The 72,089-nt window shown below is 37.8% G+C and overlaps 3 protein-coding genes across 4 annotated transcripts; all 3 read right to left on the bottom strand.

Moving 5' to 3' along the window:
• Positions 1-17,359: 17,359 nt before the first annotated feature.
• On the bottom strand, positions 17,360-30,358 carry LOC106837654 (caspase-12-like). Its single transcript, XM_014851323.3, has 12 exons — positions 29,954-30,358; positions 28,733-28,981; positions 27,392-27,454; positions 27,143-27,220; positions 26,864-26,941; positions 24,019-24,113; positions 23,427-23,600; positions 22,265-22,499; positions 21,696-21,842; positions 18,647-18,756; positions 18,131-18,250; positions 17,360-17,527 (listed from the first exon to the last, which is right to left on the bottom strand). The coding sequence occupies exons 1-11, from the start codon at positions 29,958-29,960 to the stop codon at positions 18,152-18,154; spliced, it is 1,335 nt and encodes a 444-aa protein (XP_014706809.2). The 5' UTR covers positions 29,961-30,358; the 3' UTR covers positions 17,360-17,527; positions 18,131-18,151.
• A 5,860-nt stretch (positions 30,359-36,218) lies between these two features.
• Positions 36,219-50,878, bottom strand: LOC106837655 (caspase-13). 2 transcript variants are annotated; one of them, XM_014851324.3, is made up of 9 exons: positions 50,785-50,878; positions 48,624-48,878; positions 44,828-44,937; positions 43,903-44,076; positions 42,476-42,710; positions 41,484-41,609; positions 40,178-40,287; positions 38,547-38,650; positions 36,219-36,831 (listed from the first exon to the last, which is right to left on the bottom strand). In XM_014851324.3, exons 1-8 carry the CDS (start codon positions 50,789-50,791, stop codon positions 38,552-38,554), a joined length of 1,116 nt encoding a protein of 371 aa, XP_014706810.1. In that variant the 5' UTR covers positions 50,792-50,878; the 3' UTR covers positions 36,219-36,831; positions 38,547-38,551. The 2 variants fall into 2 exon arrangements, with proteins under 2 accessions (XP_014706810.1, XP_014706811.1); XM_014851325.3 differs by having other exon boundaries at positions 48,624-48,875; positions 50,785-50,843.
• A 1,324-nt stretch (positions 50,879-52,202) lies between these two features.
• On the bottom strand, positions 52,203-62,980 carry CASP1 (caspase 1). Its single transcript, XM_014851328.3, has 10 exons — positions 62,877-62,980; positions 61,974-62,240; positions 59,611-59,673; positions 57,766-57,881; positions 56,950-57,126; positions 56,289-56,523; positions 55,744-55,887; positions 53,311-53,420; positions 52,727-52,830; positions 52,203-52,303 (listed from the first exon to the last, which is right to left on the bottom strand). Exons 1-9 carry the CDS (start codon positions 62,881-62,883, stop codon positions 52,732-52,734), a joined length of 1,218 nt encoding a protein of 405 aa, XP_014706814.2. The 5' UTR covers positions 62,884-62,980; the 3' UTR covers positions 52,203-52,303; positions 52,727-52,731.
• Positions 62,981-72,089: the final 9,109 nt, after the last annotated feature.

Below are 72,089 nucleotides of genomic sequence, written 5' to 3'. Positions count from 1 at the left end.
TCTCCAAGATGACAGATTTTAAACACCCTAAAAGGCAGTCATGGTTTATATCACATCCTTGTGTAAGTCAAGAGTCAGAAAAGTTTCTACACGTCATCAGCATCTTTCTATGCCAGAGCTGGTTTGATCTGAAGGGTCATCTAGTGATTTGAATAGAAACGAATGTTTCAAGCTTTATTTTGGAAATTTATTCCAGAGGGTGTAAATCTCACTGTTAAGAAGATTTTCTTATGTTCAAATAGACTTGAAAAGAAATGGAATAAATCTCTCAGATCACAACTCTTTTATAATTCTAGGAGTCCTGATCAATATTTAACACTCCTAAAAACATCCTGGAGACCACATAGCTAAGATGTGCTTGGTGTGAAGATAAAACACTTTGAACTTAAGTCGTAAAGGATATTTCAATTCTTATCTATAAGTAATTTTATGTCCTTTCCATCTAGCCTAATCTCCAGTATATCTAGCATGGGAGTTTATACATCAGGGGAAGACAAATTTTAAACAAACAAACAAAAAAACACTTTGGAAAATATATCATTTAAAATTGTGATAAGTGCATTGAAGGAGGAAAAAAAATCCCACCATTTTTATGCAAGTAAATAACAGGGCATCTATTTTATATTGGGGGTCAGAGAAGTCCTCTGTAAAGAAATACCTCTTAAGACGATGGCTGAAGGAGACCTATGACTTAGTCCCATGGACAGTGAAGGAAAGGTTATTTCAAGTAGAGGGAAATACATGTGATTGTATGGAGGCCCTAAGGTGAGAAATTACTTGGCTGAGCATGGTTCAGAGAACACAAATGGTGTAAAATGAAGTTAGAGATGCCAGGAGGGCCTCATAAGGATTTTGTATTTCAGTCTAAGTTCACTCAGGCGGTTGTTGGCAGAATAAATTAGGGGCATGGGTGGGAGTGGGGTTGCGGCAGAAAGAGACAGGGGTATCTATTATCAGTTTAGTTTCACAGGCCCTCTCCCTTCTGTCACTTGCTATCCTATGAAGATATATGCTGCCTAATGAAGAAAGGTCAGGAAAATTGGTCTCCTAGTTTCTCATGCTCAGAGGACATTTTATCTTATATAGTTATCTTCTGATAGGGAAGAAGGTCAATACCCCCTTTTCCAGTTCTGAAGTTATTAGAAAATGGGGTCTTCTCTTCCTGAGAATTGTCATGTTATACCAAAATACACTAAATTCCAGTAGAGGATTAAACACATCTGAGACAGAAGCACTAGGAAAGCAGACAAAAGTGAGACAGAGTGGGAGGTGAGAGAGGTGTGTCTTCCTTCTCTTATATCTCAGGGTGTGTGTGTGTGCATGTGCATGCAAATGTGTGCCCTAATTTAGGAATCCCATAGGTATTCTATGTAAGTTTCAATTACTTATATAATTTCTCTTTATCTTCAAAATCCAAATCTTCTTTTAAAAGCTGACTTTCAATAACAGCACTTATTCTACTTGCATTCTTTCAGAAACTTGAGTTCCTCAAAGAGTTCCAGGCTCCTCTTTCCTTCTTGGGTCTTTCAAAATCTGGTTCCTTGGATGTTGGACTGATGCCAGTGGAGGCTTTCCTTTGCCTGGGCTTTGCCAACTCTGATAAAAACCTAGCTTAGCATTTCTTTTTTTTTTTTTTAAAGATTTTTTTTATTTTTTTCCTTTTTCTCCCTAAAGCCCCCAGGTACATAGTTGTATATTCTTCATTGTGGGTCCTTCTAGTTGTGGCATGTGGGACGCTGCCTCAGCGTGGTTTGATGAGCAGTGCCATGTCCGCACCCAGGCTTCGAACCAACGAAACACTGGGCAGCCTGCAGCGGAGCGCGCTAACTTAACCACTCAGCCATGGGGCCAGCCCCAATGCTTAGCATTTCTTATGAATCCCATCCATCTTGTTTTTTTTCTTGTCTTCTAGAGAAGAGTTTAATATTCTCAATAGTACAGAAATTGTCCATTACAGAATGCCATTAGCTGAGCCATCTAATTTGATGTGTCATAATCACAAAATCTATTCTTTCTATTCATTCATTTCCCCTGATGAAAGAGAATAATTTGCATGTTTTCATGGAATTAACAGTACTTCTGATAGTTGATAATGGTGTCTCAGCCTGGGCTAAAGTATAGAATGTTGTGAAATGGGTGAAATTGAGAAGAAATCAACAGATCTAGGTGACCAAATTTAAGTGGGGTTTGCATGAGAGAAAGATATTAAAAGTAACTGCCAAATTTCTGTATTTGTACTTGTATCACTTACTAAGAAAGTGTGGGAAGAATGAAAGTGGAGTAAATTGGAAAGTGGAGGGGGGAGTAAGGAATGCAAATTCAACTTTGGAATTATGCTCCAAGGGAGATACCCAGTTAGTAATAAGTTAAATATTAATGTGAAACTTAGAAGGCAAATCTTTGAGTATACACAGTGAGAATGTCTCAACATATAGACGGTATTAAATATCATGAGGCTTCTGATTGCTGGGAAGATGGCAGTACTGGAGCACTCTGAACTTACGTCCTTCCATGGACACAACAAATTTACAACTACCCCTGGAACTATTACCCATGAAAGAGAACCAGAAACTGGATAAAAAGAACCCACACAACCAAGGACAAAGCTGTTGGAGGAGGAAGAGGCAGAAATACCTTTCTGGAGGGGACAAAGCCTTATTCTACCTGTGGGGCTTCACAGCTGGGAGAAATCTTAAGCCACATAGGGGATCCACCTCACCTTCCAACACCTGAAATAATTGTGTGCTGCCACACCTGGGGCTGGCTACACCTAGCTGCACTGCTGAGAAAGCTCATAAGAGCCTTGCAGGCCAGGGGCCTACAGCTGTTGTAAGCCCTTGAGCCTAGCAACCAGCCGCACTGGGGGCTTGCTTACTTAACAGCAAAACAACGGCATATGTGTGCTATTAAACCTTGCAGACAACTGTGCTGGGCCTTGCCCCACCCAATAAAGTGACTAAAGGGACCACAGCAGCTTCACACATCTGAGCCTTACAAACAGCCAGGCAGGGGAGAGCCTAGCCCACCTGTGCACAAGCAGTAACAACAACCCCACTACAACAGAAGGACACATGTAGTTCATGTCCAGGGGACACTCCTGGAACATTTAGAACTGCTGATGAGAGAGAAGCACATTGCTGGGCCTCATAAGGCATCTCTTACATAAGGCCACTTCCTCAAGATTGGGAAATGTAGCTGATCTACCTAATACATAGATATAGCACAGAGAAATAGGCAAAATAAGGAGACAAAGAATATGTTCCAAGTAAGGGAACAGGACAAATCCTCAGAAAAAGAACTAAATGAAACAGAGATAAACAATCTACCTGATAAAGATTACAAACTAATAGTCATAAGGATGCTCACTGATCTTGGGAGAAGAATAGATGAACACAGTTAGAACTGCAACAAAGAATTGGAAAATACAAAAAAGAACCAATCATAACTGAAGAATACAATAATGGAAAAAAATTCACTAGGAGGAAACAGTAGTAGAGTAGATGATACGGAAAAACTGATCTGTGAACTGGATAAAGACTAGAGGAAATGACTCAAGCTGAACAGAAAAAAGAAGAAAGAATTAAAAAGAACAGGACAATCTAAGGGACCTCTGGTACAACATCAACACTTACTAACATCCATATTATAGGTGTCCTAGAAGGAGAAGAGACACAGAACACAAAACAAGATGAACTCAAAGAGGCCCACACCAAGACACATTATAATTAAGAGGTCAGGAATTAAAGATAAAGAGAGAATCCTAAAAGCCACAAGAGAAAGGTAACAAGCTACATACAAGGGAAACCCCAGAAGGCTATCAGCTGACTTCTCAGCAGAAATCTTACAGGCCAGAAGAGAGTGGCATGATATATTTAAAGTGCTGAAAGGAAAAAAATCTATTGCTAAGAATACTCTACATGTCAAAGTTATCATTCAGAATGAAAAGAACAATAAAGAGTTTTCCAGACAAGCAGTAACTAGAGATGTTTATCATGAATAAACCAGCCTTACAAGAAATATTAAAGGGACTTATTTAAGTGGAAAAGAAAAAGCCACAAATAGGATAAGAAAATTATTAAAAAAAAATAAAAATCAATGTAAATGCAAATATACAGTAAGATAGCAGGTCACTCACCTTTGAAGATAATACGAAGGTCAAAAGAAAAAAGTACTAAAGTTATCTATTTCCACGATAAGAGCTTAACTGATACACATGCACAAAAAAGAGATTAAATATGATATAAAAAACACAAAATGTTGGGGGAGGGGAGTAAAAGAGTAGAGCTTTTAGCAAGAAGTCAAACTTAACAGACCATCAGTTTAATGTAGATTGCTATTTACATAGGTTATTATATATGAACCTCATGGTAATTGCAAACCAGAAGACTATAATAAATACACAAAAAAAAAATTAAGAGAAAGGAATCTAAACCTATACTAAAGAAAGCCATCAAAGGGGCTGGCCCCATGGCTGAGTGTTTAAAGTTCTGCTTACTTCACTTGGGTGGCTGAGGGTTCACAGGTTGGGATCCCAGGTGCAGAAATATTCCACTCATCAGTCATGCTGTGGAGGTATCCCACATACAAAGGAGAGGAAGATTGGCACAAATGTTAGCTCAGGGCAAATCTTCCTTAACCAAAAAACAGGAGGATTGGCAATGGTTGTTAGCTCAGCATGAATCTTCATTACAAGAAAAAAATGAAAAAAACAAAGCATCAAACCACAAGAGAAGAGAGCAAAAGAAGAGGAAAGGAACAGAGAAGAACAACTAAAATACTCATAAAAAGTAACAAAAGGGCAATAAGTACATACTTATTAATAGCGACTTTAAATGTCAATGGACGAAATACTCCAGGGAAAAGACACGCAGTGACTAATTAGACAAAAAAATAAGACCCACATATATGCTGCATAGAAGAGACACACTTCAGACCTAAAGACACTCACAAACTGAAAGTGAATGTGTGGAAAAAGATATCCCATGCAAATGGCAATGAAAAGAAAGCTGGGGGAGAAATAATATCGGATAAAACAGACTTTAAAATAAAAACTGTAACAAGACACAAAGAAGGGGACTACATACTGATAAAGGGAACAATCCAACAAGAAGATATAAGACTTGTAAATATTTATGCACCATACATAGGAGCACCTAAATATATAAAGTAGCTATTAACAGACATAAAAGGAAAAATAGTAACACAAAAATAGCAGGGGACTTTAACATTCCACTTACAACAATGAATAGATCATTCAAACCGAAGATCGATAAGGAAACATTGGCCTCAAACAGCACATTAGACCAGATGGACTTAGTCAATATATACAGAACATTCCATCCAAAAACCTCAGAATACATATTCTTTTTGAATGCACAAAGAGCATTCTCCCGGATAGATCAAATATTAGGCCACAAAACAAGTCTCAATAAATTAAGAAGATTGAAATAATACCAAGCAACTTTTCTGATGATAATGGCATGAAACTAGAAATCAACTACAAGCAGAAAGCTGGAAAAGCCACAAATATTTGGAGATTAAGCAAAATGTTACTGAACAAAAATTGGTTCAACAAATAAATCAAAGGAGAAATCAAAAAGTACCTGGAAATAAAAGGAAATGAAAATATGGCATGCCAAAAGTTCTGGACACACCAAAAGTGATACTAAGACAGAAGTGTATAGCAATACTGGCCTACCTCAGCAAACAAGAAAAATCTCAAATAAATAATTTAATGGTGCACCTAAAGGAACTAGCAAAAGAAGAACAAACAAAGCCCAAAATCAGTAGAAGGAAGGAAACAAAAAAATCAGGACAGAAATAAATGAAATAGAGAGTAAAAAGCAATAGATACAATCAAAGAGACTAAGAGCTGGTTCTTTGAAAAGATAAACAAAATTGAGAAACTGTTAGCTAGACTCACCAAGAAAAAAAAAGAGAGAAGGCTCAAATAAGTACAATCAGAAATGAAAGAGAAGTTACAATGGACACCTCAGAAATACAAGAGAGAATAAAAGAATACAGCGAAAAGCTATATACCAACAAATTTGATAATCCAGAAGAAATGGATAAATTCTTAGAATCATACAACCTTTCAAAACTAAATCAAGAAGAAATGGAGAATTTGAACCAGTAAGGAGATTGAAACAGTAATCAAAAACCTCCCCAAAAGTAAAAGTCCAGGACAAAACAGTTCCTCTTCTAACAAAACATTCTAAGATGACTTAACAACTCTCCTTCTCAAACTCTTCCAAAAAATTGAAGAGGAGGGGAAGCTTCCTATCTCATTCTATGAAGCCAACGTTACCTTGATACGAAAACCAGAAAAGTACAACACACAAAAAAGAAAATTATAGGCTAATATCACTGATGATAAACATTGATGTGAAAGTCCTCAACAAAATACTAGCAAACTGAATACAACACTATGTTAAAGAGATCATATGCCATGATCAAGTGGGATATATTCCAGGGATACAGGGATTCTTCCACATCTGCAAATCAATCAACGTGGTATACCACATAAACAAAATGAAGAATAAAAATCACATGATCATCTCAATAGATGCAGAGAAAGCATTTGACAAGATACAGCATCCAGTTATGATAAAAACTCTGAATAAAATGAGTATTGAAGGAAAGTACCTCAACATAATGAAGTCTATAGGTAATAAACCCACAACCAATAACATATTCAATAGAGAAAAACTGAAATCTATTCTTTTAAGAACAGGAACTAGACAAGGATGCCCACTTTCACTAACCTTATTTAACATAATATTGGAAACCCTAGCCAGAGCAATCAGGCAAGAAAAAGAAATAAAAGGGCTCCAAATTGGAAAGGAAGAAGTAAAACTGTCACTATTGCAGATGACATTACTTTTTATATATATAGAAAACCCTAAAGAATCCACCAAAAAACCTATTAGAAATAATAAATTAATACAGTAAAGTTTCAGGAAGCAAAATCAAGATACAAAAATGAGTTGCATTTTAGGGGCTGGCCCAGTAGCGCAGTGATTAAGTTCGCACTTTCCTCTTCAGTGGCCTTAGGTTCACTGGTTCACATCCCGGGTGCGGACCTATGCACGACTTGCCAAGCCATGCTGTGGCAGGTGTCCCACATATAAAGTAGAGAAAGATGGACATGGATGTTAGCTCAGGGCTAATCTTCCTCAAAAAAAAAAAAAAAAAGAGCTGCATCTTTATACAGTAATAATGAAGTAGCAGAAAGAGAAATAAAGAATACAATCCCATTTACAACTGCATCAAAAAATGTAAGCTACCTAGGAATACATTTAACCAAAGAGGTGAAAAACCATTACGCTGGAAACTATAAAACATTGTTGAAAGAAATAGAAGACACAGAGAAATGGAAAGAGGTTCCATGCTCTTGCATTGGAAGAATTAACATAGTTAGAATGTCCATTCTTCCTAAAGCAATCTACAGATTCAATGCAATCCCTATGACTGTTCCAACAACATTTTTCGCAGAAATAGAATAAGGAATCTTAAAATTTTTCTGGACCAAAAACGACCCCGAATAGCCAAAGGAATCCTGAGAAAAAAGAATAAAGCTGGGAGTATCACGGTCTCTAATTTCAAAATATGCTACACAGTCATAGTAACCAAAACAGCATGTTACTGGCACAAACATAGACACACGGATCAATGGAACTGATTCGAGAGCCAAAAAATAAACCCACACATCTGTGGACAGCTAATTTTCGATAAAGGAGCCAAGAACCTACAATGGAGAAAGGAAAATATCTTCAATAAATGGTATTGACAAAACTGGACAGCCACGTGCAAAAGAATAAAAATAGATCATCTTACACTATACACAAAAATTAACTCAAAATGGATTAAAGCCTTGAATGTAAGATCTGAAACCATAAAACATCTAGCAGAAAACGTAGGTAGTATGCTTTTTGGCATCAGTCTTAGCAGTGTATTTTCAAGTACCATGTCTGACTGGCAAGGGAAACAAAAGAAAAAATAAACAAATTGGACTACATCAAACTAAAAAGCTTCTGCTCAGCAAAGGAAATTATCAACAAAATGAGAAGACAACCTAACAATTTAGAGAATATATTTTCAAACCATATATCTGATAAGGGGTTAATATCCAAAATATATAAAGAACTCATACAGCTCAACAACAAAACAAACAACCCAATTAAAAAATGGACAAGAGATCTGAAGAGACATTTGTCCAAAGAAGATATACAGATGGCCAACAAACACATGAAAAGATGTTCAACATCATTAATTATTAAGGAAATGCAAATCAAACCTGAAATCAGATATCACCTCACACCCTTCAAAATGGCTATAATTAACAAGACAAGAAATAGCAAATGTTGGAGAGGATGTGGAGAAAAGGGAACGCTCAAATACTGCTTGTGGGAATGTAAACTGGTGCAGCCTCTATGGAAAATAGTTTGGGGAATTCCTCAAAAAATTAATAGATCTACTATATGACCCAGCTATTCCATTGCTAGGTATTTATCCAAAGAATATGAAAACACAAATACATAAAGATGTAAGCACCTCTATGTTCATTGCAGCATTATTCACAATAGCCAATATTTGGCAACAACCTAGGTGCCCATCAAGGGATGAATGGATAAAGAAGATTGTCATATATACACAATGGAATACTACTCAGCTATAAAAAAGATGAAATCTTGCCATTTGTGACAACATAGACGGTGCTTGAGGATATTATGTTAAGTGAAATAAGTCAGAGGGAGGAGGTCAATTACCATATGATCTCATTCATTAATGGAAGATAAAAACAACAACAAGCAAACATAGATACAGAGATTAGTTTGGTGGTTACCAGAGGGGAAGGGGTGAGGCAGGAGAGTGAAAGGGGTGATTGGGCACATGTGTGTTTTGATGGATGATAATTAGTCTTTGGCTGGTAAACATGATGTAATCTACACAGAAATTGAAATATAATGATGTAACCCCAAAAATAAAGAAAATAAATAAATATCATAAAATGGAAGATATGATCTTGGAAGAGAGACTCAATGAATGGATATTATGAGCATTTATATATGTATTTATAGGCTGTTTTAACAAATTCCACACACTTGGTGGCTCATAAACAGATGGAATTTAATGCTCACAGTTCTGGATTTTGGAAGTCTGAGATCATGGTGCCAGCAGGGTCGAGTGAAGGAAATCCCTCTTCTGGGTCACAGACTTCTCCTTGTATACTCATGGGTGAATGGGCTTGGGATCTCCCTGGATCCTCTTTTATAAGGCGCTGATCCCATTCATGAGTTCTCCACTCCCATGACCCAAGCATTTCCCAAAGACCTCACCTTCTAATCTTATCACATTGGCCATTAGGATTTCAACATATGAATTCAGAGGGAACACAAACATTCAGATGAAAGCAATGTGTTTCAGATATCTATGTTAAATAAGCTCTTTATAAGTAGCACACATGTCTATCTTTCTCATTGTTATATTGCCAAGGGTTACCATTGAATTGGGCAGGGGACAATCATACAGATACTGTTTATGGAATGAAAGATATTTGGTTGTGAAGGCAAGTATGCATTTTGAATTTCTAACACATAAACAATAGATGCTCCCAAAGAAGAATCTACAAAAAATGGAACAGGTTCAGTAAAATAGGAAAACAAATTCCCAACTAAAACAAAACCTACCATTTATATTGCAGAAAAAAAAGTTTGTATTACAAAGACATTTGCAAAATATATTACATATTTTATCTCTATAGCTCCACGACATAATGTTTCCCAGATAGATTCGTTTGTCAAGTCCAAAATCGAGTGTCTGCTCTGTGCTAGGCACTCCTCTAAGCTCTTCGCATACCATACCAAACAAAACAAAGTCATTGCCCCCATGGAACTTATATTTTCATGCGGAGAGATGGACATACAAATAATTACATGTGTCATAAGGTAATCAAAACTGTGGAAAAAATGGATCAGGATAAGGATGTATGTTGTATCTAAGGCAGGAGAGAGCATGCTGCTTTATTTCGAGTGGTGAGGGAAAGCCTCACTGATAAGGTCTTGATTTAGTGGTGATTCAAAGAATCGCAGTAGCAAATCATGTAGACATGGGGATGAGAGAGGAGATTGTTTCAGGCAGAGAGGTTAGCAAATTCTGAAGTGAGAACATGCTTGTCAGGTAAGAGGAAGAGCCCTGGCAGGGCTTGAAGCCAGAGAGGAAGCCCAAGAGCCAGTTGCTACTGATGCGGGGTCTGTGAGCGGAGGAGTCGAAAGAAAGATTGCTTGGACTCTTAAGATCTGGCAGTAGTGCTCTTTTACTTAGAGAATAGTATGGAATAGCATGGGGACAGGACCCACGGGCAGTCAGAGATGCTGCTGGCATGGGGAGCTGCTGCTGCCGCCACTGGCATGGGAAGAGGACCCATGGGCAGGCAGAGCTGCTGCCAGCATGTTGCTGCTGCCACTTCTGCTGCAAACATGGGTGGAGAGTAAGGCTAAATTTAAGGCATAGGTATGTGTTATCTCTTTACAAGACAAAAACAGTTAAAATGGTCCCACAACTTTTAGATAAGAATCAAACCAGATTGAGTAAATGGCAGAAGTCACCACTTAAATATTATCCTCAGCCAAAGACAAAGGAGGATTTGGGGGGGGTGGGGGGTCAGTTACATGAGGTTGCCAGACAGTAAACAACTTAAGTTCTTGCCTTCCCCATTAAGAGTTTCCAGAGATAAAGCCATCCCCCCTTCCTTCACAAATGCAAACATCTCTCATCAAAGAGCAAGCAAATTCCAGTCCTCAGAGTCTGCTTCTCCTCTGCAATTTTAAAATTAACTAGCCTAAAATCCTCATCACTATGAGTTTAAGGCAACCCTGGGTAGAACTGGTAGGCAAGACGAGACACCAGCTAACATTGAACTTGTGTACAGTGACCAATAAGTATAGGAAAGGATGCTTAATCAATTTATAAAGCAAAGAAATAAAAATTAATTTTGTTTTGGGCCTTAAAAATTAAGAAAATTGATTATGCATCGTGTTGGTGACAGTATAGGAAAAAGGGCCATATCACATTCAGCTCATGGAGAGTGCACATTTGGACAATTTTTTGATTAATATCCGACACAGAAAATTTAATTTTTTATGTGTTTGATCCTATCATTTTAGTTCTGAGAGTTTATTTTAATAATATTATCGGAGAGAAATTTGAAGATATATTTACAAGGAAATTTTTATTATAAGATTGCTTAGTATAATAAATTTAGAAACTACCTAAATTCCTAAAATACGTTCTAATACATATTAAATAGAATATTAGAGAGCCTCTAAATATGGAAACTATGTGTGGTGGAGACAGCCAGTTGAGGCCCAATATGTTTTTGTCCCCCTTTCCTAATAGAAATTCTAATTTTTTAGCCAGGTATGTGTCAACACACAATAAACCCAGCATTTCTCAGCTCCCGTTGCAGCTGTGAGTTGTTTTGTGACTAAGTTGTGGTTAACGACTTACAGGAAAAACAGTTCTCAGAAAGCAAGCAGGACATGTGCTTCTTCAGAAACGAAGCAGGGCTTTTCATCTCTTCCTCTTTCTTACTGACTGGAGTGCTGTGCTTTTAATGATAGTGAACTTTGTAGCTCCAGCAGTGACCTTGAACCAAGAAGTGGCCTTTGAAATATAATAAGGACTGATAGAAAGGACAGCCTGGGTGAGGATGACAAAGAGACCCCCCCTCGTGAGTCCTGGCTTGCCTTCCCCCACATTTCTAAGCGTATGCTGTTTATATTACTGAGGCTTCACATCTCTGTTACTAACTTTAATCCTAGACAGTTATTTTTTAAAAAAATAAAAATACAAGCGGTAGAGTAGATTGTACAATATGTTTCTAAATTATCCGTGAGTTTGTGTATGTGAAGAGAGTGGGAGAAAGACAGCAAGATGAAAGAACAGAAATCATCTTGTGGAACACAGGTGATTTTCACTTACCTCTTTATAACTTTCAAATCGACTGAGGTGTTTTTATATAATCTTGATGTTCAAGAAATTAACACAAAATAAAGCTTTTTTTAGTGCTTGTATGAATTGGCCTTCATCTACAGATTTAATGCTAAAATAATGATACACACATACAGATCTATGTTGGTAGTTTTTTTAAAATTTTACAAAATTGTTATAATTTTTAAAAGGAATGAATTCAGACTGCCTTTATATGTGTTTTTAGATGAACTTATAAGTGAACTCAGGAATAAAACATTTTCAGCTACAGGCATATCTCATTTTACTGCACTTCACAGATAATTCTATGAGAAAGATGAGGAAGCTGCAGAAGAAAAGTTTGAATCTAGCAGAGATTTAAGGAAAGAAGCCATCTCCATAACATAAAGGTGCAAGCTAACGCAGCAGGTGCTGATGTAGAAACTTCAGCAAGTTGTCCAGAAGATCCAGCTAAGATAATAAGTGAAGGTGGCCAAACTAAACAGATTTTCAATGTAGATGAAACAGCCTTATGTTGGAAGAAGATGCCATCTAGGACTTTCATAGCTAGAGAAGAGAAATCATTGCCTGGCTTCACAGCTTCAAATGACAGCTGACTCTCTTGTTACTGGCTGTTGCAGCTGGTGACTTTAAGTTGAAGTCAATGCCCACTTACCATTCTGAAAATTCTAGGGCCCTTAAGAATTATGCCAATGTACTCTGCCTGTGCTCTATAAATGGAACAATAAAGCTTGAATGATAGCACATTTATTTACAACAGGGTTTACCAAATATTTTAACCCCACTGTTGACACCTACTGCTCAGGAAAAGATTTCTTTCAAAATATTACTGCTCGGTGACAATGAACCTGGTAAACCAAGAGCTCTGATGAAGATGTACAACAAGATTAATGTTGTTTTCATTTCTGCTAACACAACATCCATTCTGCAGTCCATGGATCAAGGAATAATTTTGACATTACAGTCTTATTATTTAAGAAATAAGTTTCACAAGGCTATAGCTGCCATAGATAGTGATTCCGTTAATGGATCTGGGCAAACTAAATTGAAAAACTTCTGGAAGATTAGTGGACATTTGGTCCTATCCAAAATGACCAGAAAACATTTGGTCCATGCCGAAAGGTCCTTGATATTTGGTCCTGTCCAAAACCATTTGGCATCAACCAAATAAGCTCACAGACATTTTAGACAGAACCAAATGTCAAGGACCTTTGGGCATGGACCAAATGTCTTCTGGCCGTTTTGGATAGGAATAAATGTATCTACAAGGTTCTGGAGAGGATTCGTCATTCTAGGTGCCATTAAGAATGTTCATGATCCATGGGAATTGTCAAAATACCAACATGAACAGGCGTTTGGAAGAAGTTGATTCCAATCCTCGTGGATGACTTTGAGGGGTTCAAGACTTCAGTGGAGAAAGTAACTGCAGATGTGGTAGAAATAGCAAGAGAACTAGAACTAAAAATGGAGGCTGAAGATGTGACTGAATTGCTCCAATTTTATGATAAAACTTTAATGAATGAGGAGCTGCTTCTTATGGATGAGAAAGAAAGTGGTCTTTTGAGATGGACTCTACTCCTGGTGAAGAATGTTGTGAAGATTGTTGAAATGAAAAGGATTTTGAATACGACATACATTTAGTTGGTAAAGCAGTGGCAGGGATTGAGAGGACTGACTCCAGTTTTGAGAGAAGTTCTACCGTCGGCAAAATGCTATCACACAGCATCACATGCTGCAGAGAAATCGTTCGTGAAAGGAAGAGTCAACAGATGTGGCAAACTTCATTGTTGTCTTATTTTAAGAAATTGCCACAGCCACCCCAATCTTCAGCAACCACCACCCTGAGCAATCAGCAGCCATCAACATCGAGACAAGACCCACCACCAGCAAAAAGATTAGAAGTCGCTGAAGGCTCAGATGACGGTTAGAAATTTTTAGCAATAAAATATTTTTTAATAAGGTATGTACACTGTTTTTTAGATATATTGCTATTGCATACTTAATGGCTACGGTATAATGAAAACAAAACTTTTATATGTACTGGGAAACCAAGACATTCATGTGATTCACTTTATTCTGATATTCACTTTATTGTGGTAGTCTGGAACCAAACCTACAATGTCTTTGAGGCATGCCTCTATTCTAGAGTTCATAAAACATACGACTCATAGTTCATTGAAAAAACACTATTAAAAAAATCCTATGGCCAAGCTAGGAATGAACCTAAATAAGTGAGAATCTTATATTTAAATATAAACATGGGAGTTCTAAATCAAATATTAGTAGTATTATTTCAAGTGGAGAGTAAATGAATTGTCCTCTATGACAAAGAAAAGATTTCATTCGAATAATATAGTCATTGCTTTATATAAGAAAACCTATTAATATAATCATATATGAAGTTCAAAAAGAAAAATCATTCTTTCTATTTCCTCTTTTCTACATAAGGGCCCAAAATATCATTCACGCCTGAGAGGGAGATAAACCATGTGAAAAATATCAACATAAATATACATTATATTATCAAAAAATCTAGCTTAAGTCAACAGGAAATATTATATTTTATGATGGAATGGTGAAAGCATTTCCATTAGAATAATAATAAAGAACACCCACTATCACAATTTTAATTGTCTATTTTATCTAGACGTATATGATAAATATAAAACTTCATGAATATGAAATAAAACCTGTGAATATTGGCAAGGAGGAGACAAATCTATGATTTGTAGATGATGAAATTTTATATGTAGAATTTTCAAAAGAAAAACTAAGTGAAAAATTCTCTAGGTCAGTGAATTTTCAGCTGAGCTGCTGAATTAAGTTTATATATATTTAAGAATCAATAATGCCTGTCCTTTTCTTTTCTTACCCACAGCAATAATCACTTGGAAGCAATGGAGGAAAAAGTTCTAATTCAAAACAGTAAGAAAATGCAATCTGTCTAGGAATACCCTTATTCCCAAATTTGAGGAGGTTGTATAAAAATAATATAAACCTTTGCTTAAAGATAAAAGAAGAATATGTGGTTTAATGATTACATAAAATATGGTCCTAGGTAATCACGTATTCATATTTAAATACCATTAGAGCCCCTTTTTAATTGTCAGAAGACTCAGAACATCATTCTAAAATTCTCCTGGAAGCCTGTACAATACAAGGGTAACCAAGGGAAATGTGAACGAGGGAGAACTAGTGAAGATGATAAACCAACAGTAATTAGCAGTGTGATGTGGCATAGCCATGAAAGATAAATCAGTACATTTAACAGTGACTTCTACCATAAACAATTGCCCACTATGTGACAGGGAGTGCAAAAGGGAGGAACTACATGCACATAACATCACACCTGCTCAAAATGAGTCAAACATTAGTGTATCCACTTCATACTGGAAACTGGCATCAGAGCAGTCAACTGATTTATTTAAAAAGCTACAATTAGCATTTTATAAATGCAGGATTTAAAAGAAGTCCTCATCTATATTGGAATGCTAATCAGAGAGAATGATTTCCTGATTTTCTATTTTCTAGACCAGATTTCCCCAGATCTGGTTATTTTTTGTTTTCTACCAGAAGGATATCAGATTACCTACTGTATACTTATATCAAGAACATTATTTTGTTTTTCATTTTTTTCTGAAGGTAGTTTGAGTGGATTTCAATCTCTTGCAGTAAAAGATCCCCTAACGTAGATATAAAAGCCTAGTATTTTTATTTTATATCCTTCAAAAAAAATAGGCCAGAGTGTATTCTAAATTAATATTAAAGACAATGTTAAAATTAGTAAGAAAATGAAGCATGATTCAAATAGTTTATCTTTCACAGTTGGTAATTCATTGAAAATATATCAGTAATAATATTGCATAGTTCATAGCTAATAACTTAAATATAATTTAGAGAAGAATAAAAAAGTCATAAAATAATTATAAGAAATTATAGATGGAGTATTACAATATTTAAGCTTAAAAAACAGAAGCAAACACAGAAAGAAATGTAAAAGGATTTCCTTGCTGAAAATTTGAATGTTCTGTGTGTCGCATGATATCAAACACAAGATTTACTATCAAACAACTAACTAAAAAATGCCAGGCAAATGACCATGAACTAATATGTCATTACACAGAAAGCGTTTACATAAGATAATAAAAATACAAAACTTGAAACAAAACAGAAAAATAATATAAATTAATAATTTATGTAAAAGTCTAGCTAATAAAGATAAAACAATTAATAAAAACAAAAAATGTGCTAAGGAGAATAACTGGTTTTCATTTATTAGCAACAGTATTAAAAATAGACATTTATCTTCACTTCTCTGTCAGTCATTATCTTAGATTTCTTGTATACATACAATTTGGCATAAAAGTTTGACAATAGAAAGTGTAAAAGTATTTATACTTGCATCTAGAAATTCCACTTTTAGGAATACATTCTAAGAAAATAAACTGAAACAAAAGTAAAAACATAAACATCTTCATCATCACACAGCATGTAGGAAATAAATATTGAAAAGTAAGGTAGAAGTTTGAATAATATGTCGTATATACATCTGATGAATATTATAAAATCAAAAATCATATATGGGGCATCTTTTATTACTATTAGTGATGGTTATGAAAAAATAATAAAACAGATACAAAATTGATTATACAAAATTAATGAACTTCATAAAAATAAGTTGAGTTTATTACAATTATTTACAAAAAGGTTAAGAAGTATTACTCTTCATTAACAGTTTTTTTGTTTTCCTATATTTAAAATTTGTTTTGCAATGAGCATGATTTATGTAAGGGAGTGGAATTTGCTAGCCCAAAATTTTTGTCTCTTTTGCTTGATTATTTTTAGGAACAAAAGACTCAGGAAGAAACTTTGACTTTCCCCCTAATGGCCTAAAAGAATTTACGATAGAAGTCTGTTCCAGGAAAGAACTATCACCATCACCCTAGATAGCTATAGTATATGAAGTAGGAGTGGTAGACAGGGAGGGACCCAGCAAGGCCCCTTTGATCAAAGTCCTCTCCATGTCCCACTGTCTCTGCAAGCATGGGAAATATTTGCTTACCAAACATTTGCTTTTACATCTCTATGTGAATTGCCCTCCTCCCCTTTGAAGTCCCAAACCACTATCCCCCACATCCTCTTTAGCTGAAGATGGTATTTAAGATGGTAGCTTCAACAATTTTGGCAAGTTATTCAATTTTCCTGGGTTTATCCCATGTATACATGTTATTAAACTTTGTTTGATTTTCTCCTCTTATTTGGTCTCATGTCAATTTAATTCTTAGACCAGCCAGAAGAACCTAGAAGGGTAGGAGAAAATTTCCTCCTTCCCTAAATTTACCTTAATGATAAAATGAGAAAACAAGCATAATTTTAAAAGAATTTATTAAGCATTAACTCAGCAACAGTATGAGAGTAACTTTAGCCTGGTATTTGTAGAGGTAGGCAGTTGGGAAGTTTGGTATAAAAATATTTTTGATCAAAAATTTCACTTTTAAAATAGTGGATTCATAGAGGTCATAAGGCCTCCATTTTCCTGGAAAAAAGTAGAGAGAGGAGAATATGAGTAATTTGGTTATTGGAGGTAAGATATAAATCGAACTAATCTCTACTGTGAGATATACTCTCATAAAAGGGCATGGACCTGTCATCATCAAATGGGAAGACCTTTACTAGGGCTTTATTGCCTCAGCACAGACCCAGGAGTAGTCAGGTGACACTGTGGCACTGTGGTACAGTCAGACCTCATTACAGAGAAGGGATGTGACTCAGCAAAACGGCTTTTGGGGAAGAAGCCAAACACAGCTGTACATCAGGTCCCATTATTTTGCTTTGTGCATTTAGCAAAACTAAATATTTTCCACTCACTAAGTCCTCGAGAGAAATGAGGACTGCGAGCTTTTCTAGCTGGCCATCATTGAACTTATCATTTCTTATGCAATCGTTATATTATGGCCAAAGTCACACAAAACCAAGGTTTCACCAAGGGCCATTAAGAAATGGAAGATAAGATGAGCCTCAGTGACTACTGGGCAGTGGAACTCTATCATTGCTCTCTATTCTAAATAGAATAGAGACTGAATATTATGTATAGACGCTGAGCTGGACGCACCCAAATCCATTTCTTGGATACATTTACCTGAGATGTTTTGTATGAGTTTTAATTCCCAGGGAAGAGGTAAAAATATCGCGTCATGGATACTCTTTCAATCGTGGGCATCTGGATCACTACACTTGGGATCTCAAATGAACGTTGAACCTAAAGTAATAAAGAAAGCTTTTAGAAATTTTCTAAAAGGGAAATCTGGACTTCTCTCAGGAGTGAGAAAATTTATAGTGTGTCTTAAGGCCATGGCCAGGCAGTATAAACAGAAGAAATGTTTAGCTTTTCCTTGGATATAGTGCATACATGGATGAAATAGTGCCCTCAAAAGCGTTCCCTGAATGAGCAACACTATCGGAATCGGAGAAACTCACGCTGGTTCTATGTAGTACTTCAAAAAACTTCCTCTTTAAATAAATGTGGAGTATAAATGTGGAGTACAGGAGGGAGCATCAAGATGACTTAAGGGCTCCAGATTCCTGAAAAAAGTTTTGCAAATGATTCTACAAAGTTTTCCGGAACATAAAATTGAAAAGACAAGAAGATCCCTACCTTTCGAAAAATCTCCTCCAAATGGTGACAACAAGAATATTTTCTGAAGTTGTAGATAAGTTTGGAAATGAAGATTGAGCCAGTTTTGTCAGTTCTCCAGGAAATATTATCTGCAAATAAAAGGTATTAAAATATTGGAACATGTGGCCTTTGTATAAGTGTAGAAGATTCCAGGAGCCATAGCTTTTGGACAAAGTTTAATTTGGGTGCTTTATAGGAGAGAGGGAGTCTAAATATGGGTAAAGCTGGGACCTCAAATTTCAATAGCAGGCCCAGAGAAGACCCTCATGGACCCTCAATCATAAATTCCTTTGACTTTCTTAGTAGGCTGGGCCAAAGTTATGGCCCCTAGGATTACAAGTAGTGGAAATGAACATGAGTCCTTTTAGCATTTACCACATAATAGAAAAAGAAAAGAATCCAGCTCTTGATATTCTTTAATTCTGGGCCTTCTCTTCATTCATACTGTTTCTTATTATAATTTTTTGCACTTAAGTGTTTTATTGTGTGAACATATTTTGAATTACTACTTCTCTTTACCATTCAATGTGATCAAATCTCTCTTACCATAGAAAAGCTAATATTCGTCTAATTGTCGCTTATCTGCAGTTACCTTCCTATTTCTCCTTCCTTTTTATAGTTAAATTTCTCAGATTTGTTTCTACTCATTATCCTCATTTCCTCCCAGGCTGTTCACTCCTGTGTGGCTTCTCCATCCCATACTAACTTTACCAAATGGTTCTCCCCAAGGTCATCCAAGACCTCCAAGACATTAAATATCCTGGCCATTCATCAGGCCTCACCTTTACCTGATTTCTCATTCACATCAGAAACTGTTGGTAACTCCCAAAGATTATTTCTTGGTAACTGGCAACAAATGCGTTCTCCTATTTTTCTTTCCTGGTCTCTGATCATATCCTCTGAGTCTAATTTGTTGACTAATATTTCTATCCTTGATCTTGTACTCTAGAGTTCTTCCAGCCTCAGCTTGAGGATCTCCTCTCACTCTATTCTCTTTCCCAGATAATTCCATCAATTTTGAAAATATTAAATATCATCCTTAGGCAAGCATCTCCAAAAATTCTAATGCAGATCTCTCCTCTGAAATATACAGCTGTGTAACTCCCTACCCTTCATTTGATCTCAAAATATGCCAAAGGCATCTCAAACTTTTTTGCAGGATTCTCATTTCAATGAATGCATCACAGTCATCCACTTGTACACTTCAATCACCTCTATCATCTCTTCTTGTTCACCTGCCATATCCACTAAACCAACAGGTCATATTAATTTTGTAGGCTCATTATTTCTTGGATCCAACAACTTAACTTATCCAAAGATGATCACCTATGGCTTATAATACTGAAGTAGCATTTTAATCTATCTCCCTAATATCTACTCTTGCTGTACTGCAATCCATTCCCCACATAACCCCCAGAGTGATCATTTAAAAATGAAAATCTTATCAGTTCACTACTTAAATTTCACCAAAATTACCTAGTACTGTTAGTATAAAGCAATGTCAGTAATAAAGTATATTATTATAAAAGACCAAATCCTTCCCAAACATATGAGGCCTCAAGTTGTGTGGCTCTGCCTACCTCTACAACCTCCCTTTTGGTACTCTCCTCTGGCTCTGTGCTCAGCCACCCTGGCCCTCTTCTGTAAGCTCCTTTCTTTCTCAGGTCCTCTCTGTACACTAATTTTTCTATCTGGAATGTTCCTCCCTTACCCTTGATGTGGTTAACTTCTTCATTTTCAAAATGTGAGCACAAATTTTTCTTTAAATAACTTATCACAAGTGATAATCATTATTTCTGTTATATTGTGCATATATTTTCCCCCCGATTAATTTCTGCCTCTCCAGCCTGACTAGACACTCTGTAAGGGTTCAGTACTCATGTCTGCCATAGCTGTGTATCATATGCCCTGCACCTAGCACAGTTATGTGTATAAAAAATGAGTGCAAGAATTTCACATATTAGGCTCTATTTTCTCCACTAAATTAAATAATCTCTTAGCGTATGTATCAGGCCGTATATGCCTTTTTAACTTTCTTTAATAGCTAAAATTGTAGACCTCTTCTTTCAAATCAAACCTTATTAACTCTCCAATATATAAAACAAAGAGATGTAGAACTATTCCAGTTGTGGAGCGGGTGTTGCCTGCATGGCCTTTTTCCTATTTCCCCAGGCTAAACACAGAAGGTCCTCTAGTTCCTTGCTACTCATGTGTGATCAGAGACCAACAGCAATGGCATCACCATGGAGCTTTTTAGAAAGGTGGAATCTCAGGCTCTGCCCCAGACCTACTGAATCAGAAATCTACATTTTAATGAGAATCTCAGGCGATTTCTAAGCACATGAAAGTTTGTGATTACTACGCTAGAGCCCTTAGAACTGTGACTTGTGTAAACTAGGTTATTAAAATTGCCCTTGTTATCTACATCATTGATAAAGCAATACCGTGGATGAGTGTTAAATAAATTTTCTGCAGATTTGACCATAAACAATCAAGAATATCTTCTATTTCTACCTTCTACTATGGCTTTCCAGCCACAGGATTTTCCATCACTGGCTGCATTATCCTGAAGGCAGACATTTAAATGTTAATTAATTTCCTAAGATTACATTCAAATAACAGACCAAGAGGTTCTAGGATGTGGGGAGCAAGTACTACTGTTTTACTGGTTGGCACGTTTAATTGTTAGTAGATTATCGGAGATACCAAACTATGAGAAGATGATAAATTTCTGTGCCATTGCTATATTAAAAAACAAAATAAAACAAAAATCTCTTCATTTATTTATAGGCTATTTTAACTCTGGATCCTCACCAACTCCTGTTTACTTTGAAAGTTTCTCCAAAATCAAGACTTATAGCTTTCTAGTTATGAAAATCTCATTATTTTAAATCTCTTCTTCACCTAAAATATCTCATTAGTTAGAGAAGAAATGATATTATATTAGTTATAAGATATGATCGTAGCCAAACCCATGAGTTAGAAACCAACAGGAGATTTAGAAATTGTTGTGCCTGAACACACTTACGTGGAGTTGAAGATTTGAAGGCAATGAAGTCTTTCTCTACGTGGGTCTTTGTAACAGCATCATTCCAGATGTAACCCTGGAAGGGCTGGTCAGAACTATAGGCAGAGGCTACTCCCGTGTCAGTCACCCAAACACTCCCATCACCTCCTAGGAGAGACATGCCTGTCTTATGAAAGATAATATATTCAGGCACACACACACACACACACACAATCTCTTTTAACGTTATACTTTTGCTTCAGTACATTTCAACATGATGTTTATCAAAAGTCAAGCATCTCACAACTAGAAAAAGTACCTCACTGATTGGGAACTGCATAGAGTCCACTTAAGTTTAGAATAGCCATGTTGACAACCTAGTCCCTAGTGATCAAGACATTCCTCATTATTCTAGGTGACTTTTCATTTCTTTAAAAATGGTACAGACAATATAATTCTTCCCGGACTGGACCAAAGAGTAGTACTAAAATGTTGTTTCTCTGACCCATCCCTGGGAAAATGAAGGCTAGACACCAAGCTAATAGAAAAAATTGCACGCCACTCCCTGGGTTCCCCCAGCTCAGACTCACTGCCTCGGCAGGCTTGGATGATGATGATCTTGGGTTTGTCTCTCAGACTCCAGCAGTTACGATTGTTGAAAATTTGGAAGATGGTATCATCGTGAAGAATATCTGGCTCTTCTTCATTGTGCTTTGTCCCACAGATACCATCCAGGTCGCCGTGTGACATAAACACCAGGAATGTGCTGTCTGAGGATCGGTGCTCTTGGCGGGCAGCAAAGTTCCTTAGCGCTGTTTCCATTTCCTGAAAGAGACTCTAGAATTACTGCCGAGGAACTCTCCAAATAGTTTGTAATCAAATAGATGGAGTTCACAAAAAGGAGCCGACACTAAGGAATCAGGTGACTTGGATTGATTGGAATTGTAAGAGAAATTCTGTTCTGACACAAAACCAGAAAATTAGAGGTATAGAATATTAAAGTTAGTAGGGTTTTTATATGCCCGTTAGCCCAATGGTTTTCAATAGAACCTTAGACTTTGGAAGATGCTGGGAGATAGAGTAGAATGAGGGGCAAGTGAGATGTCAAGTCTCCAATAGGAAGGCTTCGCAGTTATCTGTTTTACATGTTGGAGTCTCCGTAAGTTTTGATTAAAAAGAGAAAGACCAGAGACAGAGATGGGGACAAGGAGAGAGAGCTTTCTATTGACAAAAACTAGAAACACTTAACAAATTCCTTCATCGAGGAACAGCAGAAAGTTAAGTTTAAAATGGTTTGTCTAATGTCACTCAGGATATTTTTGGCAGAGCCAGAATCACAACTTTTTCTTCAGGTATACATATATGTGTGCAAAGTTTTTATTTTACTACATACGTGGCTTTAAATTTAGACACATTATGTTGAAATTATAAAAGTCTCATGAGCTCATTCTGTAGATATCAGGCAATTTCAAGAGCTTGTGTCTCACCCAGACTATCAAGATAACAGAGGCCTCCCAGACTGAGAACTTTAAAAAGACCCAACTTGGTTAGTGAAATGGTGCATACAGAGCTGCTCTAAATCTTTGCTACGAGACTGTGCACTGGAGGAGGCTGAAATTGAAATAGGAGGGGTCCTATTCTGGAGCAAATATAATTCCTGTAACATGCATTTTGTTTCTTACAGCTGCTAAGGAAGAAGCTCAAAATTGTTTAGGAGAGAAGGAAGCCTGTCCCACTCTCCTGGGCCATTACCAGAGCTGTGAGATTCTCTTCTACAACCACTGAGTATCCAAGGTTTCCAAGCAGGTCTTGCATCCCCACAAGGTCAACTTCAGAACCATTTCGATCAGAAAGATAGTCAAATTTTTTATTGCAGATGATGAGGGCCAGGCGTGTTCGGCCTTTCTTCTCCATCACTGGATACATCTGCGATAACAGACACAGAATGAGTTGTCCCAGGCCTCCTCCCTTTTGCCTCCAACATCCATACAAAACGGGTCCTTGCAATTATGGAGTGGATGGCTGGAGAGCTTGGGAATGGAAGTATGTCCTCCTCAGGAAAGAGACAGGACCACAGACTGAAAACATGTGCTAGACCTGAGTGTACACTCTAGGAACTTGGCTTTGGTTGGGTGTTGGATAGGAGTTTAGTGTGTTCCATGATGGGATGGAAGAGACAGGAAATCTAACGTAAGGCCACTTAATTAATAACATGATTAGATAACATGCTATGTCTTTTGGCCTGATCTTAAGGCATTTATATCAAGAACTACAATTCCCAGTGAGTCCCCAGTATCTTGTTTGAGTGCACAATCTTATGGCTCCCTGTTCCAAAGCATATCACCTCTTCTGCCTTTGTTGTCTTCAGTTTACGGAAATGATCATGAGAACAAGGCTTCAACTTGTCTTTAGGTTGGGAAACTTGGGTTTCCTGAGGATCTAAAAGAGAAAAAATGACTTATTAAGCAGTAATATCCTCTGCCTTGCAATCATGCACATCTTTTAGTTGGGCCCTGATTCTTCTGAAATGTTTACTCCCATCCCACCAAAAAGCTTAATATAATAAGAAAATCATTTTATATTTAAGATGAAACAAAAATATTGACTACTCTCTCTTTTTCTTTCTGCTTCTTACTGACCCCATCATACATTTCTGTTTTTTTAGTGGTCATGACATTGACTAATCTTTCAGACTACATTACATTAGATTCACATGAACACAGTATCTAAGATTTGGAAGGAAGCCTAATGTTCATCTAGCCTAGTCATGTAGTTATTCAGAAACATGAACTCCACTTACAATATCCCTGCTTTATTATTACCACTCTCTGAAATATCTCCACTAACAGGGAACTTAAAAAATTCTAAAGCATTTTTGAACAGTTCTGAGTATCATAAAGTATGAACCTTAGAAGCATTGCTATTTATTTCCCACATTGGGATCATAGAGAAAGACATCTAATTTCTGTCCCTATTAAAGCCTATGAATTCTTTCATGATTTCAATACATCTTTCCTTATGTTTCTATTATTTTATGTAAATACCCCATGTAAACAATTATTGTATTTTATCTTAATTGTGTTTACTGTATCGTAAGCTTAATTAGGAAAGGGGAGATGTCTTTAATCTTTGTGTTGCCTCTATCTAGAATGATATCTGGCACTGATTAAAAGTTTATATCTGCTTGTAAATAAATAGTTATCTTCAAATATTTGAAAATGGCTACCAAGTGTCCCCTGGTTCTCTGTTTTCCCTTAGGGCAACAAGTCGTCTGTTCCTTCTAATGCTCTGAGTTCTACTTATGCTCTGAGTTCCATTCCTTCTCACACACAAGGACTTTACTCTGGCATTTATTCAGCCCTGTCTTCTATGTCGTCAATTTCTCCATCTCTCTCCGCTGTGTAGCCTAGTAGCATGTCTTAATATCAATTTTTCTTTTAAAAACACCTTCCCTTTATCCTGTTTCACCACCGATTATTGTCCTGTTTCTCTGCTCCGCTTCTCAGCATGATTCCTTAGAGACATTATCTCTTTTCACGTTTTCAACTTGAATTTTTTTTCTTGTATGCAATATAAACTGGATATTATCTTCATCACCTAAATGAATAGTTGTTATCAAGGTTACTGCTGACTGTTGCTGTCTTAGCATTTAACATGGTTGAACACATTTTTCTTGAAAAATGTTCTCTAGGCTTCTGTGATGCTGCATTTTCCGGCCTTTCTTTCTGAATCTGTCTGTCTTCATTGCTGGCTCTTCCTCTTCTGCCATACCTCCAAAAGTTGGGTTTTTCTATATTGGACTCTCTGTTATTCTCTATCAATATCTCTCCCCAGGTGGCCTCTTACAGTCCCATCCTCTTGAATACTATCTATATGCTGAGGGATCTCAGTATTTATTCCCACCCCTAATTCCTCTGTGAACTATTTATTCAACATCCACCCTTGGGTGTAACACATTTTAAACTAAACACGTGCAAAGAAAGACTCCTGATACTTGTCCACTCCTACAAATCTGTTTCTCCTGAGTTTTCTCTCAACCACAAGTTTTCTCTCTCTCAGCAATTGGTACCCTTCATCCAGTTGCCAAGCCCCAAACCTAGAATCATTCTTGCTTCCTTTGTCTCTTTCGTTAGCCCAATCCATCTGTAGTTTCTATTGACTCTACCTCCAAAATAGATTCCTAATTTAACCACTTGTCATCATCTCTATTACTACAACCCCAGTCTAAAAGCTATTATCTCTTAATGGAAACATTTAAACAACTTTCAATTAGCCTTTCTGATTCTATGCTAGTCTCTCACTCTTCTGCTTAAAAACTTCTAAAGGCCATTCCAGACACAACTCCTTGCTCTTTCTGCCTCTTTCCACGGAATGCTTTTGCCTTAGTTTGGCACAACTCCCTCCCTATTGTTCAGATATATGCTGAAATAGCACCTCAAAAGCGTTCTCATAACTGTTGACCCTGGCTCATGTGCCGACCTCAACCCTAACAACAACATCTCTTTCTATGGCCTAATCTTCTTTTCTCTTGTATATTTACTGAAATTATACTATTTTTTATATGTTTATTATATATCTACCTTCATTGTACTGTAAACTCCATGAAAGCAAGATCTTTATTTATCTTGCTTGCTGCTATCAACACAGTAATTAGAATAGCATACAGTAGCTTTTCAATTAATATATCAATACATATAGTATTTCAATGGATGTAACAATGAATAAAGTTACAAAGTTTTATTCCCTTGTAAGTTTATCCAGAACCTCTGAAAATGTGGTACTTGGAAGGCAACACTATCAATACCCCATTTCTAGATGCTATGATTCTTTAATGTGGCCCAATAATTCATCACTTTCTTTGGTGACTACATAGTATGTGTGGCTCATACTGGTTGTTTTTTTTGTGTGCTTTTCTTAACCACATCCTTAGGCTGTTTTGTGCAGTTAGTAGTGGCTTATATCTTTGATATTTATGAATTCTTTTAAAGATGTTATTAATCCCACTGAAAAATATAAGTCTCAGGAAAGTTGGGATATTTATATCAGAGAACATGGTTAGTCAGTAGCAGTGATGAACTCAATGTATAGATTTCTTGGGTTTCACTCCAGTTCTCTTTCCACTACACCATAGGGCCCGTTTTTTTATCTTCCTTATCTCAAATAATGTCATTCAGTGTCCATAATATTACCTGTCATAGGTGGAACGGATGCCTGGGACAATCCTGCATTTTCCTCAGTTTCATCATCTTCACCTTCACATGCAGATTCTTAAGAGAATTAAAAATCAGGGCTGTAAGTGCTAACTTTAGTTTTGAGAGACTTTGTTAAGAGCAGAAGGGAGAAATAACCCTGATTTCCTAAACTTCAATTCAGTTGTCTTTCCACTATAATGTAGGGCCCCTGTCAGCTGCCTAACCCCCAGTGATGCAGAAAGTTTCCCATGAGTCACTGGGTTTGGTGACAGTTACCTGTTGGAGACATAGCCAATCCCTGGGCTGATTCAGCTTTTTCCTCATCGCTACTTTCTTCACTTTCATCTTCAGATTCTGAGATGGAGTGAATAAAAAGTTAAGGATCAGTGTTCTACTCTGAATGTTACTTCCAAAGACGAAAATTGACTGAGAACACAGGTTTACTATGTCTTTACCAGAACACCTTCTGACAGCACTAGAGGTCTAAGAGTTTTCACCTATGAGGTGAGATTTGGAGGCAGTTACCTGTTGAAGAAAAAGGTGACTCAGTGTCCTCAGATTCATCATCCTCATAATCAGCAAGAGATTCTGAAATAATATGAAAAAAAAGATTTGTTAGAAGAACTAAGTTTCTAGAACCTACACACTTCAAACTCTTTCCCTTTCACTGACAAGGAAATGACTATGTTCACCTGGGGCTACCCTATGAAACCTGAAGATTTAGCTAATTCTCTAAGCTCCAGGTTTGTTTTAGAGGACTGTAGCTTTCTGCCAAGTGAAGGAGAAGGCAGGATTTCATTGAAACAAAAAAAAGTTCAGTATCTTCACGTTTATATAATTCAAGGAATAATCAAATTCTTTGATCAAGGCAATAGCATTTTTCACTCTAAGGAAGAAAAGTACATCTCTGTACAAAGTTAGACAGTCATTCAGCAAAAAAATAAGCCCAAAGAGATGTTCCAATAATTGGGAATGTATTCATGCATATGTTTCACTCTAGAGTAGAAGTCAGAAAACTATGGCCCGTAGGCCAAACTTAGCCTGACACTTGTTTTTGTAAATAAAGTTTTATTGGAACAAATCCACACTCATTTTGTACTTATTATTTGTTGCTGATTTCATGCTACAACAACAGATTCTAGTTGTTGTGACAGAGACCATATGGTCCAAAAACGTTAAAATATTTACTATCTAGCCCTTCAAAGCAAAAATGTGCCAACCTGTGCTCTAGAGAAAAAGAAGCATTTATGTTTCACCAGCATTCAAATTCCCTATGTCCATGTCCTCCTTTAACAAGGAGAAATCTAGGTTCCAAGAGATTCATTCCTTTGGCTAAGTCACAGCTAAACAGAAGAAGGTGGGCTTTTTCTCTTGAACATTCTATATCTAGGAATGGCTCTAGAGTCCATAGTGTATGGCTAGAGTAACATGGATTAGCTAAAGACTATCATTGAATTTAATACATTTCCAGCACCATTTATTCATCTAATAAATATTTACCCAGCACCTAGTCAGGTGTTATTTCCATGAGTTTGAGGTATATTCAAAGATCCATGCCTCACGGAGCTTACATTTTAGCAGGGGGAGATATAATATAATGAACACTTAAATGTTATGGAATGACTGAAGGTGACAACTGCTAAAGAAAAAAGAAAATGTGCAGCAGTGTAAAGTGATTGGGGATGTTGGAACAGGCACCAGGGTAGGTAAAGGCATTTTTCAGTATTAAAAACAATAGATGGACAAAGAAGTTACTAGAAATGTGGATCATTTATTCTCCACTTGCAAACAGAAATAAGAAGACAGAAACTACATAAGGATAGCAGATAAAGAACAGTTACTAGCCTTATGGCTGGAGATACTCACTTAAATTCATCTGTTTCTTTGGCTTCAAGAGATGTTTCAAAAATATTTTGCCTGCCACTTGTGTTTTCTCACTGAGATCTTCAACTAGGTTTTCAGTCCCATTCACGATGAGGTTCACTCTTTTCCCTAACTTTTTTAAATCATCCCCACTTAACACATTATTTTCCAAGTCATCAAGAAAGCCTTCAAACATGTTCCTGGCAATGGACTTCATCAGGTTGACCGGATCTTCTTTCTCTGGCCCCCTGCCTGCGAGAATGATGGGATTTTTTATATGGTCAGGACTATAGATATCTGATTCTAGGCCAATGGTTCTCAAATTTTAACATGCAACAGAATCTCCTGAAAAGCTTGAGAAGCAGAGCTTCCTGCACCCCATTGCCAGGGATTTTGATTTGACAGATTAGGGTGGAGCTTATGAAATTTCATTTCTAACAATTTCTCAGGAGATGCCAAAGCTACTGGTCTGAAGACAACACTTTAGAGTAACACCTATCTTGTTCAATTCTCTGCTTGTTGACAGATGGAGAAACTGAGGTTCAGAGAAGTGAAGCAACTTCACCAAGGAGCTTAGTGATAGCTGACTCCGTTCAGTGTTTGCATAACGCATGATCCCTTCACTTCCTGTCACTTTTATTAATACCTAATTTAAAAGCCCATTATATTCAGTATGTACAGCATTACAACTGAAATGTCTTACACCTGTAAAAGAAGATATTTTGGTTTCCATAGGCAGGGCTGACAGGGTGGCTCTGTATGCAGATTGAGAGGACAAACTGTAGCTGGTTTGTTGGCTGCTATCAATAAGACGTCATACAGAGAGCAGAAATATGGAGGAAATGCAAGTTCCTCTCTTCAGCTGCATGCCCTCTCACCCTGACAAAAGAACACTTAGAAAATGGGTGAGAATTCTGGGTCAGTATGAATCCACAAAAAAGCCTAAAATCACAGGAAGGCGTTGAAGAACATAAATCCAGATCTTTTACATTTTCCTTTTGTCCAAAAAGCTATAACATATTCACTAAAATACTCTGTCTGTTAGCATACTCATTTCTGTGCCCCAAGCTCCCATCCTCTACATACCCAGAGTAAAATCATCGTGTCTACTGAGTGTCCCCCTTAGTAGCTCCTTCCCCTGTCCCCCAGCCCCTCCTCCTGAGCTGTAACTCCCCCCAAACATAGTCATAAACAGGAAACCCAGGAAAACCCACAGCCACTCACCAGCCATTGCTACTGCTCAGGCTCCCAGGGCAGAAAAACAGTGAAAATGAAAGCAGCTTTCTCTCCTTGCTCTCACTGGACCTGTATATTGATACTAACTAGATGGGAAACTGCAGCTTCTCAAATTCTTTTGCTCTTTGCCAGCTTAGAATTTGACTACTCCTCTGTGGTGTGTAGTTTCTTTGCTTTGGAAAGCAGGAAGCAACACTTGTCTTTTCTCTTTGCTATAACAAAGTCACCAGAATGTAATACACACACACAACAAAAAGTTTCGATGTTCTGTTTTCCAGTCTATTTTTAACACTGTTAATAAGTCAAATTGACCCTTATTTGTCCCTGTACCACTGCTTAGCCACTAAATGGCAGTGAGGCCTCACTTGACTGATGCCTGCTCAACCTGGAAGTGAAGTGTGAATTTGGGAGGCTGGAGAGAAGTGAGAAATTGAGACCTGTGACACAGTGATACTCTTATCACTGTTCTAAAAACCCAGAGAAGTAATCTCTTTTCTTCTCTCTTTCCTGATCTGCTTATATGTCAATTTTAGGTATTGTTTATCCATGAGATTCATGTGTATCTATTTTTTTTGTAGAATGCACAAGGCTCTTTTACTTAAAAACTTTTTAAAATAATAGATAGATGTTTGCCACTAAAATTAAACAATAGAAAATTGTATAAATTGGAGTAAGATCACCCAGCTTCTTTAATACACTAAAAAGTAAACACAATTATGTGTTTAGCTTGCGTCTTCGTGAATTTTTTCCTATGCTTCTAAAAAACACTTAATACAATGTTGATTTTATTGATGGCCCCAACCATTGTCCTCTTGTATCCATGTCCTTTGCCCTGACTAGTAACTGGCCTTATGACTTGATTTTGGTCCCCATGATGCTGTAGAGTGACATTGTGCAGTTCTGAGCCCAGGTCTTTGGAAGCATCATGCACTTCTTTCTCTTGAATATCTGAACCTCCATGTGTATAAGCCTGGGCTAGATTGCTAGAGGACAAGAAACATCATACGGAGGAGAGCCTAGCTGTCTCATCCAAGGTCATCCTACACTACCTTCAAGCTTTCCAAAGCCAGATGCTTTCCAAATATATGAGATCCCAGCAATGTCAGTAGAGACGCCTACTCTATGTGTGGATGTTCTCAGACACATGGATAATCCCAGATACAAGAAGATGCCCAGTTGACTGGTTGACTTATGAGCAATAGTAAATGCTTATTGCTTCAAGCCACTGAGTTTTGGGATGGTTTGTTACTCAGCAACAGATAACTGACAAACACATATTTACCTATAACTTTTTTCACATATTATCAATAATTTGCTTTGTGTGTGTGTTGGTGTATGTGAGGAAGACTGGCCCTGAGCTAACATCTGTTCCCAATCGCTCTCTTTTTGCTTCAAGAAGATTGTCTCTGAGTTAACATCTATGCCAATCTTCCTCTATTTTATGCGGACACCACAGTGTGGCTTGACGATAGATGCTAGGTCTATGTCGGGATCCAAACCTGCAAACCCTGGACCACCGAAGTAGAGCACACAAACTTAACCACTGTGTGTAAACTTGACCACTATGCCTCCAGGCCGGCCCCAATAATTTGCTTTTTTATAATTTGACAGTATATGTCAAACATTTATAAAAGTCGACATATTAAGAACTATCTCATTTTTTGATGACTGTATAGTACTAAAAATGCTAATGAGTATAATTTTAAAATGGTTTGTCAAATTATTGCATACATAAGGCAACTAACCTAGTAGCATAGAAAAGCATATAATAAAAACCATATTCTCCAGTACAACTCTCCCCAACTTCAATCCCACATCCTACCTATAAGGTCCCTAAATTACCTGTGTTTATTTTCTGGTGGTAATCTTTAGAACACTCAGTAACATGTCTATTTTATTGCTCTGTTTTCTGATATATAAATATAAACTATGTCATTGACTGTCTCATATGAAAATGAGATGTAGTTCACTTACACTGCCTCACTTCTATCCTATTCTACCTAATGTTTGATGACATCACAATTTTCAATTCCTTTCTTGATTAATTTTTAACCATTAAATAACAGTTAACCTTCATTTCTTCTTCCGCCAGTGTTGGTCAGTAGCTTAATTCTCCTCTATGTAAGTTGATGATAGCCTCATACAATTTTCTCCTTCTTTTCTCACCTCCAATTAGACCATCACTCTTCTTTTTTTAAATTGGCACCTGAGCTAACGTCTCTTGCCAATCTTCTTTTTTTTTTACCCCCTTCTTCTTTTTCTCTCCAAAGCGCCCCTAGTACATAGTTGTATATTCTGGTTCTAAGTGCCTCTGGTTGTGCTATGTGGGATGCTGCCTCTGCATGGCCTGATGAGTGATGCTCTGCCCACACCCAGGATCCAAACCGGTGAAACCTCTGGGCCACGGAAGTGGAGCATGTGAACCCAACCACTCGGCCACTGGGCCGGCCCCCTAGACCATCATTTTAACTTATATTTTTATTTCACATTTTCAAAGTTATTAAGATTTTCATTCACTTCTGTATCCACAGCCAAGTCTTCTGTGGCTTTGTCCATAGAATAAATGTTGAAAAAAGAATGAAAAGCTTTTATATTGTTATTGGCTATATATATATTGTAATCTGGCCAAATGATGTGTTGGGCCTACATTTTCTTCTCCTTGGGTTTGATCTACTTAAGAATTTTCTGTTCAAAGAAGAATATTTCCAGCCTAAAAATATACCAACTTATCATTACCTGGTCTCATATACTTAGCTTTCTTTCCTGTAATTCTAAAGTTAAGACATCACTTTTTTCATTCAACTTCCTCTCACCCTTGTAAGGACATTGTTCAACAATAACCCCATTGCTCTCCTGCATCATTATTTTTCTCACTTAATCATATCATTACTATATATCATATACTATAACTATACTATCATATACTATAACTATAAAAACACATTGTAATGACCCTTTAAAAAAAAATAATAATCTCTCTTGATTTTACTTCCCCACAACTCCTCAAAAGCATCTATCCTTACTGTCTCTATTCATCCTTTATTCTCTCTTGAACCAGCTCCAATCACTCTTTTATGTCTATCCTTCTATCAAAACGACTCTCATTAATGTAGCCAGTAACTTCCACACTGACAAATTAAATGTTTAATCCTCAATCATTTTTTGACCTATTGGAAGCATTTCACAATGACATTTGCACCTCTTCCCAAAAACCCTCATTCATTTTCAATGCAAATCACAATTCTATCTTGATTCTCCTGTTGCTTGACTGGCAGCTGCTTCTAGTAAACTTTGTCAGTTAATTCATATCTCAAGGGCTCTGATCTACTGTCTTCACTTATCTAGCAGCCTCATCTAGTAACTTTGTTTTCAATATTGTTTGTACATAGGAAGACAACTCAAAATTTTAACTTCTAATCCATGCCTGTCCCGTGAATGCCATACTGATATAGCCAATGTCAACCGGGCATCTATTTGAATGCCTATTAGACATCTCAATCCCCCCAAACCTACCACCTCTGAGAGTGTTTCCCATTTTATTCTTCCAGTTATTCAAGTAAATTTTAACCTTTCAGTTATTCACAGTAGAAGACTTCCTTCTCTTTCCTTCTCACAACTTTATCCAATTCTGTTGGATAAATTTGATGGTAGATCTAGACCACCATCAAATCTGAATTTTTGCAATAGCTTTCTAAGTCCTCTTTCTGTGTCTATCTTGGCCCCATCATTCTCATTCTCATCTGAACCCAGTAGCCGGGGTTATCTTGATAAATTGTGGCTCTAATAATGTAATTCATTCTTCTGCTCAAAATTCTCTCATAGCCTTCGATCTTAGAGTAAAAGTGGATGGTCTTTTATAGCAATGATATCTTATATGATCTGGACCTTGGTCATGTCTCTGATCCCATGTCCAGTCTTCCCTCAGTCCCCTGTGCCCTTAAATTCTAGCCTTATTAACCTCCTTGCTACTCCTCAAACACACCAACCATGTTCCTATCTCAGGATATTCCTACTTGCTTTCCCTCTGTCTGGAATGCTTTTCCTTCACATATCTCATGCTCGCTCCTTCTTTTTCTTCAAGTCTCTTCTGCTAGTAAATTATGTACTTATTTTGCTTCTGTTTATTATCTCTCTCTTCCCTATTAGACTACAAGCTTCATGAGGACAAGGACTTTGCTTTGTTTTCTGCTTGTTGCCTAATGCCTGACATATAGTCAATATTCATTATTTGTACGTTGACTGAATGAATGGATTTTTCATTGATTCTATGCATTTTAAAAAGTCCTTCCCTTTAGTTTCTGCAGCCCATCTTCTTTTTCCCCCCACTGTCTATGTATTCATTTTTGCTTTTATTTTAGTTTTATTAAGATATGATTTATATACAAAACATTGCACTTATTTAATGTATGCATTTTGATGAGTTTAGACATACGCATCTACCTATGATAGTATCACCCGAATCAAAGGCTAACATTGTATACAGTGTTCTTAAATTTTGTTATATTAAATTTATTAATCTTTTCTTTATGCAGAGTGCTTTCTGAATCTTGTTGGAAATTTCCCCTTACCTGGATCTCATAAAGATTTTTCCCTGTATTTTTCTCCTCCTAATAACTTAAAAATTTTGTTTTTCACATTTAGGTCTGTACCCCATCTGGCATGTTATTTTGTGTATGGTTTGAGGTAGGAAAAGTGTGTATGCGTGTGTGTGTTCATCTACAAAATAATTTCTTCAATCATTTTTTACTTTTTACCTCTGAAATGTGCCATATTCTATATTGTTCATTTCTAGACTTTGTATTTTTTTCTATGTGTCTATTTGTCTACCCATGTGCCAACTGATAGACTTTTATATTATGTCATGATTTGTCTTTAGGCAATCTCCCTCCACTTTTTTAAAAAATTGTTTCTTGGCTAGTCTCACTACTTTACATTCTAAACAAAGAGTATAAACAACCTATCAAGTTCAAGAAAATATCCTATTAGGTTTTATTTGGAATTTTATTGAGTTTATAGATTAATTTGGGTGGAAAATTGAAGCATTTACATTTATTTGTCTTCTCATCAATGATGGTGGTATATCCCTCATGCTAGTTAAATCTTCTTTCATGTCACTCAATCTTTTTTTAAAATATTCTTTTCATGTATATTTTGCAACTATTGGTTTAGAGTTATCTTTAAGGATCCTATGACATTTGTTGTTGTTGCAAAGAGAGGCTTAGAAAAAGCAAACACTTCCTGACTGAGCACCTTTTGAATACAGGAATATTATTAAATTTCATATATTGATCTGAATTCTTGCAAATGTGGGGAATTTATTATTAATTTGAAGAGATTTGTCGATGAATACATAATATTTTCCAGGAATAGTTAAGATTTTGTTTCTTGTGTTGCAAACTTTTTTACTTTTGGTTTTATTGTCTTGGAAGGAAGTCTAGTCCTAAATTAAATAGAAATATTTTTGACTTGTATTTTATTTGAATGTAATATTTTAATATTTGTGCATAAGAAAGCTATAGATTTTCTCAAATTAAGTGGTTTTCCTCTATCCCTTTGGATCTTTGTGACGTGTCTCATGTTTCCACATAGACAAAGTCCAGAAATATAAACATCATGAATCTTTGTAGTGTTAATTAATCTTTACAATTCAACATTCAGTTAACCCTTACAATTTCAGTCTCTCCATGCTTTGGAGAGGTAATGCAGGATAGTGGTTAGTAACTCAGATTCCAGAGCAAATCAATTTGCATTCAAGTTCTGGTGAGGCCACTAACTAACTGTGTGACTTTAGGCAAGTCTTTTAAGCTCTATGTTCTTTTTTTTTCACTATCTGTAAAAACGGGATGTTGATAATAAGCACTTTACAGAGCTGTTGTGAGGATTAAGTTAGTTACTTATATATAAAATCTCTTACAATAATCAAAATCTTTACAATAATCCTGACATAAAATTAATCTATATAAATATTAACTATTATGGTTATAATTGACACTTAGAGCATACCCGTATTTTCTTAACCCAGATAAGTTATATACTGAAATATTTATTCAGCATTCTCCGTGTACATAGCAGAAGTGGTACATCTCCTTTCATAGTAGCTCCGATGGCCATGATGCCAAAATTCCTCTACCAACATTCACCCTTCCAGAAATTTGGACATTTTATAATCCATTGCTGACACTCCCCATTCTTTTCACTGTCTAACTAATTATATATATGTATTTCCATAATACACAAATGCACTGAGGTTACATCATCTTAAACCAAAGCCCAATTTATTTTAGACAATTGCCAAGCTCTTGCTAAAGCATAAAATTTTCCCATATTGTAGAATGTGCAAAGGTCTACAAAGAAAATAATTGACAAGAAAATTAATTAGCTTGTAGTAGCAAGCAAGAGAGGTATACAGGAATAATTTGCTAAAATCATAATAGTTTACTGAAGGACAAAATGAGCTCAACCTATGAAATTACTTAAGTAATAAATTAGAAAACTTCTTCTGGATCATTCAAGACTCATGGTTTGATGAGTGTACAAATGAGTAGCTGACCGATTTACAGTCCTCATCTCCAGATAGGTAACATCTCCTCTCACCCTATTGTTGACGGCAAGTCATAGCCAGTTCTCTTCACTCAGTGAAGTGCAGATATTCTATGAGTCATAAAGCTAGAAAATCTGGTAGCTTCTTCCACTTCTTTTCCATTCACCCACCATTTTAATTGATATTCTATTCTCTATTAGAGGATCCAAAAGACATAGTTCATTTGTTTCCACTTTTGTTGAATAGCAAAAGGTTAACTACATGCGCTGGACTGGACAAGATGCTTCTTAAAGCTAATCAAGAAGGCTTGGGCTGCCTGTGTTTCCTGAAGAAAAGAAAAAGAACACAATATCAAAACAGTGATCCCTAGAAGCTTTCAATACACCCCTTGTCATGATTCTTCTTCCATTTGATTTTGCCACTTCCCTTGGATTCTGTCTGTGACCCTTGTAGTCTGTTCACTAAAAAGTGCTGAGAGTGATCTCTGCAAAATCAAAGTTAGATTATGTCATTTCTCCATTCAAAAGCATTTAAGGGGTTTCCTATCTCATTCAGGATAAAAAGTTCAAAACATTTACAACATGGTCACCAAAGCCCATTCAATCAAGCTTCTCACCATTTTTCTGAATTTGTCTCAGCCATTTCCCACTCTCGTTCCCTTCCAGTCCACTGTCATCTTGTTATTCTTTAAACATGTTAAGCACATATCTGCCTCTAAGCATTTGTACTTGCTATTCTCTGTGCTGGGGAACTTTTCCTTCATAGACCCACAGGATTCCCTCCCTCACTCTCCATTCTTTGCTCTGATTTCATCATTATCAATTCAAAGAAGCTTTTCCTTAATCATCTAGCTATAGCAGAACAACATCTATCTTTTTATGTCTCTTTAGTCTCCTTTACTTTTCATCTTAGCTCTATACCTCTCTGAAATATATTTACTTGTTTGTGTATTTAGAGTTTGTCTCCACTCACTAGAGTATGAGCTTTCCGAGAGTCAGGGCACCGTTAATTTTGTTCACTGGTATATTCCAAGAATCTAGAACAGAACCTGGAGCATAGTAAGTGCTTGAGAAATATTAGTCAAATGAATAAGTCAATCCCCAAATGTGCTTCTATCAGACTAATGAGGTATTCAAATCTGTTCTGCTGAAGTATCTATGGGATTATGCAACCTGGGTGTCAGAAACCAGGGGTAGGAGATGGTGTGGCAAATATTTAGAGTATTGAGGTAAACTTTACTATAAAATATAATTTTAGTTATGTTTCTGGGAGAAAGATTAATAATATGCTCATACTATAGTGTTATATAAAGTTGTTATGAGTGAGTGAAGTAATTGTTGGGTCTAAACTCAATGTACCTCTTCTAAGATATTTCACCCCCCAAAAATTTAAATGTTAACATGGGTGCTTGAAAAAGTTTCTTGGCAGTAATTGAGGATCTCAGAGCAGATTCTGAGTGTTCTGCGATCTGTAGTGTGAGAACAGTCAGGGAAACAGAGTATTCATCAACACAAACATTACCAGGATATAATTTATACTATCTGGCAATGGTAGCTCAATGTCAATAATGTGATACATGCATCCGGGGACCAAAGTCATACTTTCTCTACTGTCAAATCTTCTGTTTTCTAGTTTTTCAGGATCTGAGGCAGTATTTGGTAGCTCAATGTGTGTGTGTGTGTGTGTGTGTGTGTGTGTGTGTATGAGAGAGAGAGAGCAAGAGAGATGAATATAAGTAATAGTGGAAGCATGAGTACATTTCCATTTTAATAATTGCTACCATGTCCTTCCTTGTTTAATACTTCCTGTCTTGGTTTGGCTTACCTCCTTGATTTACTGGTTGATTGATTGATTGTGGAGGTGGAGGGGGATCCAGATGCATATAAGTAGAGTAAAAAATAGCAACTAATCACCAAACTATGTCAACAAGGAATACTAATTTGACCACCCAAGTGTTCAGCTGTCATTGGTCATTAGACCTCGCCACCAATATTACTCTCCCATTTATTTGACTTGCCGACAATGACTCTTGAAACTTACTGTTTTCAGTTGCCAGGAAAGAGGTAGAAATATCTTGTCATGGATTGTCGTTCAGTGGTGGGCATTTGGGTTTTAATACTTGGTTTTTCAAATGACTGTTGCACCTAAAATCAAAAAGAGGCTCTAGATGAGACCTTCCTCATATGCACTCTCAGAAAACATTTTGCGCCATAAGCCAGAAAATTATGGGAATGAAGAGGGCTCTTAAGGTTGATGGGACCAAGCCCATGGATGTTCCGGCTCCCTCCATTGCTACCCTACCTCTTAGAAGTGACACCCCAGTTCAGAATATGCTCTTTATCTCAAAATAAACACCTCATGCCTAACCCAAGACCTTTAAAATTCCATTTCTCCTATTTTCTGTTTCTGATCTATAGCTCTGACGATCAGTTATCCCTTGGGGTCTGTTCATGAGAACTGGATCCCAAAGATCTTCTACCTTCAATCTCCACCAAGGCTAACTCCTCAATTCAATAAGGTTCAAATTCCAGGATTTTGTCCTTAAGCCTGAATAGTGAACAACTTTTACATCCCCACCACCAAGCTGACCTCTGAAGTCTTTGGCCACGGACTGATCAATGTGATTGTATTTGCTCTAGATCCATTATTTCTAGTCTTTTCCTAGGAAATGCCCTTGAAAATGCAAAGTTTAAATCCTATTCATCCAACGGGACTTAACTTCCTAAGTTTCTATTCACAGAAACACTGACGCATGTTATGATGCAATCTACAACTGACTAAAGATATATCCCTCTTTTCTACAGGAGTGCTCCTGTCCTCTATGGTTTCGAATTTAAAAATAACCACATCCTCCCATGTTCTTAATACCAATGCTTTTCTCCCTAAAAAAGGGAGGAGCACCTATTCATTCATGAATGTGTTTATTTATTCAACGGATATTAAGTTGAAGTGTTGAGCAAAGTCCTACTTTCATGAAGCTTGCATTCAAATGAGTAAATACAAGTAAAAACCAAACAAATGAAATATATATTGAATGGGTGGTGGTGAGAGCTATGGAGGAAAGTAAGCTGGGAAGGAGCAGGGAATAAGGAATGCCCTGAGTTGGGGAAGGAGTATCAGGTCTTCCCTTCTGGACTGCTCCATTCAAACAATATTTTCTCCTACATTCTCTTTTACATGTCCTAGGTCTTTTTCTTTATGGATCCTATCAGAATCTATAATGAAACATTTGTTTGTTGGCCTACATCTTTAGTATCCATCTCTCTCACAAGAATGTAAGTCCTAGGTAACCTGATGTCACCTGTGTCTCATTCACCCCTGCATCTCTAGGAAAGAACTCATTACCAGGTAGAACACCCAATACATATTTATTTAATAAGTTAAGCAATGAAAATTAATTCAAAATACTTTCCATTCTTTGAATGGTAAGAACTTATAGCCAATAACATACAAACTTGCATTTTATATTATTTTGTTCTCTTTTTATCTCATCCTGTGATGTATTAACATCTTCTTTCTTCTAAGTCAGATTTTAAACACCCGGAGGACAGAAACCAGGTGCCATTTTCCTTTTGTTTGCCTGACAAAGTCTGTCATAGTCACTTGAAACACAAATAATAGTAAAGTCTTCCTGAGCAAATAAATGATTAGGAAAGGAAAGAGAAGCTTACCTTCCGAAATACTTCCTCTACATGACAGCACCAAGAGTGTCTTTGGAAGCATGTGATGAGTTGTGTAATGAAGAGAGATCCCTTTGTGATGTCTCTCCAGGACACATTATCTATGAAGATAGGGAGTGGTAAGCCTTGGGCTGTGGCCTTCACTATTTTTTTGTTTACATTTTTGATTTTTTGTCTTTAACGTAGCTTGGGAATTATCTTGAAATATTTAGGGGAAACACTTATAACCTTACATTAACTCATCTTCCACAGAGAGAACATGAAGAGCTGGCAGAGGTTAAACTAAAGGGGGGGGGGGCTCATTGGCATTGCTGGAGATTGCATAGTGATTGAATTGTATTTTGGGGACTGACTTTCTACTATGTGCCTTATGTTCATTTGCTTGGCTTTGAAAAGAGGCTTGACAAGTAACTGGAATTAACTCATTTTAGAGAGGAAAGAATAGCAGGTCAGAAGGATTAAAGACTTTTCCCATGTTCACACAGGTGGTTGTTTAGATTATATGCCATGTGGTCTTTCACAATATAATAAACAAAATAGGTAAACAGATCCAAAGGAAACTTTTGGAGGGGAAGGATATGTTTATGGCATAGATTGTGGCAATGGTTTCACGGGTATAGACTTACCTAAAACACATTCAATTATATACATTATACATATGTACAGCTTTTTGTATGTCACATATCTCCATAAAGTGATTAAAAGAAAACTTAAAAATTTGCAAATTAGGAACACTCAAATATAGGGCTTCTTAAGATGATTACCTAGAGGTCAAGACTGTTCACCTATTTTTAGGCCTACTAAGCCTCATAGTTTCTTTTCTATTTCTTTTAAAAGGACATTCACATCCCTGCTGGGGCATGCAATGGCACAACTCTAAATGGCATCAGATGGGAAATATGGATAAAAGGGCTTAGAGTTTATAATTTGAGAAAGGGCAGCCAGTCCCGGGACCCCGGACTCTACTCAAAATGTTAAATGGATTTAATAGAAAGTTGAATCTGTCATTTGTTTTTAAATAGTGTATGGTGAAGGGGGTTCCTCGTATTAGGTTGTTTTAATGTTTGGTATACGTTTGACTGTAAAGTGCAACACATAATGAAAATACGATTTTAAAAAGTGGAAAAAACCAGAATCTCCATCTCCACAAAACAGAAAAGGTAAAATGTAAAATGTATTGACGGCCCTCAAAATTTATCTCAGATCATTGCTGCATAGAGCCTATCTTGATTTTCCAGAATCCTTCTGAGGTGCCCTCAGACCCACAAACCCCTGTCTGCAACTGAAAGACACATACGTGGGGTCGAGGAGCAGAAAGCAATGAAGTCCTTCTCTACGTGGGTCTTGTAAACGGCGTCCTCCTCCAAGTTCTCAGGTGCCAAGGCTGCTAGACAGTCACGGATCCACAATTCCCCACGATTTGCTGTAGAGACATCAACTTGTTACACATTGTGTGCCTCCCTCAGTGTGACTATCACAGTTGCCCACCTCATTCCTTTTAAACGTTTATTCTAACCAGTTTCACACACACACACACACACACACACAACACTTTGCCTCTCTCTAGTGTTTTTGGGCAATGTGCCATCTAATAGTAAGAGCATCATGTCAATAAATAGTTACAATGGAAAGAATCTATTTACTAAGAAGAGTAAATTTTAAAGAAACTGGAGGAATCCATTTGAGCGAAGAAGTTAAAGAACTAAGGAGTTAAAACCTTATCTGCATAATTTCATAGTTTAGTTACTATTTTTTAGCTAAATTATTTCTGCTCTTTTCTTCTCAAACACTGCTTCAAAAGCTAAGAGGCAATTGGAAGTCAGAAAAAAAAAAGAAAAGAAAATTTTTACTGCAATTCCAACTTCCCTCATCTTCCTACTCATTTTCCTTTCAACAATGTATGAGAAAAATAAGGGTGCTGCTATTACATTATAGCCTCATTTTCAAATGAAATTCTCCTCAAGAGTGTCAAAATGTCTGTAAAACATTTACAAGTAAAGCTGTCGTTAAACTGATTTCGTTTCAAAGTTTGAATATTTTTGTTTTACTTTGATATAGGGACTCTGATAACCTCCTTTGCACTTACTTTAGATTAAATCGAATTGAAATTTCTTAGACGACGAGACAAATTCTCATAATACCAGCCCCCTAGATGGAATTTCCAAATAGTTTAGTTGAGTTTATTTACACTGGATGGGGTCCAAGATTTTTTCCCCTAGAAACAAAACATAGGTCACAATCGTCTGCAAACAGCTTCATGACCTTTGGATTTTCCACCTCAGAACTCACCACCTCTGCAGGCCTGGACAATGATGACCTTAGGTTTGTCCTTTAGACTGGGGCAGTTCCTGTTGTTGAATAGCCGGAAGATGGTGTCGTAAGGTAGCACATCTGGTTTTTCATCACTATGTGTTGTTCCGCAGATTCCATCCAGGATACCGTGAGACATGAACACTAAGAATGTGCTGTCTGAAGACCTGTGATCTTGGTGGGCAGCAAATTCCCGCAGCACTGACTCCATATCCTGAAAAAGACCACAAAGTCTTACTTTAACATGACAAACATTAAAATTAATCTAACCTCCTATTTATCACGAGCAGTAAAAGAAACATCTGTCATGTTCCAATCATAGTGCCTTCAAAAAGTGGTTGGTCGCTGACAGTTGTTTTATTTTTCTTTCTATCTTGGAGCACTGGGTTCAGCTGTTCGCTTGTGCTGACAAGAAGAAAACTGTCCTCGTGATACATATTGTATTTACTTATTGTCACATATTTTTTCCTTTCCATCTCTGTCTTTTCTCTCATTACTTAATAAGAGCCTTTCGTCATAAATGTATCATACCACTTTCCTTCTAAGACCCTTCCCACTGTGCTTAGAATAAAATCAGACTTCTGACAAATGTATATCCTCCCTCCCGCTGTCCTTCCTCCTGCTCTAGCCTCTACTCACGCTGGCCTTTCTGTGCTTCTCATGTGCTGGTTTCATATTCAGTTCAGATTTTTCACTTGTAGCCATTTTTGCTTGGAATGTATTTCAGTCACACCTTTCCAGAGCCATCTTGTTTCTTGGAGTCCTGTGTCAGCTCCTATATTATCTCCTCAAAAAGTCTTTTCTTGACCATCCCATCAAACATTATTACTCCCCACTTACCACTTAGCTCTGATGTTTCCTTTTTCCTTTTCTTTTCACTTACTTTTAACTTTCTTTTCACTCTTATAGAGACACATAGGTACACCAAATCTCTGAAATTTTCTGTTGGGCTTACAGCTTGATTACCCCCCCACCAAGTGAACCCAGATCAATGGGAGTTGGGAACTTCCTGTCTCATTTACAGACCTATCCCCAGTGCCAAGAATAGCCCCAAAACAAAGCATGGACTCAATATTTATAGGGCAAGTACACACTCACTAAATATTCATTACTCTAGAATTTTCTGGGGAATATTGGGCTGAATCCTAATCATCCCACTTTGGAAAAAAGAAATGTGTGGGTACACATGCCAATCCTTTTTTGTCCAGTTTTATGGAGCTGAGGATATTTGGAGCTCAAAAGAGACACAGATTTCACCTACCTAATGCTTTAATTTTGTAAACAAGCACACACACACACAGCTGCCTAAGGTTGTTAAAGCATCTGCCTAATATCATAAAGCAAATCTGTTAGTGGAGGATCTATGCTGAATGTATGTGTGTTAGGGATGGGTGAGGGGCCATTACCGTGGCTGTGAGTTGCTCTTTCACATCCACACTGTAGCCAAGATCCTCGAGCAGCCTCTTCATCCCTGAGAGGTCAAAGTCAGCCCCAGTCCTGAAAGGGAGATGGTCAAATTCTGTATTGCATATGATGAGAGCCCGACGAGTGCGATCCTTTTTGTCCTTTATTGGGTAGATCTGCAGGAAGTGGAATGCAGTGAGTTTGATTTACCTAACTCTCTTTTAAACCCTCATCCACCAATCACTGTTGCTTTGTTAAGGGCCCATATAGCTGCCCTCTCCCCTATCCCATACCAGAAGACACTGCCTCCCTCTCTCTGAAATGGATTGAGTTGACGGTAGAAAGAAGCACAAATTGGAAGTGAATTATTTTTCAAGAGCCCAGAATAAGACCCATTACGTGTCTGGGATGGTTACTCAAGAATCCTGAGGACGCTAGAATAATTCCTACCCTCTTCTTCTCCTCTCTTTTCTCCAGCTACTCAAATCTTTCTTAACATTCAAGATTCAGGTCACATTTAATAAAAACGAGGAGACATTTAGCTCCAGCTAAAAACGAATACATCAAAGCTCATTTGCCTCTGGTAATGTTATTATTTTGGTACTGTTTCTAACTTGTCAGCATAAGATGCCTTGCAGACTTCAATGATATTTTTTAAATATGCTTCACATTTAGGCTTTTCAAATAGAATGCACAGAGTTACTACTCAGTCGTGTTATCTTACAAATTTTTTGAGTCTATGACTACAGCTAAAATTGTCAGAAATCCCAAACAGGTAAGAGAACAAATAAGTGAACAAAGTGAAAGATCTGTATTTCATCACCATCCCCGCTCCTCCTCTCTGCAACTAGTGTTTTAAGAAATTGTGGAGTGAGTGAAAGTAATTGTTTCTCCCTCTTTCTCTATTTTATATACAGAGCACAGCACCTCTTCAGCCCTTTCTTTACACAGTCTCAGGTATTCTTCATGAGGACAAAGCTTGAGGGTATCCGTAGGTTCTGCTGACTCAGCTGGTCCAGCCGCAATTTCCTCAAGAGCTGCAGGATATATGAGATATACAGATATAACTTATGATATCTGCCTCTGAGATCCAACTATCTCTTAAGAATACTGACAGGGAAGGGATACCCTGGAAGAAGATTTTTTAACATGTAGGAGTTATAATTCTATCTAACTTCTAGTATAAGGGGATGTATTATGACTGGGAAAGAAGGAAGAAATCCTTGGTAGAGAAAGGAGATCCACTCAAAAATGCAATAACAGATTCTGATCATTCAGAGGAAAACACCTCAATGATTTGGGATCAAATTTAGCCTTTCCATATTCAGCAAAAACAGTTTCACTTTTTCCACTGGTTTTACTCCAGGACACTCACTCATCCATGTGGCCTTTCTGATGTCTTCGAGCAAGAGTATATTGAGTGAAGATTTATCAGAGTGCCATCCATTAGAAATATAATTGAATCGCATGTACAATTTTAAATTTTCTAATCCACATTAGGAAAGTAAAAAAGAAAGAGATGAAATTAATTTTGATAATATACTTTATTTAACATAATGTATCCAAAATATTATCATTTCAGCATGTGTTACTAGCCACAATTCAAGCACTTAATAGCCACAGGTGGCTAGTAGCTATCATCTTGGATGGTTTAACATCACAAATCCAGTCCTAATTCACACAACACATACAGACACATATACACACCAAACACGTAATAGAATCTTGAATCCTATACCATCCAAGTATTATTTTTTCAGCAACCTCAGTCTGAATTCTTAACCTTTCCAAAGGAGATAGGCTTCAGCATTTCCTCATCCAGTTGTGAAGTCAGCTATTTAAAGGAGACGTGCTATCTGGTAACCATAGTGCCGTATCCAGAGTTGAAGGGACAATTTTTTCTCAGAGATTCTAACATAGTCCTGGTGTCCTTGTCTCCAGAGTGTTGAACAACCAGCACTAGGTTTTCAACCAGTGTTTTAAAATGCAAGGAACAGAAATAACTCTTCCCTGTTGGAAGTTTGCTTCTGACTCATTCTGACTCAATCCCAGAGCAATGTGATATTATCCGACACTGCTTGCCCTCCTTTGACTGAGATTTCTCAAGAGACTGGGGAAGTCCAGAGCCCTCCCTGGGAGAAGGAAGGAAGAAGAATTCTTAAACAGAAATCACAGGAGAAGTTTACCAAGATCTGACATAACAAGAGTTTTGTCCATAAAAGGAATAAATCTTTCGGTTCAGTTACATGAACCAACCAAGACATTCTCTGATTTTACTTTATTTAAATGAGAAAAGCAATATTATCTTGCATACAATTTTCAGTTTTTATATTTTGTAAATATTTTTCTATTTCACTCATTTATTGCCATTAGTTTATAAATAATATTTTTTGATAAATATCTTTCTAAAAAGTATGCTAAAAAGCTAAACTCTAGAGATGCAGCAAATTGTAAGTGTTCAAGAACACCAAACTTTCTGAACATTTCTTTTTATAAATTAAATAGTGGCACACACTCTCCCTTCCTATTGCAGAAGATTCTGCCAATGTGAAGGCACACAGAGTCCTAGAGTATTCCCTGGGCAGAGGGTATGTATTCTCGCCAGAAGTCTCCTCTGTTTCCAGGTTATTTACAGGTTTGGTAAACTCTCTAACTTAACAAATGTCATCTCCTAATGACCATTATATGTTTATGTACAGATAGAGTGGTTTGCAGATAAAATTGGGAATTAAGATTTCTAACCTACATCTAATGGTAAAATTAGTATGAAAACGAATCCTTTCATTACAACGTAATAAATATTATAATGCAGTCTGCTGTCCAAGAGAGTTCCTACTAGCTTGGCAGCACAGCAGAAAGAAATGAGAGAATTAGGAGTTTAGATAAAAATTGTAACATCTAAATCTTATCTGTTACCTAATGAAATGCTCAGAAACCCCTTAAATTGATACAAAAAGGAAAGAGACTAGTACAAGGTAAGACAAAACCATCTCCTTGGCAGGTAGGAATTTCAGTAATTATCTCTCTGACTCAGTAACAGTCTTCGGCACATGGTACGTCCATATATGAGTTCATTAATAAACGGACAAATAGCTTGCATTCTTCCTGTCTCCCACTCCATTTCCTCAGTACTGCATTAGGACCTCTCGGAATTGTATCCATGTTCAACAGGTCTGGCCAGGGCCTTTGTATATTCTAATAGCCCAGCTCATCCAGCTTTCTGGCCTGCTGGGCCAGTGTCCGCTAGGGGTCTTGAGATTCCTCTGGAGGCTCCCTGTGCAGATGGATGCCAGGGAGCCACTGGACACTCCATGAGAGAGTCTATACCTGCCTCCTGCCTGCCACAGATTCTTCTGATGGGATAGGTCACTTCACTTTAATGTTTGTTGTGATCATGATCCTGGGATTACTAAAGTCATTGAAACCTCCATTACTTCAATTCTGATTCTCATTTGTTAAATTATCTATGATTTTCTTTTTTAATTCCAAATTATTTCCATCCCATCCTAGGTTTAAGAGAAAATCATAAACCTGCACAAAGACCGGCTTAAATATTAATGAGAACAGAGCCTAGGCCACAATCTTGGACATCTATGAGAGTAGCATGTGCTTTCACCTGGTGGGACTGTCCCTTCTCCGTAGAGAGGGACTTAGGGAAAAAGCTGATTTGCTATAGTGAGGTCTCTGTAATTTATACTGCCTTTTGTTTATTACTGCTTATTATTATTGATAAACCCTAGTATTGAGGGCTGGGATTTCAGGCTAAACTCAGCGAATTCAATCTGTCACTGATGAACTTGGGCCTGAGGATATTTAGGCTCTAGTAATATTTATAATTCAACCTAGGTCAAAAGCTTTGAAAGTTTTAATGTCTTAGACACTTAGACCTCCTCATCATATTTTGTAACTCACAGAAATCAGTAAGCACTGGAAAGGTCTAAATATTGAAAGCCAAATAATAATTATGGTAACTAATATTTATTGCATGCATGTACTTCATTTGTCTATGTATCCTCTATTTATTATGTGCCTGCTATGTACATGGCACTCTGATAAGAGGTGTTACTCGTCGGTGAAGAAAACAGTTATGGTCTGGATTAACAAACTTGGTGGATTATAGTCCTGTCTAATGAGACAGAAATGGGGATAAAAGTGGAATAGATTTGATGAGGAGAATTAAGTGTTTAATTTTACATATATTAGTTTTGTGCCAGTGGAATATTTGAGTGGAAATGTTGAATGCAGCTAGAGCTAAATGTATCTGGAGCTCAGAGGAGAGTTCTGGACAAGAGCTAAAATCTTAGGAGTTTTCAGCCTGTGCCTGTCATTATGTTCCTTGCCTCACAAAGCCTATTAAGAAGTGGCTAAAATTGTCCCCATTCCACAAATGCTGTGACTGATGCCTAGGGAGGTTAAGAAACTTGAATGAAATCACAGAGTGTCCAAAGTGACAGAACCTGGGCTCAGGTTCAGGTGTGCCTTACTACAAAGTCTCTACAATTAGCTATTTCTATGAGGAATCTAAAGGCAAAGACTCAGCTTCTTAGCTAATTGGAAATCTAATCCCCTCTCACGAGAGACAAGACAGCCTTTAAAGACAATGACAGATTTAATGAAAATGATACTTTAGTAATAGAAGCATGGGAGGACTATAGAGGACAGTGGAGGGGACTTGGAGCTAAGTAAACTCTGGAAAATTTGAAGTAAACGATCCCGGTCTTACCTTTTCTACTGATGACACTTCTGTCTATGTTAAACAAGGCTTGCCAAAGAATTTGACCTGCTTCATGGCGTCTGTCTCGCACAGAGTCCACCAAGACCCAGGGCTTGTCTCCAGGTTTGGCTTCATAAAATTTTTTCCTTTCCTCTTCTTTCAATTTCAGGACATCTTTTTCTACCAAGCCAACCGAAAGTCCAGTAATGAGCTCTTTGCCCACAGATTCCAAAGTTTTAAGTAGATTTCTCTCTTGTCTGTCTTCTGTCAGAAATACAAAGATTCCTTCATTTGTGGGAACAGCTTAAAGAGTTTTGCCCTGACTTTAAAGAGCTCCCTGTAATGTGAAATACCCCTGAAAATACCTTCTGACTATTTCACCGTCTCCCCAGCAAAGTACATACATCTTTCATTGTACCTGTAGCGTTCTTTCAGCCTATCAAATTCATACTAAGTTGTGTTTGATTCATTGCCACTTAAGATTTTTTTGGTAGCTTCTCATTTCCCTTCTGTGACATTGGGCCTAATGCTAGCTTTCTGGTCATTCACAGGGCTCATATTTCTCTTTCTCTTTCTCACAGTGATGATGATCCACCCGGAATGCATGCTTCAAGGAAAGTCCATGCTCTTACCCAAACTGTAAATTCCTCCCACTAGACTGTAGGATCTTTTCCCTCCTCTGTATTTAGTTTCCTTGGTAAAAGCATCATGCCTTTGAATCTACATCATTGTATCCACATCCCTTACCCACATCTTTATGCTTAAAATACTTAAAAGTACTTGTATGCTTCCTGAATACATGAATTAATGAATAAGTGAGTGAATGCATCTAGAGTCCTAATACTTTACATCTTGTTTCAATCAAAATTGAGAACTGAAAATAGTCTGATGACTAAACTTTCAATATGGTAGATTAATTTGATGCCAGGTTAATTTATTACTCTCTGAGATAATTTGAGTTTTTATAGGGGAATGTAGAAGTCAACATAATAAATCTTTTATTTTAATACCACAGATACATTTTGGACATATGGTATGGATATGATAGTTTATGGGAAGGCAAGATATCGTGTTAATTACCAATTAATTCTTAGGGAATTATCCATTCTATCTGGATATAAGGATAGCCTTGACACAAAATGACATTTTCTGAAAAAAAAGTGCCAGAATATTGAAGAACAACTTTGGCTCAGAAGCACCAGGCTCATTGTCCCCATTAACTTGAATTATTCTTTCAATAAATGCTTATTGGGTAATGATTATGAGAAAGAAACATGGAAATTACCAAGCATGAATAAAAAGTTACCTAATATCAACTAACTTAATAACAGCTAATGTCTCTTGCCCACTTATCGTGATTAAAAAAAGAAACACAGGAGGCTGGCTCGGTGGCCTAGCTGTTGAGTTCACATGCTTCGCTTGGTTGCCCAGGGTTCGCCAATTTGGATCCTGGGTGCAGACCTACCCACCGCTTGTGAAACCATGCTGTGGCACGTGTCCCGCATATAAAGTAGAGGAAGACGGGCCCAGATGGTAGCTCAGGGCCAGTCTTCCTCAGCAAAAGGAGGAGGATTCGTAGCAGATGTTAGCTCCCAGCTAATAGTCCCCAAAAACAAAACAAAACAAAACCTGTGATAGCCAAGAAATCCAAGAAATACTGTGCTCCAGTAGTTAGCACCAGGGCTAGAAAGAAAGGGGGGAAAACTGGAGTCACTTTAAAAAGACTGAGTGTAATTCAACACAGGAGCTGACGAAGGGGGCAGGAATTCAAAGCCTCACTCATCTGATTCTGGGAGCAGTATTTATGACCCTGACCAGGATGACTACTTTGGAATCAAGAGGAAACCGAGAAGATTTCAGAGTACATATAGAAACTTCCAGAGTTGTCTCACACACAAGTAACTTACTCTATTTGTCTTTACCTTCCCTTTGATTGCTAGAAGCTGAAAGAAAGGAATTAACTTCTTCCTCGATCTGAGATAGCTGGAGACAGCACTCTCCTTCAGCATTTCTCAGGCAGTGTCCCCTGATTCAAGTTACACAAAGCTAACAAAGGGAAGAGTTCAGCCGGCACACTATTGGCTCACTTCCCTTTTGTTATTTCTGCCTGTCACAGTGTTTTCTAAGACCCAAGTCACTGACTCCTAGTCAGAAAAGGACCCCCACTCACCAGCCATAGGTAACAGCCTCAGACCCTTCCTGCTGCCTTGAAGAGAGCCACAGGCTTGAAAATGAAAGTTACTGGCTGTTTCCTTAGCACAGGGGGAGGGGCCATCTAATCATGAATTGTGAAATTACTGCTCAGAACTTCTGGGTTCATTGTTGGGAAATACCCAGTAGTCCGCAAATGAGTTACCCAGTCCTTTAGGAAGAAAAGTTTCTTCCTTTTGGAAGAAAAAAAATGGAAATGACAGAATATTGTCCTATAAGTTGGTCCCTCTGACTGTTTTTTCCTTCCTTTTCCTTCTCTCTTTTCACTGCCCCCACACCTCCTTCTCTCTGTCTTTCTGATCTCTCAGCATTTTTCCTTTGCTCGTCCAAAAGCACATCATGAAGAAGTTAAAACTAACAAGTCTCCTTTCATTTCCGGATAAGAATGACCCAAATTGCTTCTGTTTCCTGTTTTAACTGTGCCGATCCTGATGATATCATCCGCTCCCTGTCTCCCTGTCTTCTCAATCTTTTACTGGAGATGATTGCTGAAGGAGCCCTGGTCTCCACTCCCCTCATGCTTTTCTTTACCTACCTGAGCCTGCCTCAACATATAATTTTTACTGACGGTGACTGCTCACTTCCCCTTTTTGATTTTCTCTGAACAAAGAGTCATCATACAAGCAGTCTCAGGCTGCTGTAGAATGAATGTGTGATAGTACAAAAGACATATGTCTGGAAGAACAGTTAGTGAATGTGAAAAAGAATAACTGTGATACGTTGAACTTTGACGGTGTTCAAAACGTCAGAAGTTCATCTTCACTTTTAACAGTTAGGATTAGAAAGCGCTCATACTTACAAGTGGAAGGGTAGTTCTTCCAGTCTTTCCTGAGTCTAGCATTGCTCAGTGTGGGATTTCGGATTTCACTCCAAACTCAAGATCTTTGCATCATGCAGGGACATTATTCTGCGTACAACACACTCTAGTGCTTATTGATAGGGTGTCATGTCTTGTCTGCTAAATGTTTCACGTTTGCTGACTTGTCTTCTCAATGAGACTGCAAACTACTAGTTGGAGTTGAATCAAAATTACTTTGTATCCCTGAAATGCCTTAAGGAAGGATAGAAATATGTAATTTCTGGTAATGGCTTTGTGAATAGTGAACTCTGGAATGTTAGATAAGTCTGTTATCACATTATCTGCCTTCTCTGCATCTCTCTTGCTGAGCTCCAAATTCTTTGAAATCAGTTACCTACTGTGACTTGCATCTGTATTCTTAAAGCAGAAAGTCTAACAAATGGCTTCTAGAAAGAAAGAATGGTACTGTTAGCCAGTTCAACTCTTCTGGATCAAGTCTAAAAACTCTAAATCCATTGCCTGCTCCAAATTCCAACCCTTATCTTTTCAAAGTGGTAAAAAAAAAAAAAATGACAATCTTTTATTTTTATTTCAGATTTATTGGAATATTTAAAGAAATATCTATTTACTACAGACATAATTCCAAAAACAGGTACGGAATGACAGAATTCCTGGCTTCCTACAGAAAAAGGAAATAAAACAAACATGAAAAAGAATTCTGCCAAAAGAAATGCAAGTTATAAAATCACTCTATCCATGGGGACACACACACTCATAGAAGGGAAGAGCCCATGTTATGTCTAAATATCGCCCTGCTGAGGAAATGAGGAGGAACATCTAACCGAGCTTTCCTTACCTTATGGCCACCACTCCACCTACATCAGCTGACCCTGAGAAAGGGCCATCTAACGCTGCAGAATTTTGAGAGAAGAGCACTGCGTTCTGCACTGAACAGTAGAAAGGCATCCTTTAGATATTTCCTATTGCTTATACTAGCCATTGAGACCTTGACCAGGATGAAGTTTCAGTATTCTTCTCCCGACCTTGCCCCACCTCCCACCACACACACACACATCTATCCATAGACACTGATACCACGTACTTATTTTAATATCCTGGAAAGAGGTAGAAGCGTCTTGTCAAAGTCACCCTTTCGGCGGTGGGCATCTGTGCCCTAGCATCTGGCAACTCAAATGATAATCGGACCTAAATGGAAAAGATAGTCTATAGATTGTTCTTTTATTAGCAGAAGAATCTTCACTTAAGCTGGAAAAATTACAAAGAGTATAGCAAAATAAATCATAAAAACAAAAAGGCCGTATATCTGTAAGAATCATAGCAACATGCATACGTATATATCTGGTCATAAGTATGAAATGACCAGACTTTTTAAATCTGCTGCTGGATCTAATAACTCTGGACACAGGCATATTGGAGTCCAGTTGTTCATCTATTCACAGCAAGTGAAGAGTTAAAATAAATAATTGTTTTCTAAAGGTTGTTTTGTAGATCATAACAGGTTGGATCTGGCTTCCAGGTTTGCTGATTCACCAAAGAACCTCAAAGCTCGTTTGGAGAGAAAGGCATTTTTGGAATATAAACACACCCAGTGCTGCTCCCTACATTTCCAATGGGAGTAGTCAAACATGCACGGATGTGGAGTGCAAGAAGCATCTAGAGTCTTACCTTTCGGAAAATTTCCTCCAGATCACAGGACCAGGCATATTCTTGCAAATTTTCAATGAGTTTCTCAATGAAAACAGAGCCCGTTGTGGGACTTCGCCAAGAAACAGTATCTGTGAATAAAGCACATTCCAAATCTCACACAAGGCTCTTGCCTGGCCACAGAGGTGGAGTCCTAGGAGTTCCATACCAGCTGAGGATCCCTGTTGAGTTCAAGCTGTTTCCTATACACTGTATGCCATTTTTTAGTGAATATATTCAATGTTCGGTGAGTATTTTTTACTGATACTCAATAATTGTTAAGATCATATGAATTATGCTGTGCATGGTGCAGATGTTAGGGTAGCACAGCTTCCGAGTTCAAGGAGTCGCAAATCTAGTAGAGAGGGAGGGAAAGGCAGAATGGGGTAGAGGGGAATGATTGGGCCTTCGGGAAGAAACACCTGAATGTGGATCTCAAGATTGTTACTAACTGACTTGATTTAAGTTAATTATACATTCTGAAATGCAGTGGCCTCATCTACAAAGAGTAAGATGATAATTTCTGGTGCAAAGAGATATTTGAAGATTAACTATATGTTACAAATGCCTGGGAGAATATAGGGTATGTAATACTCAGTCTATACAGTGTAATTATACTAATAACATTTCAACTTATCTACTTTATAAATAATTTAATCAAAAATCAATTAATTCTGACCATAAGGTATTTAGACAAAGAAAATTTTAATTGAATATGAAAATGGTACCGACATAAAAGAAGTACAAGGCTAGAAGAGGCTTAACAGAGAAAGATCATATTCTATTGAAGGACAAAACAGACTTATGGAAGAGAAATACTGAAGAATGGTATTAATTATATAAAAAAGTAGTGGCATAAAAGTCACGAGGCCATTTTAAAATTATGCAAAGAAATATATAAGAAAGAAGTGGTATAAATAGCTGTATATAGAACCAAACTTTTTAGCCAATAAAAATGGTAATAAATTGTATAATAATAATAGATTAAAATTCTATTTAAAACCACAGCTATCTTGTGAGGCTGGTTCCAGTTAAAGGGAGTGGATGGGAGAGAGCGTGGAGGCAGGGATCTCTAAAAGTTCTTTGTGAAATTGAGGGAGTGGATGGTCACTTTTCTTCAGGAGAGCTCTGTAACACAGTTGGCTTTAATGCTAGAGCATGCGGAGGTAGGTTTACTAGGGGAAGCTGAAGATAACTGAATAGAGTATCTAAGAATCATCTTGAAAGGAGGGGCGAGGAAAGTAAAAGAAAAGGAGACAGAAATCAACAAGATGGATGTAAAGAAGCTGGGAGCCTACAAATGGCTATACAGCCAGAAGTAAATCTCTTGAGGAAGGCTGGCATTAAAGGATTTTAAAGAATAGTTATGTTTAATACTAACATTTCCTAAATACACTTAAGCTGTAAATGCATAGGTTTTTTGCCTAGTGTCATTGATTTTGAGCACTGAAAAAATCGTTGATTTCTACATCAAGACATGGTCAACACAATGCAGAACCAGGTTGTCTCCTGAGAGATAGTATCTCATTACAGAAAATAATCTGTAAATTAAACTGTTTGAGTTGAGGCAAAGTCTTAAGACCAGAGGCAATCAAGAGAATGAGAATGCTCAAGAAATTCCAAAATGTAGTGGATGAAAGAGTTCAAATGACTTTTATTTAAACGCTGAGATGAAAAGTTACTCAAGGCAAAATGTTAAGTTACAAAGTGGAAACATCTTGAATAATAGCAGTCGTTTAATGTGTTCTTTACTCTGTGCCATGCTCAATATGTTGGATATATTGTCTCACTTAATTCTTAGAACAATGGTATTTGTATTCACATATATCAGTGAGGAATTCAAAGAAAGCTCTGAGAGGCTAAATAACTGGAGCTAGTTTATAAATCCTAAATGGCACCGTCAGAATATAATCAGCCGTAGTTTTAATCCAAAGCCTGGACTGAAAATCATTCAGATTTCTTGTTTCATACGCTCCATACTTCTAGTTGAAACCACTTTAACTTAGGGACTCAATCAGACTTGTCTGCTTTTCTGCCTATTCCTATCCCTTCTATAAATCCTACCCTTCTGTAAATACATGACATCTAGGCATTGGACTGCTGAATCATCCCGAGATCGTGAACCTTTACTATATGGAGTCAGATTCTAATTTACTTCAGTGTAGATGCTCTTCTATTTATCCATCACAGTTCCAGGTAAATATTTTGCACCACGGGAGTTTAGTAGTTACTGATTAAGTAAAAATATATGCACATTTGGTCTCTGTGGATAAGGGACGTTGAAGGTGTAATGAGGGGAAGATTTAATTTTTTCTTTAGAAGTCTCGCGAACACAGATATCCATTCTCTAGTGGGTGGGTCTGATTTGCTGCGCCAGTAACACCCACAAAGACCTCCTACACAGGCACTCATTACCTGGTGTTGAAGAGCAGAAAGCAATAAAATCTTTCTCTACATGGGCTTTCTTAATGGCATCATCCTCAAAATCGTCTGGAGCCAGTGAGGAGCTACTTCCAGAAGTTCCTGTTGAGTCTTTTAACCACACCACCCCTTGATTCTCTGGAAAAACAAAATTTGGTTTCTCATTATTCCAACAGTCAAGAGAACTACTTTCTCCCCATAAATCTCTGCTCAATCATATTTATTGATTTATTCATCACTATCTTTCATTCACGAGCACATACACACATATCTTTTCAACAACTCATCTCTCCTAACCCTGAAATGAATTCTAACGGCATCCAATCAAAATCTTAAGACAAAAGTCCTATCTTTTTAGTTGAAAATGGAATAAATTGTCTACCAACCAGTTATACAACTCACAGAAGTTTCAATCTTGTTTGGTGACAATGGTATACTTTGATATTAAGGAGTAGACACAAAAAAACTGAAAAATCCTGGATACATAAGATGAGGTCAATCCTTGAATGTCTCATGTTCTAACAGACATCAGCACTCACCACCACGGCAGGCCTGGATAATGATCACCTTGGGTTTGTCCCTCAAATTTGGACAGTTCCTGGTGTTAAAAATTTGAAAGATGGTGTTGACTTCTAATACATCTGGGACTTTCTCAGAGAATTTCTTCCCACAAATGCCTTCTCGAATACCATGAGACATGAACACCAGGAAAGTGCTGTCAGAGGACCGGTGCTCTGGGCGGGCAGCAAATGCCTTCAGCTCTGTAGTCATGTCCTGGAAAAGACCATACCCCTGATTTTAGACAATGTGATTCATTATCATGGCACCGTGGGAATCCAATAAAAAGACACTTAAGGAATTCCTGGGTGATATAAAAATCAATGGAATGCAAAAGATAATTGAAGTCTCAATTCAGAGAAAGGTAAAGAAAGGGTTATAGAATGCTATCCAGGGATTTCTAGCAGAGAGAAAGGAGCATTATTGAGTTGATAGAACACTTCCCAATTAAAAGTTTCACCAAACTCTCCCTAAAAGACCCTACATTAGAAGGGGTCACTGTAGCATGCAGCACCCTCCAATGGCAAATTTAGATTCTAGACTGTCAAGAGATTAAGTTTCTGGTGCTACAACCAAGCTTTCTAACATTCTTTAGGAATATGAAGGATATGACCATTGTCTCTACATTATGATGGACCTTACCAAAGCGGTGAGATTTTCTTTCACTTCCACACTGTAGCCCAGACCTTCTAGCAGCACCTTCATACTTGCAATATCAACTTCAGCTCCAGCTCTCCTGGAAAGATCGTCAAACTCTGTGTTGCAGATAATGAGCGCAAGCCGTGTGCGGGTCATCGACTTTCCCATTATTGGGTACATCTGTAGGAAATGCAGATTGGATGAACAGACTTGTTCTTAAATAAATATTCATCTTGATTGTTTAAGACAACTTCTCCTCCCTTCGTCCTATCCAGAAACCAAATCTCATGAACCATAGATAAAAACATGGATGGGGAATGAGTCCTACTATGGAAGTGGAAATGGAGTTTTCAAATGTCTGATTAGCAGCTGAGCACTTGCTTTAATTATTTTTGAGAGGTAGGATTGTGAGAAAAAGCTTTGAAGCCAGAATGATTAATTTTTAAAACTGACTCCTCAACTTACTGATTTGGCCAAAATATTTAACTATCTGTGCCTCAGTCTCCTGGTCTCTAAAATGAGTTTTTATGAAGTTTCAAGGTGTTACTGTTTGCAACTTGCTTAGAACAGTGGCTGATTATATTAAGCATTCAATAGATGCCATTGTTGTTATAATTATTTACTCAGGGAATTGCATGAAACTTGGAACTTTCTACATAAGCCTGGGATTCTAGGAGATAAGAATCTTTTATGTAAGGGAAGCAGCAGGATGATTTTCCAGAACCTCTCAAGGAAATTGGCTCTAAAAAAGAGCCACTGCACTTCAGGATTGCCTCCAGTGTGTCTTTCATCCCCATCCTTGTGTTTTGAGAACAGCACCTCTGCTGACTTTTCTTTCCATATCCTTTCGACCACTTCTGGTGAACAAAGCTTGAGGCTCCCTTTTGGCCCTGACAATGCAAGCTTAGCCAGGTCATCCGGCATTGCCTGAAGAGCTGCAAGAGACAAGAAACTTTATGAATAATGGCATCCCTGTGTGTCCCACTTAGTGTTCCTCACAGCATCATCTGTGTATAAAGTCACAGAGGAGGAAATGAATCCTTAGGAGGACAGCCTGTGCTGGTCATCAGCACTGTTGAGTAAGTCATTGTTAATAGAACACATTCCAAGCCAGAGGAGATTTCCAGTGGTGTGACACAAGAATCTACCTTCATCTCTTAGGATCAGCATTTTTATAAATATTTTAGATTAAAAAATAGAGAGTGTTTCAAGTCCATGCATGATAAAACTCTCAGAAAACAATCAACATGTCAGATAAAATAGTTAATTATAAATTTATTTTCAATGATTTAAAGCTTTTGGTAAAATTTAATGGAGGTAGGTCTATTTTAACATATTTTTAAATGCATATGTTTATCTATCTATTTATTTGTTTTATTAACAGGCATGAGAGTAGGCATTAGAGAGATTTAAAGAAAGAAAAGAAGGAAAAAAGGAGGGAGGGAAGGAAGAAATGGCGGGCTTTTGTCCTGTCCTTTAAGATCTCTCTACAGTGGGTACATATGGGGAAGAGGAGGAGGAATATTTTCTCTGAGTTAGCACCTGGAGGAGGGCTGCCTGCTAATGAAGAATGTCCATTTTAGAATTTTCATAAATGAGAAATAAATTTCTATCCTCTCTGAGCCATTACAAATGTTTGACTCCGTTAGAGCATTGCATACCATCTTAACTGATACAAGTGTGTGTAGTGTCATTTCCATCCCTAAATTTTGGGCTATCTCTAATTTGATGGTGGAGATTCTTAATACCTATTCCTTCGTAACTCATATATTCATGTAAGCTCAATAAAAGCAGGAAATTTATTTGTCTTGTTCATTACTCTCCAAACAGTCCATAGAACAGGGTCTGTAACAGAGTAGGCATATCTGAATATTTTTCTAATGGCTTAGTGAGTAATAGTAATCCTGATGAAATTATTCAGTGAAATAGTCTTTTAACAAATACTTATTGCATGTACGTTCAGAGCCAACTTCTGTTACATGTGATCCTACCTATGCATAAGTCAGACATGTTTAATTTCCTCATAAAGCGTAAAGTCCAGTGGGGGAAAGGATGCGTTTATTTAAAAATGACAAAAAAAATTGAGCGAGAGTTGTGGCTGTAGAATCATAGGGCACTGTAAGAATAAGGGTTCGGAAACACAGTAGTAGAAGTAGAAATGGAAAGACAGATTGGATTTGAGAGAGGAATCAATAAAACTTGGCCACTGCTTGAATATTGAAAGTGGGAGAGAAGAAAGAGCTGAAGATAATTTCAGGCTTCTGGTTTGAATAACTGGCTAATGGTGGCACCATTAACTAAGATAGGGGAAACTGGAGGAGAAGCAAGGTGATGAAGGGTGGCAAGTTCAGCTCTGGGCATGTATAGATAAAGGTGTTTATGGGAGATGTGGGTGCATGTGTTCAGTAGGCACTTAAATAGTGAAATGCGGCACTCAGGTAGTCAGGATTTGAGACACAGATTCAGAATTTGTTAGTATAGGCATGGTAGTGAAGCTGTAGGAAAGGCTTCTGCTAAAGCAGAATAGAGCACAAGAAAAAACCATAGGATCAATCCATGAGAGTTACCCATAGCCACCTCATCTTAGGTTCATCCTATGAATCTGAAGCTAAAATCATGGAAGATGGGGTTCAAAGAATTTTATTGCTTTGAAAACAGTATTACCTGGGAAGGAATGAACCACTGCTTGGGAGTCTTGTGTTTTAAGAAAATTTCCAGATTGTGGACCTGAGGAAAGATGAAGGAGATTAAAATAATTACTTGTGATCTCTGAAGAATCTTACCCCAATGTGTTGAACACTCTGTATGAAAAATGCCTTCCACAGGCCTTGATCCTATTCAAGATATGACTTACCTGGAGCCACATTCATCACAAGGAAACAAAAGCCTCTGCACATGAATGACTGAACTTTAACACTTGGGGCAGAACCAAAGTGCCGAGAAGTGAGTTTCTTGATTTCTACTTTCTAAGATGAAAATGGAATTGAGACAGCATCAGCTATAGGATCAAGTATTACCTTAATATGTGTGTTTCAAGGTGACTCTTGACAGGACTACTACTACCTAACAGGTGTGTGCAAAGTGAAGTTGTCTAACTCAGAGCTGACCTGGACTTTGGAGAAAACTAAGAAGAAAAAGCACTTGGACAATTAGCCTTGCCAAGTTTTATCACAGCAGAAAATGATGATGAGGGGTGCCACTGGCTTACCCCCTGTCAATGTTAAGTAAATTTCCTAAGTGCCATGGAACGGGAAATTGCTGGAGCCAGGATATGAACACAAATCTGTCTTGACTATCAATCTTGAGCTCTTAATCACTAAGATACTCTGCCAGCCCACAAAAGGTACTGTACAGTTGTACATGTGACAGGAGACCTGAATACAATCTCTCTGTAATCTGCATTTGCCCTACTCAGTGGCATAAGCCAGACTCTGAGGAGGAAAACACTGGAAAGCCTCAGTTACATTATTTGGTTGCATAAACTCACTCAAACTTATTAATAAATTCTCTGGGGTGCTATTTATTACGATTATCAATTTCAGAAACAAGAATTAAGTTTAATTTATTTAGGGTTTTATAAAGATCTCAATACAGCAACATCCACCTTAGAAACTTATTCCAGAAACTTTAAAACTTGACATGAGCTAACAAATGAGAAATACTCCAAGTCTTCATTTTATGGTACCTATTGAAGACAGGATGTCTATAGGCAAAATATGGTCCATTTCCTTGCCCTAAATGGAGGATAGCCATAGGATGTCCCACAAAACTTCAGACCCAAGGCATAGGCTGCAATTTGTCCCATCTTCCACTCTAGACTGCTGGACTAAATTAACCATCAATAAATTCAAGAACATTTTCTGGAGGAGGCCTTGTTATAGCAGTGGCGTGCATGCCAAGAACTTTCTTTTAGACCTCTCCCATTAAAGTACATTCAAATATTACATCTAATTATCACATTCTATTGCTCTGAAAAAATTGACAGATAGATGAGGAGACAAAGCCATGACAGCCCTGACTGCGGAGGTATCACCTGACAGCTAGAGAAGCAGACTCCAGGGGTTAGAGTTGCCACAATGGGGTGTACAAGTGCTGCTAAAATTCAAGGACTATGAGTTGAAAGGAATGGGACACCAAAGAATAAACTTTGGCTATTATACAATTATTCTAGATCCTGATTGCTATTGATTGATTGTCTTTGATTTGGGGGAGGGGGATTAAATGAAAAAGTGGTATCAAAAGAAAAACAAGAGGTTTATTACCCATAGATGAACACAGAAAACATTTGCTACATCACTCAGACAGGCATAGGCTTCCCCTAATCCCTAGGAAAAAAGACTTTCTGCTTTCAAAGAACATCTTCTGAATGGCTTTCAGAAATGCAAAAGAACCCAGTAGCTGAGATTCCACCAGAGCTCCCATCTTTGCTGCGTGGAAGGACTAAGGAACCATAGGAGGGGCAGCTCAGAAGCTTGAACCTGTATTGGGCCCTCAGGAGGCCTGGAGGTAGAGTGGGTGGGCCTCACTTAAAATCTTACTTTTATAGAGGCACTCAATTTATTCTCTGTGTGTTCCACCATCACTGAAATACTTTATTCCTCCTGGAGAGCAAAATTTTGGAAAGAATTTATAAAAGGTCTTTGATTACAGACCTTAAGCCTTCATGTCAGATGATTACTTAAGTTCCTAGGGACCCCTAGACTTTAACTAAATAACTGACTAACTAACTAAATAAATAAATAAGGTGCCTTGCCAGGAGGACTGGAGAATACAGTATGAAGCTTCTCAAACCGTTCTCATGAACTTCAACAAATGAGTTACCACATACCCAGGATGGGAAGTGAGCCTCAATCTAAAGAAGGCCACAGAGGCCAAAGAAACAAGAATCAAGAGTAAAAGAGCCAGGGGACATGCAATAAGGCCATTGCTATAGAAATAGGACCCTGAAACCAGAGGTAAGGAAGTTGTATGCACAGTAACATGACCGATGAACTATCTGAACTTTAGTCTGAGTCGTTGATCCTTACCTGAGGATAGGCCCAGTGTCTCTGCAAGGTGGGGGTCATCTTCACAAATGTGACCGATAAAAATTTGGCATGCCTGGGGCCCTTTCCGAATGACAGCATCAATCAAAGCTCGGGCCTTATCCATAACTGTAGCATTTTCATCTCTTACTTTCTCCATCTCTTCCTGGTTCAGCACTCTTTTCTCTAACAGTTCATCCAGCAAGCTATTTACTGTACCCGTGCCCACTGAACGGATAAACAGCCTCCTCTTTTCCTTCAGGACGTTGCCTGTTTGAAGAACAAGGATTCCTCACGTCACGAAACAGTCTCATTTTCCTCTCATGTCAGCAACAGGGAATAACCTCCTTTAGATTTAATCAATAAAATGTCCCTCTGCACAGTGCAGTAGTCCTGAGGACACCCACATCTCCTACTCTTCCCTCAGTCTTACCCACACGTGCTCACTGAGTGGCTCAAAGACTCAGATTCACTATCTCTACATAGTACCTGAAAACCAGGGATCATCCTGACATGCCCCCTGTTTATTCAACTCTGCATGATAAAATAATGAAACCGTGAAAGCCCATTTCCTTTGGGGACCACAGCTGCTGGTAGCCATCTTGTTCCAATTCTGCACTTTCCATCAGACTACGACATATAAGAATTCAGTTAATATTGCAAAATGACAGCAGGAGACCAGTAAAACCCAGTTCCTTTCTGGCCCTTGCCCTTCCTATGTAAAGACCGTGAAAGTCTTCGGGCCTCTTCCCTTCTTCCCTCTGCTCTCCTTCCTTCCTCTCTTACCACTCCCTCGGTTCTGCTCACTTAAGCAGTCACAGAACCTAATTATGGCTTCCAAAAAGCTGTTCCTTCCAAAACTATTTCTTCCCCAAAACGTGTCCTTTCAGACAGTAAGAAACTCACCCGCCATGGCTTCTCCCTGTCAGCCTTGAAGTGCGGTGTGAAACTGAAAGCCTGTTCCACTTTCCTTTTCAGCAGGGTGTATACACATGTTGCGAAATACCCACTGTGCATGTATATGCTTGACTTTATTTGTTTTTCCCAAAGAACTAACCAGATTGTTGAATCTTAGCATCAAGGAGTGCATCCTTGGGAAACTTCCTTCACCCACACCTGGATCGGGTCAGGGTAGGAAAAGGCGTGGGGCTTGGAGAACAAGAAACGAATGAAAAGTATGTATACAATTAAACTCACACAATAGTGAATCTCTCATTCACTAGAATGTGATCTAGAAAAGTAACTCATCTTTTGGTCTCTTTGTCAATGTGGGCTGCTACAACAAAATACCACATACTGGGTGGCTTACAGGCAAGAGAAATTCATTGCTCACAGTTCTGCATGCTGGGAGTCCAAGATCAGGGTCAGGTTGGGTCCTGGTGAAGGCCTTTTCCTGGATTGCAGACTGCCGACTTCTCGCCATGTCCTCACATGGCAGGGCCTTTCTGGGGTCTCTGTTATAAGGCCCCAACCTCATTCATGAGGGTTCTGCTTTCATGATTGGTTCAAATCCCAGAGGCCACATATCCGAATACCATCACCTTGGGCATTAGATTTTCGACATATGAATTTGGAGAGGACACAGACATTCAGTGTATAGCATTTGGAGAAGCTGGAACACTGTGACCTGTACCGTCATGCCCCAAATCTAGACTGTGTCCTAGAAGCTATGTGTCCCTGTGAAGCAGTTCCATCCACTTTTAGGAAGGAAATATTTTTCACCAGGATCAAATCTTTTCTAACATAATGCTTTTCTTTTTCAGGTGGCTCTGTTTTGAGGGACACTGTAGAAATTAAAAGCTCAGGTCCTGGACTAAGAATGTCAAACTTAGCATTTTAACTATCTGTTCTCAAGCAAGGTATTGAACTTTCCCATGCTTTGATTCCTCTATCTGTAAAATACTTTCATTAATAGCACATACCTACACAATTTTGATCATCAAATGAGATAAAATGTATAAAATGCATAGAACATTGCCTGACATTTAGTAAGCACACAATAAGTCATGTTATAATTGTTATTATTATTTTTTAAAGATTGGCCTTAAGCTACCATCTGTTGCCAATCTTTTTTCTTCTCTTTCTCCCCAAAGTCCCCCAGAAAGTAGTTGTATATTCTAGTTGTAGGTCCTTCTAGTTCTGCTATGTGGGAGGCCACCTCAGCCCAGCTTGATGAGTGGTGCTAGGTCCATGCCCAGGATGTGAACCAGAGAAACCCTGGGATGCCAAAGCGGAGTGCACAAACTTAACCACTCAGCCATGGGGCTGGCCCCAGTGTTATTACTTTTAATATCAATATTTCGCACTAGAAAAATTACCAAGGTTAATTATTTGTGGATTATCCATTGAGTTTATCTTTTGTGAGAATCCTCATGCATCTCTTCCATTCATCCATTTAGCAAGTATATATGAATGACCTATTCCATGCCAGACACTGTTCTAGGTGGTAGGGATTCAGTCAAAACAGGCAATGGGGGCCGGCCCAGTGGCACACTGGTTAAGTTTGCACGTCCTGCTTTGGTGGCCCGGGATTCGCCGGTTCAGATCGTGGGTGCAGATGTGGCACGGCTTGGCAAGCCATGCTGTGGCAGGCGTCCCACGTATAAAGTAGAGGAAGACGGGCACAGATGTTAGCTCAGGACCAGTCTTCCTCAGTGAAAAGAGGAGGATTGGCAGCAGTTAGCTCAGAACTAATCTTCCTCAAAAGAAATAAAAACAAAAACAGACAATGGTCCCCTGCCCCCATGGCCTCACATTCAAGAGACAAAAATGAAACCCAATATGTAACTTGGATATTCAGAATATTGTAGTGTAGTGAGCACTAAAGAAAAGAAATTTATTAGGGAAATGGGTAATGAAATATTGGAGAACTCATTAAAACTGAAGGCAGAGGAGCCCAGGAACACCCAAAGAGGCCATTGCTTTCAGTGAGCACATGTTCAATTGACCGTCCCAGAAATAAACTCCACATGGTCAATTTATTTTATAGCTGTTTGATAAAAGATGAACTAATAACAAAACGCAGATATTAGCCCTACACTTTTCAATTTATTTACTGAAAATACTCTTAGATTTATTACCGTACTATCTTAAGAGAATAAGGACTCAGAGTTACTAAAACGTTCAATGCATGCGTGTGTGTGCATGAATGCGTGCTCGTGAGTGTACATGCACACACGCTTGAAATATCTAAATTAAATATTGATAGCTCTATTATTACATTTTAAAACTCTATACAATTAAAAATACACTTGTCTTTTGACATGTGGGCTCCAGTTTTGCTCCCTTAGTCTCTAGGCTAAGTATTACCTTTATTTTAACTGAACTAAAATTCACTGTCTAGATTTTAATCTTTTTCTCAGGATATTTTTATTTTTACTTTTCTACTTGCCCAGTCCAGTTGGCAGCACAATCTTGTGCTCCTTGCCACAGGGAAACATTGCAGGGAAAAAAGCAGAAACTACATATATATTGTCTCCCTTCTACTTTTCTGTATATTTATTTAGTTATTTCCCAAATGCCTAAAAGATTTCACATGAAGGTTTTTCCACCAGCCAGGACCAAACACCACTGAGTTGAAGCAGGCTGAGGTGGCATCCAAGCCAGAGAAGGATGGCGAGGCATTGGACCTGGGGTTGTAGAACCCTAAGCTCATGATCAATTGATTATCTCACTGACCCTGGGAAGCTAAGCAGAGAGCCACTATGTAGCAAGGGCCCTCTGTTTCCTCAAAAAGGATGATGCTAAACACTGGAAACATCCCAAATATCCATTGTAGGTGCTTGCATGAGTAAACAAATTGTGCTATATGCACGCACTGGAATACTACTTAGCAAAAAAAAAAAAGGAGCAAATTATTGATATATGCAAAAAGATAGGTGAAAAAATTAAGCTTTTATTATGAGTGAAAGAAGCCATATACAGCAGAATATATGCCTTATGCTTCCAATTATATGAAGTCCTAGAATAGGAAAAAATAATGTATTGTGATAGAAATCAGATCACTAATTGCCTGAGGAGGAGGTAAAGGAAAATTGAGTGCATAGGGTATGAAGGGACTTTCTGACGTGATGTAAATGTTCTCCGTCTTGATCGGGATATTGATGTACTAAAATATGTGTCAGTAATAATCAAATTGCATCCTTAAAAGGGTTACATTTTATTTTATATAAATTATACCACAATAATCTTTAATTAAAAAACTAAAATCAATGGTTGCAATGATAGACTGGATTGGAAAGGATTTTCTTTCTTTGTTTTTCTGGACACACTCAAGCCTCCTCAAACCAGTCAAAATTCTGGTAAGCAGAAAAGGTTCTTACAGTGGGTAAAATGGAATTACCTGCGTTGAATGGGGATTTTTGGATAGAATAAAAATAGTTTATAGGGATAATTTATAGCGGTAATCAGTTTATCAGCTAAGCTATGTACCTAGAAAATAGTATTACATAGATGGAATATTAATTACATAGATAAAATCATCTTAAATTAATGTAGCTGTCCAATTATAAGTAATGTTTTAAAAGAAGCATGATGATTTAAAAATCCTCATGTCGGAATTGCCTGTGATAGCCCGTCCATGCAACAATATCATTTTTAATAACAGTAGGTGGCATGAAAATCTCTTACACAGAAGGCAAAAGATCCCTGTGTTCTGGTTGTGCCATTTTCAACCCTTAGAAAGCCACTCACCCTCTTAGCTTATCCATTTCTTATTCTCCTTTATGTTTTTAGGGCTGTTAGAACATTGCGATTAGTACTTCTTAATAAGAGCACTAGCCAATCATAACATGTTATTTTATCTTTCCTTTGTGTAACACCTTCCCTTTTGTACAGCTTATCAACATAGACTTTGAGGTCCAATAGCCCTGGGATCAACTTCCATCATTAGCTGTAGATCTTGGACAATTTATTTAGCATCTCTAATATTCTATTTTCTCATCTGCATGGGGGAGCTCATAATTGTTCTTACTTCCTAGGATGGAATGGTGGGTGTGACTCCCACCTAGTGTGGTCATGAGCTATATCCCTGAATCAAGGTAATACCAAAACATTTTTCTTTTTAAAGAGCTTCTAAATTTTTCTTATGCTCTATTTCATGGCTTATCACAACAACTGTGTAAGTTAGGCAAGTTAAATAAGTATTGATTCCATTTTGCGCATAAGACCAGGTAAACAGTTGGTTCAGAAACTTGGCAAGCGCACGTTATGGAACTTGGGTGAGACGCCAGCTCTACCCCTATTCAATACTTGCCCTGTGTGATGTGCTACTCCCCAGCGTGCAGTGCTCTGGGTAATGCAGAGTGTAAAAGCAGAGGATAGGACTATGCACTTACTCTTATCGAACTGATAATTTGGGGAGATATAATATAAGCATTGAGAAGAATTAGAGTGACAATAAATGAAGGCATAGATAAAAATGCTGTGAGCTATCAGAAGAAAGCCAATTAAATATGACCTGGATCCATCAGGAAAGACTGCACAGGATATCAAGGCACACTCTGTAGGTACAGGAGAACCAGTTTTTGGATTGGTAATGTAGGAGAGAAAAAGCAATGAACTTATTGAGACATTTCTGTGTTCTAGTACTGAGATAGGTCGTTTCAGCCACTCAAAGATGCTGGAAAATTATTGCTAGTAGCCCTATTTTAAAGATCTGAACACTGAGACTCAGAGTGGATAAGTCTCTTTCTCAATAGCAGAGTCCAGGACTACAAAGCATAATTGGATTCTTTAAAGTCCATGACTGCTTTTTTTAATCTACAGGGAGTAGAAATTTGAGACCAGAGTGATCCAACGAAGAGAATAATATAAACAAAATGCCAAGACCAGAATCGTAGGAAAAAGGGGAAAAAAAGATTTGCTTGAATCAAAGAGTGTTTGTTTAAGATCAGTGAGAAGTGAGTTTTGAGAAGTAGATTGGGTCTAGATTATGATGCTTTACAACACTCAGCCTCAGTGAGGAATTTAAGCTGCTGTGACGGGGAACAGAGAGCCAACGTGGCTTCTTGAGTGAGTCACATGAACATGGCTCTAAAGTAGCTATTTGGTATTGAGTGTTTAACAAGAACTAGGTCCCGGAATAAGCACTTGGTCTACATTGGTTCTGCTAGTGGATACTTTTGGAAATATTGGTATTCAGGCTCACTCTAGATTATTGAATTAGAATCTCCAAGGGTGAGGCTCAGGGTTATGAATACATAAAAATAATTCTACTTGTTTTTAATGTGTATCCTCTATTGAATATTACTGCTGATTGTCCTAATCTAGTATCAGGAATAACTAAGAGCTCTCTGAGATTCCCATGCACCATAACATCGAGAATTTAGTAGGACATACTCCTGGGGCATTGCTGGTCCCATATGAACCAAGAGCTGATCTCTGAGTGGCTAAGGCATTGAGACCAAGAGATGAGATGGGAGCACCTGGGAGTTAAGGTTGGTTGGGAAAAAAAGCTACAGAATTTGCGAGCTGGAGTGGAGCAGCAAGGAACTTGTCTAGCTGGACTGACAGGCAGCTAAGAGTATTGTGGTTTCCATGGATCAGATTTCTACACCAAGAGCATTATGAAAGTACTGACTTATAGAACCTCCACAAGGTGGAGAGGCTGATCTTAGAATCACGTTGGGACCAAACCAACGTGGAGGGATGGAGAAAGTCTTGAACCTGGTGTTACCCACTAGCAGAAGCAGAAGGGATTCTTCTTCAAGATCAGCTAGGCCTTCCACTCAAAATAGGAACTATACTGATAGGTGAAGTTTCTAAACACACTAGAAAGCGAGCCGCTGTGAGAATATATCAGCAGAAACAAGAAGCTACAAATTTATGTTCCCAAGGAAATACAGATGTTAGACTAATCAAATATAGAGTAGAGAATGACAGTGTGTGAGGGGGTTTAAATAAAGGAAACAAAAAGCAATGATTTTATAGTGGGGAATAAACAGAGCAATTTAATGAAAATGGCACATGTATGAAGAAAATATATCAGCTGCAATCATTAATGGATAGGTTAAAAGGCAGACACACAAAATTTGTCAAAGCATAGGTGATTAAGTGATCTGAAAGATATATCCAAATAATTTATCTAGATTGCAGTAAGCAAAAAAGAGAAGCTAGGAAATTTGAAAGAGGGATTCAAAGATATGAAGGATAGAATGATAAGTTCTAAGATATACCTGATTACAATTGCAGAAAGACATAATTGAGAAAAGGAAAGAGAGACAAAACTTAAAGAAAATTTTCCAGAACTGAGGAAAAACACTAATCCACTGAATGAGGAGATGCCATGTATCTCAACCAGGATAAATTCAAAGAATAACTGCTTTATAACGGCCCTGTGAGTTAGACATTGTTACAGGTTGAAACGTGTACCAAAAAATAAATGTCGATGTCCGAATCCACAGACCTCAGAATATGCCCTTATTTGGAAAAAGCGTTCTTCCAAATGTAATTAGTAAAGATGAGGTCATATTGGAGTAGAGTGAATCTTTAACCCGATATAACTGATGTCCTCATGAAAAGGAAAGAGACTTAGAGACAGAGAAAAGAAGGGGTGAAGACATAGAGACACAAAGGTAAGGCAGAAATGTGATGATGAAAGCAGAGATTGGAGTTATGCAGCTATAAACCAAAGAATGTCTGGGATCTCTGGGAACAACCAGAAGTTGGCCGAGAGCATGGCCTTGCCTGACACATTGATTTCAGATGTCTAGACTCTAGAACTTCAAGAGAATGCATTTCTGTTTGAAGCCTCCCACTTTGTGATACTCTGTTACAGAAGCCTAGAAAAGGAATGCAGGCGTTATTGGTTCCATTTTGCATATGAGAAAACAGTCGCAGAGCGATGAATGACTTGGTTAGGTGAATGAGGAGCTACCTCAGCCTCAGGGGTTTATAATGTAAAGTAGAGCAGAGACTAAATGAGTTAGATCAGAAGCCAAAAATTGGTGACCCACAGACTCCAGGTGAGCACAGATGTGTTTCCTTTTACCTTTAAAGATGTGATTTCTTTTGGCACTATTTATCAGAAGTTAAAAATTGTGAGATTTAAATTAAATTTTGGATTACAGGCCTCTCTTGCCTGAATTTTCACATGACAACAATTACCCAGAACCGAGTCCATGATGATACATTCATTCATTCATATACTCTCCTGTTTTCCCTGTCACCACATAAGCTGATTTACTTAATTTATGTTTCTGGCCAAACCTATGGGGTATTCACATTTGTGGTTTCTGCTGGCCAGACTTTGGACTTAGCCATTCTTAATAATATCAACACTTTGCCCTGGTGTAACGATTGACATAATAATTATCCAAGTCAAGTCTCAATTTCCCTACCTGTAAACTACCTGCCTCGGAGAAGTTGTTGGATTAAATTTAATGCTTGAAAACCAATATCACTTGTTGAATAGTATGCATCAAATGAAGTTAATTATTACCTTAATATAATCCTTCAGGTATCTATAATGCTAGTAGAATATGAGAGGTGTCATAAAAGAAAAGTTTCATAAGAGAAAAACAGCATGTTCCTAGAAAGAGTTCAAAAGAGTGAACAATTACATCCATTTCAAGGACAGAGAGAGGGACATGGAGATTATATTCATTAAAAAAAAAATTAAGGCACAAGTAGTGTAACGTGAGTTTCATAAGCAATGTAGTATGTGATGTTAATTTGCACCATGAACCTGAGAAAATCGTGAGCATCACATGCCACAGCCCTTTAGCCCACGTGATTTGAATGCTGCTATGGTGAAAAGTTCCCTGATGTGGCCAGTGTCTTACATCAAGCTGCTGTGCCTCAGGTTCTTTCTGCTTTCCTGCTTGGAAATGATCACCAATGAACTGAGGTCTGCTCAGCTGTGAGCATGCGCACCCAAGAATTCGGGTGCAGGTAAAGGCCTGCCCCTGGGGGCCTTCAACCCATGGAGCACAGAAGCAGTTGATAAATGTTTCCCAATTTCCCATCTTCTAGTAAGGTAGTCTATGCAGTTCCAGAGGTTCCCCCAGGAAGATTGAAATCCGGTTGCTCAGATCAGTGCTGAATTCATTAATGCAACATTTCAAGTGATTTTCTCCCTTTCATCTCCCTTCCCCGCTCCTTCACTGCTGTTTCCTGGGAACCCCAACCAAATAAGCTACCTGCATGCAAGCCTCTGTCTCTGCTTTCAGGGACATGTAAATTAAGATAATAGAGATCACCATCCTCATCGCTGTCATCACCATCATCGTCATCTTTACTGAGCACTTTCTGTGTGGAAAGCACTATGCTTAATTTTCTACATATATCATCCCATGTAATCCTTGCTGCACAAAGATTGGTAGTATTGACTCTCCTCACAGATAAAATTCTGCAGTTAAGATTAATTACACATATAATCACACGTTTGATAAGAATGAGGCAAAGGTGGCTTTGAATATATATCCAGATTAGTTTAAGTCCCAACGCCCAATCTAAACAGAGTACTAGATTCATTTATTTTCAATAGCCCATGCATCTCATATGACCTTCTTACCTGAGCTTTTAAAGCCTTGACACTATGTTCCCAATATGTCTTATCAGACTTATCTCCCACTGCTCTCCACAATATTCCTTCACTAACTTTAGGAAAAGCAAGCTGCTGAACAATCTCTAAAGCATTTGTCTTACCTTCCTAGTCATACTACAAGCTTTTTGTTTTTTGAGTTTTGTTTTGTTTTTGTCTGAGGGATCTTTATATATTCCTTGGTGATTCTCCTGCTCCTCCTTGAAGAGATCATTAAATAAGAGGTAAACTGCATGTGGCAGGGATGTGTAGGCTTATTTTCTCTTCATAAGTGGAATCTGAGATAGCACAGGGAGGAATACATAAGATAAGATGCAAAAGTCATTGTAAAAACTAAGGCACTCATTTCAGCGGTCTAAACTGCTTCTCTTAGGTCTGCATAGTGCCTAGCCTCTGCTCCTTCCACTTCTGGATTTATTGAAGTCTGGATGTTGGTGACCTCAACTAATAAAAACTGTCTAGAAAAGTACTTCCTTGAGAGTGAAGGGAAAAAAGCAAAAGAATTCTCCTCCCATGGGCTTTGTTAATGGCATCACCTGGGTCCTGTAAAGAGGTAATCCCAGGTATTCTAGTGA

This window comes from Equus asinus, chromosome 20 (assembly GCF_041296235.1).
Source record: "Equus asinus isolate D_3611 breed Donkey chromosome 20, EquAss-T2T_v2, whole genome shotgun sequence".
In the NCBI taxonomy this organism is placed as follows: domain Eukaryota; kingdom Metazoa; phylum Chordata; class Mammalia; order Perissodactyla; family Equidae; genus Equus; species Equus asinus.
This window is presented reverse-complemented; position numbering and strand designations above follow the sequence as displayed.

Excerpts from the sequence above, each read along its gene's own strand:
- LOC106837655 (XM_014851324.3), bottom strand. Across the intron at positions 41,610-42,475 it reads TGTCCAGGCCTGCAGAGGTG|CAAATCGTGGGGAATTGTGG; the intron begins GTGAGTTCTGAG and ends ATGTCTCTACAG. Across the intron at positions 40,288-41,483 it reads TTTCTGCTCCTCGACCCCAC|ATAATGTGTCCTGGAGAGAC; the intron begins GTATGTGTCTTT and ends CTATCTTCATAG.
- LOC106837654 (XM_014851323.3), bottom strand. Across the intron at positions 24,114-26,863 it reads ATCCGTTCCACCTATGACAG|ATCCTCAGGAAACCCAAGTT; the intron begins GTAATATTATGG and ends TTTCTCTTTTAG. Across the intron at positions 18,757-21,695 it reads CTTCAAATCTTCAACTCCAC|ATAATATTTCCTGGAGAACT; the intron begins GTAAGTGTGTTC and ends TTTTATTTGCAG.
- CASP1 (XM_014851328.3), bottom strand. Across the intron at positions 59,674-61,973 it reads GACACTGGGCCTATCCTCAG|GTCCACAATCTGGAAATTTT; the intron begins GTAAGGATCAAC and ends ATCTTTCCTCAG. Across the intron at positions 57,127-57,765 it reads GGAAAGAAAAGTCAGCAGAG|ATGTACCCAATAATGGGAAA; the intron begins GTGCTGTTCTCA and ends CATTTCCTACAG.